General features: G+C 33.3%; 6 protein-coding genes and 2 pseudogenes across 6 annotated transcripts; 6 read left to right on the top strand and 2 right to left on the bottom strand.

Moving 5' to 3' along the window:
* The first annotated feature begins 986 nt into the window (after window positions 1–986).
* Window positions 987–6088, top strand: LOC124826219 (putative phosphoribosylformylglycinamidine synthase, chloroplastic/mitochondrial). The gene is made up of 2 exons (XM_047298997.2): window positions 987–1272; window positions 1702–6088. The coding sequence occupies exons 1-2, from the start codon at window positions 1231–1233 to the stop codon at window positions 5890–5892; spliced, it is 4233 nt and encodes a 1410-aa protein (XP_047154953.1). The 5' UTR covers window positions 987–1230; the 3' UTR covers window positions 5893–6088.
* A 5825-nt stretch (window positions 6089–11913) lies between these two features.
* Window positions 11914–15540, top strand: LOC124826220 (ribulose bisphosphate carboxylase/oxygenase activase, chloroplastic). Its single transcript, XM_047298998.2, has 7 exons — window positions 11914–12072; window positions 12780–13108; window positions 13208–13307; window positions 13404–13489; window positions 13866–14338; window positions 14887–15197; window positions 15300–15540. Exons 1-6 carry the CDS (start codon window positions 12028–12030, stop codon window positions 15171–15173), a joined length of 1320 nt encoding a protein of 439 aa, XP_047154954.1. The 5' UTR covers window positions 11914–12027; the 3' UTR covers window positions 15174–15197; window positions 15300–15540.
* Window positions 15541–18412: 2872 nt separating this feature from the next.
* Window positions 18413–20805, top strand: LOC124826221 (L-type lectin-domain containing receptor kinase S.4 pseudogene; annotated as a pseudogene).
* An 884-nt stretch (window positions 20806–21689) lies between these two features.
* Window positions 21690–25303, bottom strand: LOC124826222 (uncharacterized). Its single transcript, XM_047299000.2, has 4 exons — window positions 23270–25303; window positions 22678–22879; window positions 22389–22582; window positions 21690–22172 (listed from the first exon to the last, which is right to left on the bottom strand). Exons 1-4 carry the CDS (start codon window positions 25062–25064, stop codon window positions 22093–22095), a joined length of 2271 nt encoding a protein of 756 aa, XP_047154956.1. The 5' UTR covers window positions 25065–25303; the 3' UTR covers window positions 21690–22092.
* Window positions 25304–26961: 1658 nt separating this feature from the next.
* On the top strand, window positions 26962–27992 carry LOC124826229 (thaumatin-like protein). The gene is made up of 2 exons (XM_047299011.2): window positions 26962–27151; window positions 27319–27992. The coding sequence occupies exons 1-2, from the start codon at window positions 26962–26964 to the stop codon at window positions 27990–27992; spliced, it is 864 nt and encodes a 287-aa protein (XP_047154967.2).
* A 545-nt stretch (window positions 27993–28537) lies between these two features.
* On the top strand, window positions 28538–28783 carry LOC148198168 (protein RADIALIS-like 6 pseudogene; annotated as a pseudogene).
* A 1774-nt stretch (window positions 28784–30557) lies between these two features.
* APC2 (anaphase-promoting complex/cyclosome 2) lies at window positions 30558–38149 on the bottom strand. Its single transcript, XM_088091713.1, has 16 exons — window positions 37855–38149; window positions 37694–37786; window positions 37367–37598; window positions 36500–36792; window positions 36275–36346; window positions 35299–35543; window positions 34454–34870; window positions 34154–34355; window positions 33903–34017; window positions 33708–33793; window positions 32711–32830; window positions 32500–32588; window positions 32345–32426; window positions 31843–32031; window positions 31341–31409; window positions 30558–31233 (listed from the first exon to the last, which is right to left on the bottom strand). Exons 1-16 carry the CDS (start codon window positions 38083–38085, stop codon window positions 31111–31113), a joined length of 2658 nt encoding a protein of 885 aa, XP_087947839.1. The 5' UTR covers window positions 38086–38149; the 3' UTR covers window positions 30558–31110.
* Window positions 38150–45724: 7575 nt separating this feature from the next.
* RHC2A (RING-H2 finger C2A) lies at window positions 45725–47595 on the top strand. Its single transcript, XM_088091443.1, has one exon. It carries the CDS (start codon window positions 46034–46036, stop codon window positions 47192–47194), a length of 1161 nt encoding a protein of 386 aa, XP_087947569.1. The 5' UTR covers window positions 45725–46033; the 3' UTR covers window positions 47195–47595.
* Window positions 47596–50558: the final 2963 nt, after the last annotated feature.

The following is a 50558-nucleotide window of genomic DNA, read 5'->3' as shown; positions in this document are numbered from 1 at the left end:
CAATTTAAAAAAAAATGGTTTTAGAATTATTAATATTAAAATTTTAAGAACATAATCCATAACTTTAATTATCTAACTATTTATTTGTAGAATTTATAGTCTCTTTTGATATTTTTAAAAATTTATCTATATTTTTCATTTGTTATCTTCTTTTAGTATGATGTGATCAATTAATTTATATTTTGGATGTTTCAATAAATATGCCAAGAAAAAAATAAAATCTCGCGTGAATTTTATGCAGCAACACAAATAAAAGCTTATATACAAATATTTTATCTTGCTGATTATTGGTTTAAGAGAGGCAATTTGATCACCATTGAAGTTTAAAAAGAAAATCCATATTGTATTTACCATTCCGTTGAGCAAAACTAGTTGGAGTTTAGTGGATGATTATATAATAATATTATTACTTTACTAATTTGTTAATCTAAATCAGGTAAAATAATCTCGTTTGATACGAAAATATTTAAAAATATCCCTATCATGAAATTTCCACAGGGAATTGTTATTAAAAATAAACAATAAACAAGGAGATTAATATAAAACTATTACTTAAAAAAATGAGGAAAACCGAAGCATACAACACATCCTATGTAATCCATCCTTATCTTGTTTGCCAACTCTCTAAATTAAATAGTTATGAATATTTTATTAAAACTACGTACCTTGTTCTGATCTTTTTAGGAACACTCCTAAAGTAAAATATTGTCTAAGGGTATTCTTGTAAAGAAAAATATACTAATAAAAAGAATAAAAAAAGATCAATTTCGAAATCCCAAATAAGTGAATTAAAAGTAAAATATACGCTTTTAATCCTATGAAGACAGAAAACTTTAAAAGATATTATATAAATTATTCTTTTCTTTATAAAAAGTTAAAATATACTATATTCAATAAAAATGATATATTTATTTGTCAAATATTTGATCAAGAAATAAGTATATATTTTCTTTTGCAGAAATAATTTTTTCCATCAAACCAAAGGCTACAGAATTTAGTAGAAAAGGAATTGATCGATCCAATCGAGGAAGAGAAAAAAAAAGCATATAAAATTGAAGAATAGGAAATAGCGCCAAAGCAATCAGCAGGGTTTTATTCCGTGCCAATCTAAAATCCTCCTCGTTTCACTTTTATTCGCACCATAACTTTTATGATTCTACTTGGTCCTCAAAGTTTTTATTTTTCGCCGTCTGTTTCTGTTTTAGAGCTTCCCTACACTTGATCGAGGACATGGCTGCTGTCACGGAATTTGGGGTATCTCAATTCCTGCAGGTTTGTTTTACTCCCTGTCTTTAAATTAGCATCATGTAACGGACTCCATTTATTCATTAGCTGTCGTCGTTTTTTCTTTGGGAAGGGGTGTTTCATGTTTTGTTGCTGTTATAGCATATTTTGATTCGTTTAAGGTTTGTAGCTTTGGCATAGGTTGTTTTTATTTGTCAGTTTTTCGTTGATCACTTGGTGCAGCTTGTTAAACTAGCAAATGAAGTGCAGCTATGTTTTATGAGTTTTCCCTTTCCATTTGTTTTTTCCCTCACCTTTACTGTTGTAGTAACATATTGGGATGGCTTGCAAGTTTGCATGGTTGACCTGGGTTTGTGTTTGTTTTGGTTATATCTTTCGTTGACAAGTTGGTGGACTATGTTTAATTTGGCAATTGAAAATGCATATTTGTTTATGGGTTTTGTGAACTTGTTTCAGGGTACTTCGAGGCAGACATTGTTTTTGAAGAAGCAGCCTCAGAAACATAGAAGTCACATGCTTTGGGGTACGCTTTGGAATAGGAATTGGGCTCTGGGATCAACTCGAAGAGCTTTGCCTTTAAGTTGTCAGGCTCATGAAAATCCCAGAGCAGTGGTTTCTGGTGGTGTGAACAGTTCTGTAGAAGAGAAATCTGGTTTGGTTGAGAAACCTGCCTCGGAAGTTGTTCATTTATTCCGAGTCCCGTTTATGCAAAAAAGTGCAGCTGCTGAGCTTTTAAAGGATACTCAAGTGAAGATCTCTGATCAGATCGTGGAAATACAAACCGAGCAATGTTACAATGTTGGCCTTAGTTCACAACTTTCGAGTGAAAAAATTTGTGTCCTTAAATGGCTTCTTCAAGAAACATTTGAGCCCGAGAATCTGGGAAATGAGAGCTTTCTTGAGAAGAAGAGGAAGGAGGGGTTGAGTTCAGTTATAGTCGAGGTTGGTCCCAGGTTGTCATTTACCACAGCGTGGTCTACTAATGCTGTGGCAATTTGCCATGCTTGTGGATTGACAGAAGTGACCCGTTTGGAACGGTCAAGGAGGTACTTGTTGTTCACCACTAGTGAATTGCAAGGTCATCAAATAAATGAATTTGCATTTATGGTGCATGATAGAATGACTGAATATGTTTATAGGCAAAAACTAACATCCTTCGAGACCAATATTGTTCCTGAGGAGATTCGTTATATACCTGTTATGGAGAGGGGACGAAAGGCATTAGAAGAGATTAATCTAGAGATGGGTTTCGCTTTTGATGACCATGATTTAGAATACTACACCAAACTTTTCAGAGAAGACATTAAGCGCAATCCAACAAATGTGGAGTTGTTTGATATTGCGCAATCCAACAGTGAGCATAGCAGACATTGGTTTTTTACTGGAAAGATTTTCATTGATGGACAACTTATGAATAAGACTCTAATGCAAATTGTAAAAAGTACTCTGCAGGCAAATCCAAATAACTCTGTTATTGGGTTTAAAGATAACTCAAGTGCAATTAGGGGTTTCCCAGTAAAGCAGCTCCGACCAGTTCATCCTGGCTCATCATGCCCGTTGGAAATTGCAGTACATGATTTAGATATCTTATTTACAGCTGAAACGCATAATTTTCCATGTGCAGTGGCACCTTATCCTGGTGCAGAGACGGGTGCAGGAGGTCGAATTAGAGATACACATGCTACTGGAAGGGGTTCCTTTGTCCAGGCAGCTACAGCTGGTTACTGTGTTGGGAATCTCAACAGGTCAAGCTTTTATGCTCCATGGGAAGACCCCTCCTTTACTTACCCATCAAATTTGGCACCACCTTTACAGATTCTTATAGATTCTAGTAATGGTGCATCTGATTATGGGAACAAATTTGGAGAGCCATTGATCCAGGGTTTCTGTAGAACTTTTGGAATGAGACTTCCTAGTGGGGAGAGACGAGAATGGTTGAAGCCAATAATGTTTAGTGCAGGTATTGGACAGATAGACCACCTTCATATAACAAAGGGAGAACCTGACATTGGGATGCTGGTTGTCAAGATTGGAGGCCCAGCTTATCGCATTGGTATGGGAGGTGGGGCGGCCTCTAGCATGGTTAGTGGGCAGAATGATGCAGAGCTTGATTTCAATGCTGTGCAACGTGGGGATGCTGAAATGGCTCAAAAACTATATCGCCTTGTTCGGGCCTGTATTGAGATGGGGGATAAAAACCCAATAATCAGCATTCATGATCAGGGTGCTGGTGGGAATTGCAATGTTGTAAAGGAAATTATATATCCAAAGGGTGCAGAGATAGATGTCCGTGCAATTGTGGTTGGTGATCATACAATGTCTGTTCTAGAAATTTGGGGGGCAGAGTATCAGGAACAGGATGCAATCTTGGTGAAGCCTGAAAGTCGTGATCTCTTGGAATCAATCTGTAGCAGGGAAAAAGTTTCAATGGCTGTTATTGGAACTATTAGTGGTGACGGACGTGTTTTGTTAGTTGATAGCCTAGCAACCCAACAGTGTATTTCAAATGGACTTCCTCCACCCCCACCCGCAGTTGATCTTGAATTAGAGAAAGTCCTTGGTGACATGCCTAAAAAATCTTTTCACTTTAGTCGGGTGGTCTATGAGCGGGAGCCACTTGATATTGCTCCTGCTATTACAGTGATAGATTCTTTGAAGAGGGTGTTGAGTTTACCATCTGTCTGTTCAAAGCGTTTCTTAACAACAAAAGTTGATAGGTGTGTTACTGGTCTAGTTGCACAACAACAAACTGTTGGTCCTTTGCAAATTCCACTTGCTGATGTTGCTGTTACAGCTCAAACTTTTACTGATTTGACTGGAGGTGCTTGTGCCATTGGGGAACAACCAATCAAAGGCTTGTTAGACCCCAAAGCAATGGCTAGGTTGGCTGTTGGAGAAGCACTAACAAATCTTGTATGGGCAAAGGTCACTTCCCTTTCTGATGTCAAGGCTAGTGGTAATTGGATGTATGCTGCCAAGCTAGATGGGGAAGGAGCTGACATGTATGATGCTGCCATATCTTTATCTGAAGCAATGATTGCACTTGGCATTGCTATTGATGGAGGAAAAGACAGCCTTTCTATGGCAGCCCATTCTGATGGAGAAGTTGTCAAGGCTCCTGGAAATCTTGTTATCAGTGTTTATGCTACTTGTCCTGATATAACAAAAACAGTGACTCCAGACTTAAAACTTAAGGATGAAGGTGTTTTGCTTCATATTGATTTGTCAAAAGGTAAGAGACGGTTAGGTGGATCTGCTCTTGCTCAGGCATTTGATCAAGTTGGGGATGAGTGTCCTGATCTTGATGACGTTCCTTACCTTAAAAAGGTCTTTGAAGGTGTTCAAAATCTTCTTACTGATGAACTGATATCTGCTGGCCATGACATCAGCGATGGTGGGCTGCTTGTTTGTGCCTTAGAGATGGCATTCGCTGGTAATTGCGGATTTAATTTGAACTTGACATCTCAAGGTAACAACCTCTTCCAAACACTATATGCTGAAGAGCTTGGGTTAGTTATTGAAGTAAGCAAGAAAAATCTGACTTTGGTGATGGAAAAGTTGGGCCATGTGGGAGTTTCAGCGGAAGTCATTGGTCAAGTAACAGCCAGTCCATCCATAGAAGTTAAGGTTGATGGGGAGATTTTCTTAACAGAAAAAACTAGCATCCTTAGGGACATGTGGGAAGAGACTAGTTTTCAGCTGGAGAAGTTCCAAAGACTGGCATCTTGTGTGGATATGGAGAAAGAAGGACTAAAACATCGATATGAACCCTCATGGGATCTGACCTATTCTCCTGTCTTCACTGAGGAAAAGTTTTTGTCTGCAACTGTGAAACCTAAAGTGGCTGTGATTAGAGAAGAGGGGAGCAATGGAGATAGAGAAATGGCTGCAGCTTTTTATGCTGCTGGTTTTGAGCCATGGGATGTTACTATGTCAGACCTTCTCAATAGAAAGATCTCTTTGCAAGAGTTCCGTGGAATTGTGTTCGTTGGTGGATTTAGCTATGCTGATGTGCTTGATTCTGCAAAAGGTTGGTCTGCTTGCATAAGATTCAATGAGCATGTTTTGCAACAATTTCAGGAGTTTTACAAGCGACCGGACACTTTTAGTCTAGGTGTATGCAACGGGTGTCAGCTAATGGCTTTGTTGGGTTGGATACCTGGTCCACTAATTGGGGGTGTGCATGGTGCTGGTGGTGACCTATCACAACCAAGGTTCATTCATAACGCGTCTGGGCGGTTTGAATGTCGCTTTACAAGCGTTACCATACTGTCATCACCGGCTATGATGTTCAAGGGCATGGCAGGTAGCACAATGGGTATATGGGCTGCTCATGGTGAGGGAAAGGCATATTTTCCTGACGAAGGTGTATTTGACCGAATAGTTCATTCTGAGTTGGCTCCTGTCAGATATTGTGATGATGCTGGGAATCCTACTGAGGCATACCCTTTCAATGTGAATGGCTCTCCTTTAGGGGTAGCAGCTATTTGTTCCCCAGATGGGAGGCATCTCGCTATGATGCCTCATCCAGAGCGATGCTTCTTAATGTGGCAGTTCCCATGGTATCCAAAGCACTGGCATGTGGAGAAGAATGGGCCTAGTCCTTGGTTGCGCATGTTCCAGAATGCAAGAGAGTGGTGTTCTTGATACCACTATATGTTTTTTGTTCTTTTATCTATAAAGCTCTTGTCCTTTGTTTTGTTGACGAATTTTTCAATAATTAATGGACAGGCCTTGGCAGTTGAAAAATATCAAGATTCTTGATGAAACCTTTTTCGGTGCTAAAAATATTTGTACTTGAACAACCGTTTGTTACCAATATGCACACTGATTATAGGCTGTTGATCTGATGACTACCAATATGCACATTGATTATAGGTGATTGATTTGATAAACACTAGACCAGATGCCATGGATGTGAGGATAGCATAATTTTTAAATTAAATTTGTAAAATAAATATCTGCAACATAATGTTTATTTTTTATGCAATCATCCCGTACAAGTGAAGTTTAGTTGCCGCTTTAGTATTTTTATTTATACACTACTATGATGTTGCTTGGTTGGAATATGTTGGCAGGTAAGGAATAATGGTCAAATATTATTACTGCTTAGTGACTTCAGGGAGTAAGTTCACTCAGTTCTTTGTTAAATCCTGTATTTGATCTGGTATTAAAAGTAGTCTGAGTTCTATTCCAATGCATTCTGTTGGAACATCGGTAATAGAGATCAATTATTTTCTGAACGAAGGCAGATAGCTAAATAGGTCTGTGATGGCTTGTCTTCGAATTCCTGATGAAATCTGTCAGCAACAGTAGCTTATGTTATTGCTGATGGAAAATGGTCTATGCCTTCTGTCATTGCTCAATCTCATCCTATTGTATTTGAGCAAATTGTTAACACTGGAATTCCTTACTTCCAGACTGAGGATTTTAGAGTATGGAGGCATATATTTGTGTTATAGTTCCTTGGTCAAAAGGTCACCTTCCAAAACTTTTCTTCTATGGAGACTAACGCATAACAGCCATTCCTGCTGAAGAAAACTTGAAAATTAGATGTAGCATCATTCTGTCGAGGTGCTGTCATTGCCACTTCTGAGAAACTTCAGAACATCTTTTCTTCATTGTGAATTAGCTTCCAAGCTTTGGAGATGGTTTAGTTCTGGTGTGCACATTAATAATGATATTTTTTTGTGGAGGCATTATTTAGAGATTCAAATGCCTGCTATCAAGGGGTGTTTGGTGAATATTTGCGAGTTATTCCTTATTTACCTTTTCCCTTCTCTCTCTGCTCTTGGTTTGAGAAATCAATAAAATTGTAAAATCACTACTTTAAAGTCATCTTCGGCACAAGTATGTTTATTTTATATGAATTTCATCGTATCACATTATTTTAGAAGTATTATTTTTAAACTTTTGATGTAAATAATTTAATAATTTTCTGTTCACGTATTAATTTTTTCAAACTGAAAAGAGTAGTTCTTTCATTTTTTATCCTTCAGAATCTTATGCAAAATTAAAAGTATTAAAATTTATATCACCTCAAGTTTCAACTAAGATTCTTTATAAAACTTAGATTCTAAAGTTATATATATTTTCTATTATGATACTTAGGTAAGATATAAAACATCTCAAATTTTCAAGTTAAGTTTAACTGATAAAATAAAACATTATAAAATTAATAAAAAAAATAATCATCTTAACGTATAAATAGATATTATTTATACAATTATCAAGCTAAATAACCGTAATAATAAAATATATTTAAAATTAATATGAAAAGTTACTAAACTACCACAAAGAAAAACTCCACTGGGTCACCATATTTCTCCATAGATGTTTTAACACATACTCTTCATACAAACAGATTTTTTAAAACAATTCAACTAAATCATATCTTAGTTAAATGTTTATAAAATATAATAACTCATATCAACACACAATTAGTTAATACTAGACTGAATTATCCGAATACATGCTTTGACATTGGGTTTCGATGTAGGCGTGCACTTGTAGAAGTATTTATACTTTGCAGAGTTATAAACAAAGAGGTTATCACCATACTACTTACAAGTTTAATTTCCTTCGCACCTAGGACCTATGACGATGACCTCCTATGATTTTCACCACATAACTCATTCTACTCTATTTGAACGTAAATAGTTATTAGAGTTCAAGATATCTTCTTACTGAACCCCAATGTTAAAACATACTCTAAACAAAAACCACAACCAATTCTTTCTTGGATTGATTCCAATCATTATTAGACGAACATTACAAACTAATAATAACATTAACATTCACAAAAAATTACTTAAACAACATAAACTATAAAAGTACATGTTAAAAGTAGTGTTAGACTTTGTTAATCTCGCCTATCAAGACTATTCTATTCACCACTAGATCTCACAAGCTTAAGATATTACGAAAGTCGTCTAACATGACTTGTCTCGCCCAACCACTTTTAAGTCAATGAATTCTCTGACTTTGGTTGCGCCTAGTAAGATTATTCTATCTCAACAACCATTAAGTCAATAATTATCTGGCTTTGAGCTCATCCAACGACCATATCATCGCTCAACAAAGACCAAGTCAATGAATCTACTAAGTTTGGTTTTTCTTAATGAGTCTACTCTCATCCAACAACAACCAAGTTAGTAACTCTCTGACTTTAACCTCGCCCATCAAGTATTCATAATTTTGTAGAACAAGATTATCTAGATTTATGTCACATAAGTCTCTGCATAATATTGGAGTACTCATGTCGTCATCGTCTGTTCCTGATTGTAACCGATAAAATACAGTTCCTAATATTTCTCTCTATCAGTTTATTGTTTCCTGATATATAGGTCTTAGTTATTATCCACCTAATATTTCTCTTTGTCAATTTTATTGTTTTCTGATTTATAGGAATTAGTTTTTATTCACTGTTGTGGATAAATAGGGCTTCTGTAAATTATGAAACATAACAAAAATTATCAATAAACATTTTTCGTTTCTCTATATGAGGCAGGAGTCATTTTTCTGACTGCCTGCGTTGAGCGGGGATTTCTGAATCCATTTTTTCTGACTTTCCCCGAGCAGTTTGAGGCAAGAGTCATTTTTCTGACTGCCTGCGTTAAGCGGGGATTTCTGAAGCCATTTTTTTGACTCCCCTGAGCGGTCTTGAGGCAAGAGTCATTTTTCTGACTTCCTGGGTTGAGCGGGGATTTCTGAAGCCATTTTTCTGACTTCCCCCGAGCGGCCATTATTGACCAAGTTGAGGTCTGAACCTTCCTGCACATGATATTTTATAATTTAAAATTAAGAGTAGTTAGAACCTGACAAGGTTGAACGCAGCTCTGAACCATCCTGTGTAGGATATTTTATAATTTAAACTTAAGAGTTGGTAGAACCTGACAAGGTTGAACCATCCTGTTTATAAATTAAGAGTTGGTAGAACCTGACAAGGTTGAACGCGACTATGAACCATCCTGTACATAATATCTTATAATTTAAGATTAAGAGTCCGTAGAACCTGACAAGGTTGAACACAACTTTGTACCTTTCTGTGCAGGATATTTTATAATTTAAAATTAAGAGTTGGTAGAACCTGACAAGGTTGAACGCAGCTCTACTGAACCATCCTGTACATAATATTTTATAATTTAAAATTAAGAAGAGTTGGTACAACCTGACAACAGCTCTGAACCATCCTGTGCATAATATTTTATAATTTAAAATTAAGAGTTGGTAGAACCTCGCAAGGTTGGACGCAGCTTTGAACCATCCTGTGCATAATATTTTATAATTTAAGAGTTGATAGAACCTGACAAGGTTTGAACGCAGCTTTGAACCATCCTGTGCATAATATTTTATAATTTAAGAGTTGGTAGAAGCTGACAAGGTTGAGTGCAGCTCTGTACCTTCCTGTGCAGCAGGATATTTTATAATTTAAAATTAAGAGTTGGTAACGTAACTCTGAACCATCATCTGTGCATAATATTTTATAATTTAAAATTAATAATTGGTAGAACGTGACAAGGTTGAACAATAGCTTTGAACCATCCTGTGCAGAACCTGACAAGGTTGAACATAGCTCTGAACCATACTCTGTGCATAATATTTTATAATTTAAAATTAAGAGTTGGTAGAAAGTGGCAAGGTTGAAAGTAAATATGAACCATCCTGTGCATAATATTTTAAAATTAAGAGTTGGTAGAACGTGGCAAAGTTGAACGGCAGCTTTGAATCATGTGCATAATATTTTATAATGGCAGCTTTGAATCATGTGCATAATATTTTATAATTTAAGAGTTGGTAGAACCTGACAAGAAGGTTGAATGCAGCTCCTTTCTGACGTTCTAAGTCATATATGTTTTGTAAAGAGGTCTATATTTAATATTTAATTAGGATAGAAGAATATGATTGTAGGTGGACATCAGTTGTGTACTTATAAGGCTGCTTGTGATAACCACGTCCATTGGTTAACCATTAATGTAATATATTTTATATTAGTATCTGTTTAATGAATGACAATCAATTCCAATCGGTACACTTCATATAGTACAAAAACCAAATTAAATTTTTTTAAAATAAAAAGATGAAATTTATAAAATTATCGTAATGATAAAAAAAATTACAAAACCTAAACTAAACGAGAGTAACAAGTTTAGTGCATACTCACAATTTATCCCTAATCAGTGGAGTATTTCTTTATTAAATCATAGAAAATCTTATGGACCTGATACTCTATTCATACTCGCGAAAAATACATTTATTATATTTTATAATTAAATATTGAATTCTTTGATTAATTTATCAATAAGCTAAATATTTCTCCTTTTCTTTTTAACCAAATTAACACGTATTATTGCTGTGACTATACTATATCTATTATTAGACTTATCGTGTCAATCCAACTTCACGATGTAATACAAAATTATTAACATATATTAACATTTTGTGTTAAGGAATATTAAAAAATAGAACAGACTAACAACTTAACATCTTGGTACATCACACATAGTCATATTAATTTTAATTATACGTTTCATTTTTATAAAAGGATTTTTTTTTTCATTTGAAATTATAAGATTGATTTAGTGATAAAAGTTAGAAGAGAAGATGAGAGAGATTATGAGTTTAACTTTAACACTAACATTTGAAGGATTGAGAGTTATAAGATTAGTTTGAAAGATTTAAAAGAAAAAATAAAAGAAGTTGTAAGTTCAACATCTTCTACTAACAAAGAATATTAATAACTAACATTTGTAGATAAAGAAAAGCTCTTTACAATTGTATTTTAGTGATATAATATGTTTATATTTTAATTTAAGAAATAAAAGGTATGTATTAAAGTATTAGAATAATAAGTTATTATCGTTTATTTATTAAGTCAATTATAAATACTCTTATTTAAACATGCAGTTTGTTTGACGCAAAAGTGAAAATACTAAACAAGGTTTTTAGATAATTAAACATCAATTATTTGAAGTGATGTAATTATCTACTTTTTGTGTTTTTTTAATTTCTTTTCTGTTATTCCGAAGCTTATCAGTGGAGAAAAACTAGTGAAGTTGTGAGTTTCCTTTAATTGCAAAAATGAAGAATGTTAGCCACACACAACAAGTAGAAGAGACAAGGAGAGAGACAACAGCATGTTATCATCATAGAGTCCATAGATGTAATAGGGCTCAATCCCCTTCATGAAATTATAAGAGACTCACCAATTTAATTTCTGTCCTACCAATAATATATAATTCATCTTTATTTTTTCTCCACCTGAAAATACCAACTTATATATTCCATGAAAACTGAAAATGGAACAACTCATTGGCTAGCATGTGGGGTCATCAATACCATCTTTACGTAAGTAAAAGACCACCTCAAATATTATGGCACTTGAAAATTCTGATATTATTACCATTATGATTGGTTATCAAGATTCAAGAGCACTGAAATGACAGTAACCAATGCTTGAATTTGAATAAACGACATCACTCTCCTTCAAGACTTGTGTGGCAAACAAATCTCCTCAATTCTGGTGGAGATAGAAAAAGCTGCAATAACAACCTCAAAATCTGGGACTAAGAATGACAAAAACCTTGCAGCAACAGTATGCTGCCACGTGGTAGCTTATCAATCTTCTATGTGTGGATGTCAGGCTTCTGTGACCAATCCTTTTGTGCTCAAGCAACTACTATAAGTCAGACGTAGCCTTTGATCATAAGCCAGCTAGCACTGAATTTGCACTCGAAGAACAACCTTACCCTTTCTCTCCACAATTCCAAACACAACACTTCCATGGCTGCCTCCGTCTCCACTGTCGGAGCTGTCAACAGAGCTATTGTACGATACTTTTTCTACTTTCTTACACTGTTGCCTTTTTTGTGTCTTCTTTCACATGCATGTTTATCTAATCTTAGTTTCACATCCCCCTTCACTACACTTACTTTTTACTCCCCTACTTTTCTTTCAATTAAAAGAACTAGCATCATGGTTTCTCCCCCTATTGAATTATCGTTGATATAAGGCTTTTACCTTAGGAAATGGTAATGATCAAATGATAAATAGCTGAGGTTCAAATATAAAAAAAGGGTAACTTAAAATAGTGTCAGGGAAGGCTTTCACATGCGTATATTCCAATCCACATGTTTATTCACCTCACGTAGCCGTGTGTCATTTCCAAACATGCCGAGTTCAGATGATTGCTGCTTTTAAGCTGGTGCATCAAGGTGTTTGATGTGCATGTTTGCCTCATCATTATGTCTGATATAACATTACAATCTTACAAAATTAAAGATTTTCAACTAATCATTTATATACACATGCATCAGTTTTTTGTAGGCTTATGTATTAAAAGCTTATGTAGAGTTACAAAATGGAAACAGAAAAAACATTATATAAGATCTAAAATGTAGAACTTTCATATATAAATATTAAAGCAAGAATTTAATTAAACCAATCCTCGTATTTGATAGATAAGAGATTGTGAAATAGTGAATTTTTTTAGTAAGGAGAGTATGAAGAGTAGTTACTGTGATGTGATATTGCAGTTGAACCTGAATGGATCTGGAGCAGGAGCTTCAGCTCCCAGTTCAGCTTTCTTTGGCACAAGCTTGAAGAAGGCTGTTGCCTCAAGGGTCCCTAACAGCAAGGTGACGAATGGAAGCTTCAAAATTGTTGCTTCTGAGAAAGAGATTGAGGATACCAAGCAGACCAACAAGGACAGATGGAGGGGTCTGGCCTACGATATCTCTGATGACCAACAAGACATCACAAGGGGGAAGGGTATGGTTGATCCTCTTTTCCAAGCTCCAATGGAGGCTGGAACTCACTATGCTGTCATGAGCTCCTACGAGTACCTTAGCACTGGACTCCGCCAGTGAGTGCACTTGCTCACATAATCTCTAAACCGTTAATTTAGCGTTTCCTTCTGTTTTTGTCTCAAACTTACAATCATGATATGTGCTGCTTAATTTAGGCTTGACAACATAGAGGATGGTTTCTACATTGCTCCTGCTTTTCTGGACAAGCTTGTTGTTCACATCACCAAGAACTTCATGACCTTGCCCAACATCAAGGCATGCCACCAAACATGTTCTCTGCATAAATTGCACTTGAACTTTTGTCAAATTAGGTGACGCCATTCATGTTTTTTTTTTCAATTCCTTTTGCAGGTTCCTCTCATTCTTGGTATCTGGGGAGGCAAGGGACAAGGAAAATCTTTCCAATGTGAGCTTGTCTTTGCCAAGATGGGAATCAAGTAAGTTCTTGCTGAACTATCCCCTTCATGATCTCCCGAACCACATTGAAATATAGCTAAAGTAATTTTATATATAAAATCACATGTTCTGTATCACGTAGAAGAATCAATTCTGTGTACAAAACTCATTTTGACTTTACGCAACTTTTGTGTTGAACCCACCTTATTCTAGATATTTTACATGCTTTAAAATAAACATGTCCAAGCATAAATCATTTCACTTCAAATTCATTTTCACAAATCCCTCACTCAAATAGAGTAGAAAGTGTTGATATCTTGCAAAACTCATGCTTCATCAAAGTTTTGAATTAAATTGTAATGAAGGGTCATAAACATTGTTTATATTTGATTTGTTTCAATTGTGATTCCATTACAGCCCCATCATGATGAGTGCTGGAGAGTTGGAAAGTGGAAATGCCGGAGAGCCAGCAAAATTGATCAGGCAGAGATACCGTGAAGCTGCAGATCTGATCAACAAGGGAAAGATGTGTGCTCTGTTCATCAACGATCTTGATGCAGGAGCAGGTCGTCTTGGTGGAACCACCCAGTACACTGTGAACAACCAGATGGTGAATGCCACTCTCATGAACATTGCTGATAACCCTACAAATGTGCAGCTTCCTGGTATGTACAACAAGGAAGAGAACCCCCGTGTGCCCATCATTGTCACTGGTAACGATTTCTCAACATTGTATGCTCCTCTCATTCGTGATGGGCGTATGGAGAAGTTCTACTGGGCACCAACAAGGGATGACCGCGTTGGTGTTTGCAAGGGAATTTTCCGCACCGATGGTGTTCCTGAAGAGGACATTACAAAGCTTGTTGACACCTTCCCAGGCCAATCCATTGGTAAGAACTACGAACCAAACACTGTAACACTAAGGTAGAAGAATTTGGTGAGTGACATTTTAAAATCACACAACATAATATATATATATATATATATATATATATATATATATATATATATATATATATATATATATATATATATATATATATATATATATATATATATATATATATATATATAAACAATGTTACACAGTTACACAGTTAACTAATCAGAAGTCAAATCATGCTAAACATGACTTTTTAGTTACTGAACGAATCACTCAACCTATCGTATGAGCTAAATCTTCGTAATAATAACTATTTTAAAAGTCATATAAAATGCAATTGCTGATTAATTGATAGTATAAAACTGTTTTACACCATGAATGCCTAGTCATTAAACTCGTATTTAAAAATAGAACAAAAGATGATAAAACCAAGGAGCATTTTGATTAATCACAATATATAATATCACCCTTGTTTTGAAATATTGTACAGAACAAGTTAGAACAAGAAAGAGAAAGATAACAAATACTAATGATATACCATCCCATGTGCTGCAGATTTCTTTGGTGCACTGAGGGCCAGAGTGTATGATGATGAAGTGAGGAAGTGGGTTTCTGGTGTTGGTGTTGATGGTATTGGGAAGAAGCTTGTGAACTCAAAGGAAGGACCTCCTACCTTTGATCAGCCCAAGATGAGTCTGGACAAGCTCTTGCAGTATGGTAACATGCTTGTCCAAGAACAAGAAAATGTGAAGAGAGTCCAATTGGCTGACAAGTACTTGAATGAGGCTGCTCTTGGAAATGCTAACGAAGATGCTATTAAGAGTGGATCTTTCTTCAAATAGACTTACCGACATACATGATTGCAGGTTTGCATCAAGCTTAATCTTCCTTCAACTTGCAACAATAATGTTAGGCTCAATCTTCAAATCTCACTTTGATCTGAAATTCTTCTTGCATTGTTTGTGCAGGCAAAGCAACCCGGCAAGTAAATATTTCTGTCACTGATGGTTGTACTGGTTCAATGGTCCAAGTGCTAGCAATTGTGATGGCACTTGTGTATTACATTCTTAGCATTCTCAATGTGTTGTGTGCAAAGAGAAGATGCTAAGTTTGAAATAATTTTACTATATGTTTCTTATTGGACTCCTCTCTATAATTTTGGGTTACAGTTTGCACTTAATGAATCTGGTGCCTTTTCCTTTTGTCATATATACTTGATTTTTATTTTTATTTTTGTCTGACGTGCATTCATATATAGCCACTATAGCTTCGTTTTCGAAGTGCTGAGGCTTTGAAAAACTTGGAGAGAGATCGAGTTTAGATAATAAACTGTTAAAAAAACATCACAAATCATAAACATTAACAATTTCAACATTCAAAGGAAAAGAAAAACATTGATATATATTATTTCTTGCATACCCTTCAAATATAAAGCACCTTGATCATGAATACCAAACATCGTTTCCAGAAAGTGATTAAGTTTGGAAAAATATTGACACTGCTGAAAAGAATCGTTCGAAAAATGAGCACAATTGATGCAGAAGTATATAACAAAGGCAATGAGAGTGCTGTAAATTTTGTCCTTCAAGAAAAAAACCCTTTTAAACAAAATTCTAAAAAATTAGTCGGGTGAGGAAATTAATAAGAGGACATCAAGCTCATGAAAAAATCAAGCATCTTTCTACCATGCTATTATATTACTTTGAATTTTGAAGTCAAAGAATCAAAGCAGAAAAAAAAGGGTCTGATCTGTGTAAATACTATTCACAGGTCAAGCACATTCACCTACATACATCTCTCTATGCTAACAAGGTCCACGTGCAAACAAATAAATTGTGGATACTAAATTTACAAAATAACTGTTTGACACCCAAAATCCTATTACTTACGAGAATGAGAAAAAAATGTAAATACAAAAGTGGGCATAGTAGGATATGAAAAAAAGAACAGAAGAAAAATAATGTGTTAGCTATACTAGTAAAAGGAAGAGATGTCTTAAAAAGAACAGAAGAAAAATAATGTGTTAGCTATACCAGTAATAGCATAGTAGGAACAAGACTTTGTTGTTTGAGAAACCTATATAATGATGGTTTTATAATGTTTTTCATATACAATTAATTGATAATTCTGTTATAATATAATCAAACTCTAATGTTTTTCTCTTGTACAAATGGTGAGGAAATATCTGAAAAGGTATAAATTCTAAGTTGTCACAAAGCAACATTAAGAAATTGCATGCATAAATGAGTAAGGTGGGGGCTAGGCTATATGGATTAGCTAGATGAGACAGCTTTTCCAAGAGCCAGAGAATAGTGATGAGCACTAGTGATGTGTGACTTTCTCATTATTTGTGTCTATGCAATTAGAGGAAAAAGAAATGGAAAAGGTAGACATTTTTTTATTGAAGTATTCACTTTTTGTTTGGGATGAGAAATGTGAAACAAAACGGTATTTTCGGGATTCATGAAAGGAAAATCTCTCCTTCCCTTCAATTGGCATGTAACAAGGAGGGGTGATTGATATATTTTTTCTTCATTTTTTGTTTAAAAGGTTCAATCACATTATACATGATAAATTGAAAAATAATATATATTTTAATGATAAGAGAAAATAATAAAATAAATAATTAGGTTTAAACTAATTTTTAATTAATGTACGAATATTTTCATTATTTATTAATTTTTACTCATTTGCATAAGTGAGAGACAATTTTTAACAATTTTATTTTTATTCTCCATTTTTTAGTTTTACTCTTTCTCTATTTCATTTATGACGTGAAGGAGCATTAGAGCAAGCACTAAAATTTGAGTGGAGGTAGTCAAATTTGCCACGAATAGACAAGACGTGCAATTTGACACAACTATATCTGGGTAGGAATTTGGATTGGTCCAGTACACATTAAAAGATGCTTTTCATAATTACATGCTACTGTAATTTTACCAACACACATCTTTATAAAACAAGTAATATGAGTTTACTCTATAAGTTAATTCATAAAAAAAATGTACATATTGGTATAATTTGATTATTAGAATTAAATTTGATTGATTTGAATTAAATCAACTTAAAAAAAACCCAGAAATTAGTTTTTTTTCAACTTTTAGTTCAAATTTGTGTTATATATCTTTTCTGTATCAGATAAATTCAAAACATCTGACTTTTTAAAGTGAAAAGTATACCTTAAAAGATAAAATATGATTTATAATATCACTAAGCTTATAAACTAATTAATCTGGAAAATGCATAAACTATCTTGTCCAGAATTGTTCAAATCTTTTGGATATACAATTGTACTAAATACTCCAAAAAAATAATTTCATTACTCAAAATTATTTTATTTGAATAGGATTACTTTTCGTCAAAGATACTTATTATCCATATTAAAAATACCATAATAAAAAATTAATGATTGAAATCTAAATCAGAACACAACTTGACCTTCATAAATGAGTAATTCCATTTAAATTTGATAATCACAAACCTTTTGAAAGAACATGTAATTACCATACCAATGTTGACCTGTTTGTACTTCAACTCCAACCCACAGATATATCACCTATAAGTCGGTTTCCCAAATTGGCAAACAAGTAAAATTGGTGTAAAGCCAAACCTAAGTACACCACTCTATTATTTTGTTGTGTTACCTGCATGTTCTGACTTTCATGGTGTCGCTTACACCAGAAGACAAGCCCCGGAAAATGACAACTTTCTTTGCTGAGTTGGAGAGGCTCCATGTTTAATTATATCTAATATTCTGAAACATATATAATCAGAATCAAACTCTTGCATATCAAATTATAAATCATGATATTAAGCTAACCAACTTTCTTTTATATTATTCAATACAACTATAATTTAAAAATTAAGGAAACCAAGAGATAAAGTTCTGATCCATGGAAGTTGTAAAGCAAAACAATTGACAACAAATATTCACATGCTATCCACGTTCAGCTAGACTACTTATTAACAAATTCATGGTGGATAACACATTTTATGGGAAAGGGACCATAAGAGGAGATGGCAACACATAAAATAAATTGTATAAAGCTGATACAGAAAAAAAAAATGAAGTGGAAGTGGGCGATGATGATATTCAAAATGGTAAAGCTGTGTTAAGTCACAATCTGTGGTAAACACCAAACATGTGAGAGAAATCAATCAAACAAGTAATAACCACGTTTCAGTTTACAATCCACACACTCTTGAATAGCACATCACAGCAGAACGCACTATTAATTTGAGTTTACCTAATGAGTTATACAAACAATATGAACTATGTAACATGTGTGTACAGTTTTTTTGGTTGCTCTGCCTCGTGATGGCCAAAACCAGAACATTTCTGCTTGGGCTTCCTCTCTGTGTTTTGACCCTTCTTCTGGTCACAAACACTGCAAAGTGTCAAGAGTTTTTCTTCAACGGATTTGATGGTGCTTCTGCCACCAACATCGCCTTAAACGGAGGAGCAGTGATTGAGCACAAGGGCTTGCTTCGTTTAACAAACAACACTCAGAGAGTAATTGGGCACGCGTTTTATCCAACCCCAATTCAGTTCAAGCACAACAACAAAAGCTCTTCCACCGACCCAAAACTTTTTTCCTTTTCCACTGCTTTTGCGTTTGCAATCATCCCTCAGTACCCAAAACTCGGTGGCCACGGTTTTGCCTTCACCATTTCGCGCTCCAGGTCGCTGTCGGATGCATACCCGAGTCAGTATTTGGGCCTCCTCAACCCAAAAGAATTGGGGAATTTCTCAAACCACCTTTTCGCAGTGGAGTTCGATACCGTCCAAGACTTCGAGTTCGAGGACATCAATGACAACCATGTTGGTGTCAACCTCAACAACATGGTATCCAACAAATCCGTTGAAGCTGCGTTTTTCCCTGAGGATTCAACCAATAAGCAAAACCTGAGTTTGAAGAGTGGTAAAGTGACACAAGCATGGGTTGATTATGATTCATCAACGAACCAATTGGAGGTTAGACTCTCCCCAACTTCCTCCAAACCCACTTCCCCAATTTTAAAATACAAAGTAGATCTGTCACCAATTCTCCAAGATTCCATGTACGTGGGGTTCTCTTCTTCGACAGGGTTACTCGCAAGCACACACTATATTTTGGGTTGGAGCTTCAAAATAAACGGAGAGGCCAAAACCCTCTCACTGCACAAGCTCCCATCTCTCTCTGCCTCCAACAAAACTCAAAAGCGCTTAAAATTAGGACTCTCCCTTTTATTGGTTCTAACACTCGCCACAATTTCTCTGGGGTGTTACCTATTCAGAAGAATGAAGAACACCGAAGTAATCGAAGCTTGGGAGAGGGACGTTGTTGGGCCACACAGATTCCCATACAAAGAGCTACACAAAGCTACGAAGGGTTTCAAAGACAAGAACTTCCTGGGGTTCGGAGGGTCCGGTCGCGTCTACAAAGGGGTTCTCCCGAAGTCCCACAAGGAAATCGCCGTGAAGCGAATCTCGCACGAATCGAAACAACGTATGCAGGAGTTTGTGTCAGAAGTATCAACCATAGGAAGACTCCGACACAGAAACCTGGTACAGCTACTAGGTTGGTGTCGGAAACAAAACGACCTTTTACTTGTGTACGATTTCATGAGAAATGGAAGCTTGGACAGATACTTGTTCGGTCAACCGAGGAAAATACTAACGTGGGAGGAAAGGTTTAAGATAATAAAGGGAGTGGGTTTGGGGTTGGTGTATTTGCATGAGGAGTGGGAACAAACGGTGATTCACAGAGACGTCAAAGCGGGGAACGTTTTGTTGGATAGTGACATGAATGGGAGGTTGGGGGATTTTGGGTTGGCCAAGCTTTACGAGCATGGTGCCAAGCCTAGCACCACACGTGTGGTGGGAACGATGGGGTACCTTGCACCTGAACTCACACGAACGGGGAAACCCACCACCAGTTCTGATGTTTACGCTTTCGGAGCGTTGTTGTTGGAGGTGGTGTGCGGGAGGAGGCCCATTGAGGTGAAGGCATTGCCGGAGGAGCTGGTGCTGGTGGACTGGGTCTGGGAGCGGTGGCGCATGGGGGCGCCGCTGGCGGTGGTGGACCCCAGGTTGGGTGGGGCGTTTGATGAGGTGGAAGTTTTGGTAGTGATTAAAGTGGGGTTGTACTGTTCCGCGGAGGCACCAGAGAAGAGGCCCAGCATGAGGCAGGTGGTGAGGTATTTGGAGAGGGAGGTGGCGCCGCCTCCGCCGGTGGTTTACGGGAAAAAAGAAGATGGTGGTGGTGGCTACTACGAGGAGTTACATTCGTATTCGCCGTGGTCGTCGGTGGGTGATGACGTGGCGTCGTCTCTTTCACTTTCCGGTGGCCGGTAAAGGACAAAAGAAACCATATAATAACTAATTTGCAATAGTTGGAATTAAAGGGTCAAAAGATTCTCTTCTCTGACTATTGACTAGAATAATTGTCTTTTTATTTTTCCTCTAAATTAACGTGAGATTTTTAATTTAAATTTCTGTATTGAATGAAATTTGTTTGTTTATTTGTTAAGACTAAACTTCCAACACTTCTTAGAAAAATAATTTAGAATAAAGATTAAATAAAGTTTAATAATAAATTAATAATTTATTTACAAATTAAAAATTGTTTTTTCTATTATAGCGATAATTTTAACTTTTTTTAACATATTATAACCTTTGCCTTTTAATATGTTATTAATTATTATTTTTAATGTATTCTCGTATTAATTACTCTTCTTCTTTTTATAGAAATAGTTTGTTTATTAAAAAATATTTGATAACCATATTAACGTTATTTAAATTATTTTTAATTCGGGTATAACTTAATTTTTTTTTATAAATAATTTATAAAAATATTTATGAAAAACAATTATCCGAACATTAAAAGTGAGAAGTTTTATTAAGTACTTATGATCCGGAAACGAGTTTAAATTTTTATTTTATTTATATATGAAACTTGAATTATTTATTATTTGACAATTTATCAGAAAAAGTAATAAATACTTTATTCCCAAAGTAAGAAAATGAAAATTACACGTTATTATAATTGTATAATTTTTATATTAAAGTATACATCACAGATATTATAATGCATCGTTAACTGAATGATAAATAATCATCAATCTTATCCAAAATCACATTTTGTAACATAACTTATTAAAATTATAGTATAAATTATATTAAATTATTTCATTTAATAAAGTATTTAAAAATAAGGGTAAAATAAAAAGTATTATTTTCACTTTTAAGATGCTAATTTACTCAAAATAAATTAAAACATAAACCTAGTATGTGAGTAAGAAATTATTCAAGTGAAAATACTCACGAGCTTGTTTAATTGTGATAATGTATTACAGTAATTCATAAAAGGCAAATCTTAGCCAAAAATGAAAACCGCAGATTCTAACGGTCGATTTCCTTTTCATTTACTTCAGTTTGCAATAGCTATACACTCTAGAAGTGCAAGAAAAACAGCAAAACTATTAAATACAGGAGATGTAACGGAACTAACTACTGTACAAGAACATTGCAAATCATGCCAATTCACATATATATATATATATATATATATATATATATAACAATTAAATAGGATGCTGGATGATGCACTTCCCTTGTTCACCGAGCACCTCCTCAATCTCCTTCCATCTTCCAACAGTAATTTCTACAAACAAAAACTTGGAAACAATGGAAACACCTTTTCTGAATTAGGCAATAATGTGGGAAGCTATTAGCACTAATCAACAAACAAATCCATGGTTATTCTCTCTGATCATTTGCTATTGATTTACCAACTTTTCAACAGTGTTTTCATCCTCGCTATCTTTCCCACAACTGAAAATTTCATCATCATCAAACCCTACAATCAGTTGAAAACATGTTCGTTAATATAACTTTCTACCGCACAATACTTTATAATACTTTAGGAAATAAAAATAACAAAATGAAGTTAAATTCTTTATAAGCTACAAACAACTCACAGATAGGTTGATTTAATTGTTTCTTCTTATTTTACTTTACTAGAAGTGTTTAATGAGAGATTTGTCCAAACAGATCCTAAGCACATGTAGTTTACCTTCACCCAATTCTTCAGCTTCATCATTTAAAGGCCTTAAAAGCATAGTGTTAACTGAAGATGGATCCAGTGCCATCCAATCTGAGTTCCCATACTCGTCTGTGTATAAATCCCTTGGCCTAATCCACTCATCAACAGAACTAATGCTGTCAAATGATAAGGGGTCACTAAAATCATGGTCTTTGCTCACAAACCTGAAAGAAAAGTTAAACAGAATAATAATTCTCTTCAATTGGCAACTGCATTAAAACAAACTATCAATATTCAATGTACAACAGTTTAAGCTCACATTTGTCTTAATCGTAAATTGCAGTGAACAAAGACAAGATCGGTAAGGTGTTGGCGCTCTATGTAATTCCTTGTGTTGACTATTTGTTCAAAAGGAATCTGGTTTCTCTTCCAGGACATCACACTGGATGTTTGGCTGAGAATACGAATTGCTAACCGTGATAAGTTTGGGCAGCCTCCTCCATATGTTGACCACCATTCAGCTAGAAAAATAGCATATCTAAGTCTTGTGTACAGAAAATTTAAATTATCAAGCATATAAGTCAAATAGAATCCAACAGTCAAACTCCAGAAACATTTCATCAGAGAAATATTTCAAAAGAACTACGCTGGCAGTGTTTCTTAAACTACAAGTAGTTTGTGGAGAACTTTCAGACAAACTTCAACTTCTACAGCATTGGTCATCATGCCAAAGCATAAAGCCTTGACACAAATTTAAATTTTGTTGTCTTCCATCTTATCAGTTTGGACATCAGCGTTCTTGTACTACTACTGTTTTCACACTTGAATAGATTCTAATTCATTTTTCAATTAAGTTACTTAAACTTAGAAAAGTTGAATCATAATATAACATATGTGTATACTACTCTTACAAGGAAGCAGATTATCTCTTGCTCTAACTGCCATCTTTCTCCCAAAGTCCCCCGCAGCAGACTTGTACAAGTTTATCTCTTTGATAATTTTATCTTGGATTCTTGTATCAGGTACCAATCTCTCTATGCAGTCAAACATTCCTGAGACAATCTGACTGTGTATATCTCCTTGAATACTATAAAAGAACTTTGGATTAAGGTAGAATCCAGCAGAATGAAGAGGATGATGCCACAGCCTTTCCCATCTATGATGTATAATATTCCAGTACACCATATACTCCTCCCTCTTACCAAGTGCCTTTTTAATTGCTTCTTTTGCCCGGTACATTCCAGCATAAATGTATCCCATTGCAGGTCTCATCTCACTACTAGCTATTCTCAGAACTTTTAAGAGAGGGGTTGTTAGACGAACAATCATGTCACACGAGGACCAAAATGTTTGACTGCTTAGGCAATCTAACATTTCAAGCCCTGCTGATTTCTTCGAATATGGGCAGTCTGCCCACTCCTGAGAAGTCACCAAGGCCTGTAAATTGTGTTTAAGATCAACCATCCGTTTCAATGTGGAAAAGTTTGTTGCAAATTGTGAAAAAGATGGATCCACAATATCATTCCCTAAGGTATACCTTTTAACCATAACTAAAATTGCACTGTAATTGTACACAAATCTTGTTACTGATTTAGCTTGTTCAATCACTGCACTAATCCACTCAAGGTTTCCAAAATCTTCAAGAATGAAATCAATGCAACGAGCAGCAGAAGGGCTCCAATAAAGGGTGGGAAAGGTGTCTGTCAGCCGTCTACCAGCAATAGCGTATTGTTCTTCACCAGACGTAATCACTTGCAGCACTTGCCCGACTCCAACTTCATCTACCACTTGTTTTATCATGTCATACAGAAAATCTGCAGAGGTTGAAATCTCAGTTGCATCCAAAGATTTCAAAAAGACAATGCCTTCAGGACAATAAGCCAAAAAGCTCATCAGTTCTCTCCCAGATTCTGTTGTCCATTGATCAACCAAAATGGAACAGCCAGTCCTCCCCCAAGTCATCTTGCATCTATCTATATCATTCTTCACTTCCTCCACAGAGTTCTTCAGGATCCAACCCCGAAGTTCATGATGCGAGGGCCGTTCGAAACCCGCACCCCTTGAAGCAATTGCATCAACCATTTCATGAAAATAGACTGAGTTCACAGCATCAAAAGGTGCACCAATGTCATACAAAAACCTACCAATCGCCATATGAATGTGATTGTCCCCTCTTTTGGGAAACAGTCCGTTCTTCTCCACAGCAACAACACCCTCCGAGTTTGCATAAATTGCTGCAGGATTCTTACTAGCTCTCATCTTCTTCCTCCTTTCCATATTCTTACTCATTCCTTCTCCAGGATTCACTACAAAACTTGAATTGTGGTCCACTCCAATGGCAAGCACCCCCTGATTGACATCAACCTGGTTATTATTAGGAAGCGAGTTCACAACAGTGGTCAAAGGATTAACATTCATAATCTCCTCCTCGATCTTCTGCTTCCTCCTCTTCTTCACCACAACCCCATCCAAACTCTGCTGCATGTGAACCCTGACATCATGGGGGACACGGCTGCAAGTGGATGCATTCCCTTTCTGGCAAGCAAGGTGTTCCTTAATCCTATGAATCCCACCACCCTTGAACATCTTCAGACAATATATGCACTTCAGTTGCACCTTGTCCCCATTCTTAAACATCTGAACATGTTTCCATGCCGGGTCATGTTTCTGGGATGTAATTGGCACCGGTTCCAGATTCGAACCCATTTTTCCCTATAATCACAGCCACCATTTCAGAGATTAATAATAACATAACAGCCCTATTAGTGTGATGCAACAAAAACAACCACTTTCTCATGACCGAAATCGGTGTTTACTTTCCACAGAGCCAAATTGTTACGAAGATGCAATCCTTTTCAAAATCAATTCCTTAACGCTTCTGGGTCTGGTTTAGATGAAAAATAAACGGAAATTGAAGAACCAAATAGAGATAGTGGGAAAAAAATGCATACCCGGTTTGATGAATCGCTTTTTTTTAATTATTGGAGGAGAAGAGGGGAATAGGAAGAGAGAATGAACCGACTCCAAAAGTGAGAAGAGAAAAGAACCGTGGAAATGTGACCGGACAGACCGGTTAGGGCATAGAGAGAGGGATCCGGTTGAGTTGGCTTCGCTTGAAATAGATCCGGTTTCGGCGGCAAAAGGTACCTACCCGGACCGGTTTGTTTTGCCACAAAGAATGAGAAAACCGATATTCGTGCCGATCCTCTCCTCCGGAATCTTGTCTCCTGTTTTTATATTATTTTAGAGTTTAAATTTTAAGTATCTTTTTTGAAAAAGCAATTACTCTTACATTAAGTACAAATCAATATATTTTTTTAAGATAGATAACATAAAAACTGCACAATTTACCATGCAGATGTCCATAAACTAATCCAATTCAAGGAAAAACGTTTAAATCAATAACAAAATAACAAAAACACGATCATTTTAGTTGTTGGTTTAAAAAAAAAAGTTAAATCAAATTTCTAGTTTCAAGATAAATTAGTTAAAAACTCTTTATCATATATGTATATTTACATAATATATGTATATTTATATAATGTAGTATTATTAAACATTGCAATTACATTAATAATGAGACATAAATAATAATAATGATAATCAGAATAAACATTTAAGAACCTAATAATAATTGTGTTGATAATTAAAAAAATATATATATATATATATATATATATATATATATATATATATATATATATATATATATATATATATATATATATATACACACACGTGGGGTTTGCTAATTTACGTAAGGTTTTTTTAGTTGATACATTTTAGCAAAGTATATCAAGTTTTAATGGAAAAAAAATCTAATAAAAGTTAGTTATTGACTTAATAACTACTTTTTATTTTTTTATTTTGAAAAAAATTAATTACTATTAATACACATGCCAGCAATCATGGATGATAAATAACTATATGACAGCAATCATGGATGATAGAGTTTAAGATTTAGGGGTTAGGGTTTATGTTTAGAGTTTAGGGTTTAGGTAGGGTTTAGGGTTTAGCGTTTAGGATTTAGAGTTTATGGTTTAGAGTTTAAGGTTTAAGTTTTTTTTTTAAATAAAAAATAAAAGATAGTTATTAAGTATAAATAACTAACTTTTATTTTTTTATTTTAAATTAAATATTAAAATTATTAAAATATTCTTGGTTTAAAGTATGTTTTTTTTTAATGGAGATTTTTTTCTCCATTAAAACTTTTATATATATATATATATATATATATATATATATATATATATATATATATATATATAACATTAGTAAAAGATATTTTTCTCAATTTCTTTATACATATTCTAACTAGTTTAGATGTATTTGAGTAGTGAATTAGGTTAGATATATCCATTGAGTTAAGTAAATGTATTATTTTTGGCATGAGAAAGAATATAAATATCCAATTGTAGTCATTTTGATTAACCGGTATTTAAAAAAAAAGATTTTAGTTATCTTCATGGTTTTCTGGAAATAAACTACTAACATAATTTTCTTTTTCACATCTAATTAAAAATCTCTGCTTAATTTTTCTTTAACAAATATTAATTCTCAAGGGAGAATAAGAGGTGAAAGTGGTGGGAAACAGTTTTCAAACATGATTAGAAAATGGCTAAAAACAAGGAACCTCCACATAGCTTTTTTTCCTTCTCAGCAGCACCATGAAATGAAACACAACACAGTTGAACAAGGAAGGAGCAGAAACGGTTCCACTTTCCTAAACTCAATGCTTTCTTCCTCACATTACTTCCTTTTCTTCTGCATTCTAGTCTCCATCTCCGACACAGGTTCTGATTTTCTTCCCTCTCACAATCCATGCATAAAGCTTTTCACATCATTTTTTGTCTTCATGATTAGCTATTCCCTTGAATGTTAAATGTTTGTAGTCTTCATTTGTGGTATTAATGCTTATAATAGTTTTACTCTGAATAATTTATGGTGTCATGTGAAACAGATGGAACAGAACTCATAGTGGCGAACAACTGCAAAGAAAGTGTATGGCCCGCAATTCTCGGCAATGGAGGACACCCTTCACCAAAACATGGCGGGTTTTATCTTGGAAGCGGCGAAGAGGTTGTTGTCCAAGTCCCTGAAGGTTGGTCAGGGAGAATCTGGGGCAGACAAGGGTGTTACTTCGACCAACAAACAGGCAAAGGTTATTGTCAAACAGGAGATTGTGGAGGGCTATTGCAATGCAATGGTATCGGTGGAGTCCCTCCAGCAACCCTAGTAGAAATGACCCTTGGAACCTCAAAATCAGCGTTGCATTTCTATGATGTTAGTTTGGCTGATGGGTTTAACCTTCCAGTGTCAATGAAGCCAGTGAGTGGTAGTGGTGCAGGTTGTGGTGTTGCTGGCTGTGAAGCTAACTTGAACGTTTATTGCCCTTCAGCTTTGGTTGTGGAGAGAAATGGGAAGGTTGTGGGGTGCAAGAGTGCTTGTTTGGCAGCAAAGTCAGATAGGTATTGCTGCACTGGTGAGTTTGCTGGAAGATGCAAGCCAACTGTGTTTGCTCGTCTCTTCAAGACCGTTTGCCCTAATGCTTATAGTTATGCTTTTGATGATTCATCAGTCCTCAAGACTTGTGTGGCACCTCGCTATGTCATTACATTTTGCCCTCCACATTGATCATTTCTCTGTGCTGTTTTCACTCTTTTCTTCTTCTTCTTCATTCAGTCTAAACTGTTGTTTCTCTTAGTTTTGCAATTTTCAAGTTTCATTTATATCTATCAGATTATTAATCTGTTATATTATATCATATATAAAGTCATGAAATATATAACTTATAGCTCATCTCCTTTGTTAAATCATATATATTTATAATTTTCTAATTAATATTTACTTAGAAAACAATATTCATCCACGCATGGATTATATCATACTTAAAAATAGCACTGATGTAAATTAAAAACAATTAATAACCAGTGAGATTCATTCATATCTTTTTGGGTGTCATTCAGATAAGGATATTAACAGAATTGATATCTGTCAGTCATTCAATCTATTTATATTTGTTTCTTCAAGGTTATCCACGACTGACCCTATACTCAAGCCACAACTTACGTAAATGTTGACTCCCCTCCATAAAGGATAAGTGCAACAATCGTAGCAAACATATACATCAATATTTCTCTTATTGTGTACTTTCAAATGGAATGAAAGCACACGTTGACATGAACAACAAAGAACAACGTCATTCCTCTTGGACAAGACTGCAGAACAAACAATTTGAGAAGGCATTGGTCTTGTATGGTGAAGACACACCAGATCGGTGGCATAATATAGCGAAAGAAGTTGGTGATAAATCAGTGGAGGAAGTGAAGAGACACTACGCAATTCTTTTAGAAGATGTAAGCAGAATAGAGTCGGGACATGTTCCAATTCCAGAATACTAGTTCTCTGAAAACATGCATGGATGATAGATGCAGAGAGGTATGCTTAATTAAGATATATATTTTATTGTTATGATTCCAGACTTTTCTTTTGCCTTTTGCATTCATTACTTTTACACATTAATATGGGTGGAAAAGAGATTTCATTCTTCATCTCAGAATGTCAAGTTTAACAACATGAAATGAAATGTAAGTTTATTTTAGCCATACTATATAATACATGTTAACTTTTACGAGATTTTTCTTTTTCTTTTTACTTATGGAAATGTTTTTCTAATCACCTAATGAAAACAAGTGCATCATGTCTATTTACCTTTTTTTCATTCTGGCAAAAACTTGTTAAATCTTAAAAATAAATAATTTCCATGATTTGTTATTATTAAATAGTTTTTTATTGTAAATACTTTTTTAAATTTAAGAAAGTAATTATCAAAAGAATAAAATAATAATTTTAATTTATAATATAATTAAATTTAGATTAATATATATATATATATATAATTATTTTAGTTTAAAATAATGGTTATTTTAAAGATAAAAAAATTGAGAAAAAAAAAACGAATCCTCTTATATGTAATACAAATAATGTGTACACAAAAAAATAAATTCTTTATATGTAGATATAAATTATTTTTTAAATAAATTAAAATGATACACAGTCTCTACTTTTTCGATTAAACATCAATAGTATTATTTCTCTTCTATCTTGTAATTTATCGAAATTAATCATAATGCAGTTCACCATGTAATAATTTTATTCCTTTTAAGTATGCAGGCTTCCATCCCAAGTATCGTATTTTCTGTGAGTTCCGCTGCAATAAAACCAGCTTGGAACCTTGGTAAAAAAAACATTTCAAGAAATAAGAATGTTTTATTCGTTGTTTATAGCAGACTGAAACTATTTACCCCTTGTAATCGACATCAATATTCAATAAATATGTTACTAATGCTATCATTGTAAAGTTTCTGTATAGTGTAAGGGTCACAAATTTGAACTTCAACAAAAATACTTCAATATGTTACTTATAATATTTTTTTATTTCAATGACTAAAATTTATTTCATCTATAATTATATTTATAACTACGTACACATTTTGTTTTTTCAATTTTACTCTTTTAATTACTATTTTTAAAATTTAAATAATGTATAGATATTTAAAAAATGCATCTAGTATTTGCATAATTTGTTTTCAAAGTCCATTTGCTACAAACGTTTTGGAATAAAATTTCAGAAGTCTACTTTCGTAGTTCCGAAAACATAATTCTAGCAATCATTCATAATTGCGTGTTGAAATTATGTAATAAACAGACTTCTGGAATTATAAATCTGAAAATAAACAAAATAGAATGAGCATTGATTAGGATACATTTTGTAATAAATATAAACCAGACACATAAGTTTCTGAGACATGAGAGTCGAACTGAATTGTTCCCTAAAATCGTAAGATACTTTATCGTCTAAGCTCAAGATTGAGCATGTTTGTGTCAAGGTAATGTGACACTGATGTCTCTTGGGTGAGTTAATAGAATGACAACAATTAAAATAAGATACGAGGTTTAAAGGTATAATATATCTATACAATATATAAATATTCGTCAAAAAAAAAACCCTAACAGATAACTTTGATCTCAACTACATTTTTTCTATTAAAAAGATTTTAATTAATAATTTGGGGTAGCAGACATACACTTACTCAGCTAGGTGGTTATGGTAATGATCTACTTGATTTAATGTGATTTTTCGTTAAGTATCTTACAATTTTGTTCAGGTTTACTCTATTATCTAATGAGTTATGAAAAAAGTACCAAACAAATTAACTTACATTTGATGTAAACACTATAAAATATTGTTTCCTATTCGATTCATAATATCATCTAAACTTAAATTAGCACTAAATACTACAAATTTACATACCGGAAGGTGACTCGTTCAGAATAGATGATAATCGCAAAGGTGGAAGCTTTTGGAAAAGGTTCACAAACCAAGGAGTAGCATATGTTGAAAGCTAATAACGTCTTCAAATCCACATCTCCTGGGGCAAAGATGATATTGGTGTACTTGAATTTGCATTATCTAGCATATCTTGGATAGTGTTATCCCAACAACTTGATGAATGCTTCAGATTGGTACTACCATTGCATAACCAAAATAAAACTGACACAAATGACTAGCCAAAAGGATGCAGTTTCCTCAGGACAAACACAAAGATGCCACCAAGAATGGAGCTGAAGCTGTCGGTTCAGTAAATTCCAAATATAAAGTTATTCATGAACATTATGTATGGAAACACATGCAGAGATTTTACCCTTTTGCTCGTGACCAAAGGCATTTCATTTCAACTCTTTAATCAAACTACTTCTTTAGAAAGTACATTCCATCCCGAAGTTCTAACTTCTCCTCAGAAACCAGACCAGATAAAAAGCTTTGTAGTTGCTGGAGTGATTTGTCATATGGGGGATCAGCAATGCAAAACATCTGCAATACAATCATGTAATTAAATCTATCTGATCACAGATGCAAATACTTATATAGGCGTAAAACTGTTCTTTTTATCAGGAGTTATAAGTTAAAACCATTATTACCTTGAGAGTATTGTGAATGCGATCTAATGCCATGCTACCAAAGTTTGTGAGCATCCCCATGATAAATTTCTGCAAAGAAGCTTCATCAGTTAGATATCTTTTAATCTATGCATTGCACACCCTTTGTGTTTAAATGTCTCGAGATGAATAAATGAAAAGACATGTGCACCCCAGAAGCCGTCTTTGGCCAAAAAGTATTTTTTCATATTGGCAAAACTAGGAATAACAAGCTGATGATGAAGAAGAACTGTATTTATTTATTCAAGGAAAATCCATTCTCTAGAGCGTTTCTTCATTAAATATTTTCCCTGCCCTCATATTGATGAAGGCCTATTTGTTGTAAAAGATCGGTTTAAACATATATTAACCATCTAAGATTAAAATTTAAACAGCATACATTGCAAAGATTCTCAAGTCTAGGCAGTCAATTTTCTAAATATTGGATAGTTAAATTAAAGTGTAAGTCATAACTCTCAACTGACCATCACTTTATCCCACTTACCTCATATACAGTCATTTCCTTAAGAAGTTGATTTTCTACAGAAGCCACAGATCTGTCCTCCTCCTCGTCACCTCCTAGAAGATCTTGAGTACCAGCACTGGCTCCATTCTTACTTGTCTCAGCCATGTTTTCCACAATGTTGTATACATGGTCAGAGGAATCTTCCCCTTGCGACTCTGTAATGATCCCCTGGGTACAAAAAAGAAGCAAGAGTATTTAGTTTCAACTTCACTACTAAACTTCAGACTTCATGGTTTTAAAAGAGAAAATTCACAGCTGTTAAATTGTTCACATTTGACCAGCAAGTCATGTCATCGAAAAACTTTAATCATCATATGTAAATGAACTTCAGTGTTAAAGTAAAAAGTGTGATACCAAAAAGAAGTTAGTTAACTCAAAAGAGATAATATTCGTCCGCACAAAATAAATATAATCAGGCTGCAAAGTAGTGATACCAAAAAGAAGAACAAGAAAATTTGCAGAAGTGGTCCACCAGACCCACCTTGCTTATCCAGAAATTTATTCTCCGATTTAAAGCATCTGCGGGTATCCCAATAGCAGCTGCAAGGTTTTTAGCCGTCCAACTGAAAAAAGAAATACAATATAATATTACTACTACACAACAGACTAAAGGTATGCAAAGATTGCTAAGGATACCTTGGTTGATCTTGAAATTTCATAATGATAGATGCGTGAACAGGGGCTACTGTGAACTGCATTTCCCTATCTTGAAACTGCAACTCCAGCTGAACCATAGAAAATGGTAATATTTGGAGCAAATAGTAAAAGGTGAGAAAGGGGCATCATTATTCATCAAGTTCAAAAACTGTACCAAATATCCACAGACAGTAAATATAGAGCAACTAACCTTGATGGTTCCAAGACTTTTTTTCCACTGAAGCTTACGAGGAGTTTTGATTTCACTAAATCTCTTTGCATAATCAGATAGGAGACGGTCAACAGGTTCAGGCAGGTTAAGTGGCTCATCCTGTAAATCTCCTCAAAGTTAAAATAGTACAGACGCAGTTTTGCAGTATAGCAATGAAATCATTAAAAAAATCTAGATTGTCTTTTCCTTTTATGTTGAGAAAGGCTAGATTATGTTTCATTTATCAGCAGGTAGATTATATTATCATAGTGTGCTTGGTTTACGTTTCAACCTTAACACAACTCAATAAAACAAAAAATCATAGGCAAAGTTACCTGAACTTTCTAGACGAGAGAACTGAAAAGTTATATCACAAATTTGAAATTGTTAACTGCTTGAAAATCAACACTAAAAAACCTGATTTTATTTATGTGCCTTTATTTTCTGATTTACCTTTTTAGAGAAAAAGTCATATATTTGCTTCAAAAAATTGTTACATAAGTGAGTAGTACATTTTCGTTTGGAGAATATAAATTTGCCTCAGCATAATGATGACAACAATGAAAAACAGTGACAATAGCAGGAAAGGTGGGATCAGAAAAAGGAATGTTTGATCATTTTTTATTTGCTTAAGATAAGATGAGGATAAACTATGTAAAAAACTGATTTGATTTACAAGTTAAGGCATTATGGAACAAAGGGACCAACATAATTCCTGCATCTCAAGCAGAAGTGATCCTTAAAATGAAATTAATTGAAAGAAATAATGAATGTACCCGTAGAAAGTGAAGAGTACATATATAGTAAAAAAATAATAATAATTGTATTGAACAATAAGTTTTGGCACTTTCTTCAGAGAAAAAAGCCTTATTGCTGAGCCTAAATATAATACACAATCTTATTGAGGAATAGATGTCGTGTGATGACATACATAAATAATTTATCTGCTCATTAACTAAAATTCAAAAGAATCAATAAAATAATTGTGAACACAAACCTGTATTGGAGGCCAGAAATTAGAAGATATGATAGTGGCAGAAGTTACATCCATGGATATTATTGCACTGTCTCCCACTTCAACACCTGAGGGAGCATCGCCAATTCGTTTGTGAAACAGAATTAAAGATAAATAATAGTTAAAATTGTTGCTGGCAATAATCACAAACATGGGAAATATGAACTTGGAAATTACTTGTCTGAGGTAGCTGACTTATGGTAGCTTTAATGTTACTGTTGGTTCGTTTTGAGCCAATTAGGTCATTGAGCATAATCTCACATTTCTGTAGGCTGCTCTCTCCAAAGTGTATCTGCAAAAACAAAAGGCATTAATAAATATTTAGATAGCAATACAAAACATGAATGAATACACACAAAATAATATATAATATTAACTCCACACCTACCAAACACCCAGGTTTCATGAGTTTTTATTTGAATAAATACCTTCAGGAGTTCTAGAGTACGTATCTCTGAATCAATATCATAATCTGACTTATTTAGAAGTTTTTCAGCAAGCATAGTTCGATATTCATGAACTAATTGATCTTTTGAACCAATTATGCCAACAATCATCCCAAGTATATCAACCTTCCTTTGGTTTCTGCTTCCCTTTAATGGATCTGCTTCCACAGGGTCAGGTTGCCATCTGCTTGGAAAAGGCAATTAAAAGAAAGGTCATTTTATAATATGGCAGGCATAAAAATAATTAAATACAACTGATCATCATCCAGAACACAGATATACCGCATGGCATTGATCCATGCTTGCCTATCATCACTGTTGAAATCATCATCAACACCAGCATTCTCTTGAATTTCTTCATCTCTGTTCAACTCTTCAAGAAGGCTATCTCCAGGATTCGCAGAGGAACTTGAATTTCCACCAGTTCCATCTGTCAGCATTGTTACTATGCACTTTATGGTATCCCTCCTTCCTCTTAAATAATCCCTTATGGGTTCACCAACTGCCTCAAGGAAAACACCTGCAGGATCTATTGTCCTAAGTGCTTTAATTGTTGAAACATATTGGTGTAATATATCATTGGTTGATGCACCTGCAGTAAGCAAGCGATATCGCAGTGCTGAAATAAATGATTCCACCAGCTTTGAATGTTGTCCAGTGTATTCAAGACACAATTTTAAGTCTTCAATTGCAGGAGAGCTTCAAAAATTAGTAGAGAGAAAGAAAATAAATTATCAGAAGACATGAACAAACAAGCCACAATCCAGCAAAGAATGAATTAGTTAAGACAAGCCAAATGGCACAAGTGCGAAATGTTGGAGCTTGAAATGTTGGAGCTTGAAAGTTATTCAAAACCAAGGCAAGCATGGAACTGCAAGAAGAAAGAGTTGATAATCTAAATTCTAGATTCATTGTTGTGATAAACAGAAACAACTTCATTTCTGAAAGAAAATGTTAAATCCTAGAACAATTGTCAATCTCTCTGTTATGACTCGAAGCTATAACCACAAATATATTTTAGGCAACGGTGTGATCTAGCCATTCAATTTGTTAAAAAAAAAGAAATAGGACAATTAATTTTCTAATAGATATCCCAGAAGAAATAAAGAGAACTATAAATAAGGTACCTCTCAGGATAATCAACAATTATCTCAAATAATTTAGCTATTCTTAAATCTTGCAGTGTTTCATATGCAAAATATTCCAGCCGCAACTTCCATCTCACTAGCCCTTCAGAGGGAGTATTAATTCCAGGACAGCATGAAGATGGTTGTGGTGCCAAAGGTGATTTCAAACCTGATGAAGTACTCTCATAACTAACTACATCACCAAGATAGACAAGAAGTGCGTGCAGAAATTGGAGAGGAACAGCCTGGATGATACCAATTATCAGCATACCGTGTTAGAATTGAGGGTACATTTTTCCTAAATTGGCTACTATGGGTAGAAAGTATATTTTATATAAAGTACAGTGACAGTCAAACTTTCAGAAATATATAAATAGGGTCTCAAAATAAGTTATTCCATTAATGAGTTTGGAACTCGTATGCACTATGCAGATACTTTTTATCTACTAGACTTAAATGCATATGAACATTGATATTTTAGTAAAGCGGGTAAATTAGGTTGTTGTGAAAACAAATGATTGGCCAAAGCAAAGCATCATAATAAAATCTTATTTAATTGAATGTATAGATATGGTATATGTAATGAGTTTAGTATATATCATGTATGGTATATATGTAAAGAATTTAGTATATATCATGAGGAAAGAAATCATGGTTATGTAAGAATTGAGATGCAACACGTCTAATAAAGAAAAAAATGCTATCAAGAAAATAAGTGGAGTGAAACTTGTATGTGGCATAAAATTTTGACAAGACTGGATATAGGAAATTTTTTTGCTGGTTGGGCATCCTTTGACCAGTCTCTTTTATCAATTCCCAACATCTAAAATGTACAACAACATTAATTATTACTATCTGATGCAAAAATTCACATTTATAATGTAATTAGAGTCAAAATTATGTGTCAATGTATAATATAAAATAACAATTCAAAATTATAGCATAATTAGGATGGAATTCTATATGCACAACAAACCTGTATCCAGCTTTTAATAGATTGTAAAACAGAACTCCGATAATCATCACCAGCTACATCATTTACTTTTGCCTGCCATTCAGACAGGAGAAAGCCAAATGCCATCCAAAGATTAGGTTTACAAAGGGATACATAAGTGAAACAAAATGGTGAGAGCCAAATTGGTAAAATGAGATTCAGGAAAGCTGGAAAAGCCAGGACTTTGAATTTCAGAAACATCCTCACCTTCAGTAGTAAAAATATAGCAGAAGCATAAGCATCCTCCGCCATGGAAGTAAATCCAAGATTTCTAAGATCAAGAACAACCTTTCCAATGTTCTTCACCAGTCTACTGTTTTCCGAGAACCTATGGTCGTTATAGCACTCATCAACATCCATTTCACCAACCTTGTTGCATACTTTTCCTTTTTCATCTAAATCCATGCCATCCTTATTTTGAGATGCATCATCACAAAACTCTTCATCCATGATCGTACTTAACTCCTCCAGTTTTCTTTTAAAATACCAATGCAGTATAACTAAAAGTTGCAAACAGGAAAAAAACATACAAGGCAAAAAGGAATGAAAGCAGTAAGCTCCTTAAAAAATATCAAATAGGAGAAAATGATACGAAGAGGAAACACAGTAACTGTATTTTTAATAAGCAGAGCTTTCAAGCAACTTAAATGTTCTGACAAACATCAAAAAAAGGACGTGGCTTCTCTAAAGTGAGTAACTCGCTCACTTTTACAAGGTAAAGTAACAAATTTCAATCGTTGGCGGGTAAATATTACATGAAGAAATTTAACAAATCATGGATGTATTTGGAACATCGGCCATTATTTTTTTTATCAATGACAGAGATTACTTATTTAATCATACTCAGTTACTTTAAAAGATCCAAACCACATAGATCAAGAGCTATAAAATATTGCATTAGGAACTAACCTATGTAAACCAGTATATTAGTGCTAATCATATCAAACTTTGATGTTAAAGAATACATATGGCGAAAACCACGAGATTAGTAAAAAAGCATTCATAATCAAAGCAATCAGTTTACTTAAACAAACCCTCGTTAACCTATTAAAAAGTAACAAACTGCAAACAAACCAGGGAAATGCCGAGGAAGTGTGGCCATAAGAACAGAAGAGACAATCCATTGATACTTAGAAGTAAGGTAACTTCTTTCTCCTTCAAAATCATGTTTATCCTCTAACATCTGGTCCTGGTAAGATTGCAAACCATGCACCAACATCAAAAGACACTTCTCCTGATACTGTTTCTCCAGAGTAACCTCTTCCAAAGCATTATACAACACACTCTGAATTTCATCCTCGTCAATCTGTTTCAACAATTCATAAAGCAGAAGTAAACACCAACCACAACGAAAAAAGAAAAAGAAAGAAAGAAGTGAAGTAAGGATAAAAACACACTAACATCAAGATCGTCATTCTTGTTCAAACCCGCAACATGAGAGTAGGGATCAAAATGGCGCCAAAATCTTGATGCCCCATTTCGTTCAAAAGTCTCCTGCAACCAAAATAGTCGATAAATTTTCAAACTTTGGACCACTGTCGGTGAAATAAATTGTTGGGTACCTCGAGGACTCGAAGAAAGTGGTCTTGAACGAGGGAATGGAGACGGTGTTTGCAGAGGGCGTGAACGTGAGAAACGAAGTCGGGAGCGACGGAGAGATCGCCGTTCCCGGTGAGAAGGGATTGCGTCGCGTCGCAGAAGCCATTGTAGCTGCCGATGATTTCGTGAAGAGAATCCTCAGATAGGGAATCCAAAATTGAAGGGTTGAAGAAACAAGAATTTAGTTCCTCCATAGACTGGACAATTATGAGTCAGTGAACTAAACTAAAAAATGCTCACTGACGCAAATTTTTTAAATAGAGACCACATAGAAGCAAAATTGAAGATGTTTTATACCATGTTTCGCTCTTTAAGTGGAATTATAATAAAAATGTAGTTGTTTTAACACAGTTTACATATTCTAAATTTTTCGTCCTAATTCTTCTTATTCGAAAATCTGATGAATTTTTTTTAAAATGTAGTCATCCTTCTCGTAAGTGTTGTTATGGGAAGATTAGTAACCAATAAATTTTTTACATTCTAGGAAATTTAAATCTTAAAAATTGTGAATCTTAAAAATGAATAAGTTATAAAGTAAATAAAATATCCCCAAAAATGTTTATATAGTTTTTAAAATATGTATTACATTTATTAATAATACTTAGTTTATTGTCATTTTAAATGTTTTAATAAGTAAAATATCATGTTACTAAAGATTAAAAGTTATTAAGGGATTTTTAATTCTTTTAATAATAATAACCCGTTTGTGATATTGAAAAATCTATAGAATTGTTAAAAAAATAGAAATAAAAACGAAAATCTATAATTTTATAAAAAATGTGTGTGTGTGTGTATATATATATATATATATATATATATATATAATTCTAAAATTCATAAATAATATTAGCTCAGTCGTTATAAGATTGAGAAATGAAGATTCTTAATCCATACTTATACATGAATGGAGGAGATTTATCTTTGATATCCACGATTATTTTTAATTTTATTCTTTAAAAAAAATTAAAATAATTACTCTACGCATTATTATGTTTAAATGACTGTGTATTTAAATTTTAATTATTTTTTATTTAACCTTTTTAAAAAACTTAACTATTTTTTAATTAAAAAACTTCCTATAAAACATAAAAATATTAACACTAAAATTATAAAAATTATTTATATTTAATTTTATAATTATAATAATAACAATGAAAATAATGTTATTATGTGATGTATTTTCACTGGTTTTTCAATAATAAAAACCTAGTGCTACCCTTGAATTATTTTTAAAATTAAAACTGCTCATTATTATGTGGAAAAGCTTGTTCCAAAAATAAATAAATAGGTTAAGCATTGTTACATAATTGCATGAGGTAAAGAATCATGTAAAAATTAGGAAATTTTGAGATTGTTTCAGCAATTTTTTAACTTTTATAATGGAGAGATGACGATGAAGAATTTATTGGATACTGGGATTTTACTCCCTGGTCTTTTCAATTTATCTTAAATTATAACAAATAAAAATCAAATATAGTCTGAAATAAAACAAAATTCATTTGTTTTTTTTTAAATGAATATAAAAGCATGATAATAGATTTTCTTTTCCATATTATTTTCTACAAAAGCCTTGAGAAGTACGAAATGACGGTAAAGCCCAACAAGCAAGGTTATAGAGATTTGTATGCTATTTTTCAATGCTATAACAAAAAGTATAATAATAAAATAAAAGTGATACATCAAACTTTATTATTTTAACTATAGTATTAATATATAGTAAGTTCCCATTTGATTTGTAAAATAACATAATATAATACCCAAAGAATAAAATAAAAATGCGGTGTCCATTGTAACGATAATCAAGAGCCATGAATTAAACAAGCAAAATAGCAACACCTCAAACAAACATTAAATTTGGTAATTATAATTTTATCAGTAAAAAATTGAGTTAGCAAACAAACTCAAATCAATGAGTTAAATCAGACCTTATTTCTATTTAATGAGTGTAAAATTTTTGTTTCGTCCCATTTTTATTAAAAACATATATACTCCTCCTTATTTATCTATTTATTATCCAAAATATTAATTAAATATTTCTTATCAAAAAATAAAAGTTACAATACAAAAATATAATAAAATCAAATATTCAATGTCAAAATAATACGAATTTTTAATATTAAATACTAATACAAAAATTATAATTATATAAATATAAATTAAAAATATTAAATGATAATTAAATAAGTGTTAAATAAAAATAAAAATAATCAAACACGTATTCTAAGTACATTAAAAAGTTAAAAATCGAATAAAGTATATAAATTTTTTAAATTAAGTAAGAAATTAAAAATATTTTTAAAAAAATATTACTCATGTTTATATCTATATCTAATCAATATGAAAATTTACTGTGAAAATTTAAATGGTTTCATTGTTATCAGATATGTGTTCCAGCAAATACAAATCTGGCTGGCTTCCTTTCTTGTCGGAGTTGTACATGGTAATTGCCCACTTAGTATTCGAATTATTTCCAACTTGAAAACACCAACCAAATTCTCCCTTGTGAAGTAAACAAACTGTGGGTCACAAAACATGTAGTGGTCAAGTCTACATGCATTTATTAACCCAGTTGAAAATTAGAAAACAATGAAGTTAGCTTCAATTATTATATCCTGAGAGGTTTTTCAATTTTGTTACTGTAAAAATTAGATTTTAAACCAAATTTAAGTTTTGTAATACGCTATTTCATATGAGATTTCTAATAATTTTTATCATATCGAGTTAATACGTTATTAGATATTAATGAATAATGGGATAGTAAACATGGCGAGTTATATATATAACTATCGAATGTGATTAGATATTAATTAGATTTAATGAGTAATATGAACAAGGTTTGCATATACTTATGTATTATAAATTCTTCTTATCACTAGTTAATATAGGACTTATAACTAGGAATGGACAAAAATAACTAATCTGAACTATATTATATTATACTGAAAAAAACTAATCCATTTTTACAAAAACTTAAATAAACTATTTTCTAGTTCAGTTTTGAAAAACTGAACTTATCTCATTTTTCAGTTAATTGTCTCAGAACTGTGGTTTTTCCATTATTCCCTCATTTCCAATTATTCCTAAAATGTTGCCCTAGCTGCCCTAGCTCAATGCGACGTTGCATACCATGACCCTAGTTTTATTCTGTATGTGTCATCAATCGGGTTTTGGTGGAAAAGGTGTTTGGTTGATGAGTTTGCCTAAAGCAGAGAATTCTGAGTTCACGTAGATGAGATGATATTTGTGTGGATGAATTATTTTATTATGCTTTGTTTCTACCAAATTAATATTATTGTGGCGTATATTAATTAATTCTCGGAATTTTACTTTATCATGCTCTATTTTCTTCTGCAGTTTTTTGGTTTATGTCTTTGGGAAGAGTTTAGTGTTGATGTGTTGTCATGAGGTAATTGAACCTGGACTGTAGTTAATTGAACTGCATTATAGTGAACTAAAAACTAGTTAACTGAAATGTACTCCAATATAATTGAACTAGAAAATAGTTCAGTTCAGCTACTCTGACTATTTTTTAGTTCAGTGCAGTTTTTCTGAACGGTTTATAGTTAACTATAATTTTTTATAATACAATGCAGTATAGTGTACTTTGCTCATCCCTACTTCTGACACATATTTCTCACACCAAGGTATATACATATCGAATGTAGTACATAGCATTAATAAGTGATTTGATAGCAGACTGAAGAATAGACTCATCGAACAATAAACTTCGTTAAGATAGACTCTAACCCGTGACTCATATACTATGTTAAGAAATCAACTTTAAGCTTAATTAAACCTTGTAAACTTGGCTTATAAAGAAAGTTTACCTACTTTTATATATATATATATATATATATATATATATATATATATATATATATATATATATATATATATTAATTTCGTTTCATTTTTAGCCAATATAAAATATAAAAATTTTTCAAACTCCAAATTATGGCATCATTTTGCAAAACAAATAAAATGGTTTATGTGAAGTGAAACTTTATGCAAGGATGAATTGTCAATGTTTTGTATTCCAATTTTTTTATCCAACTGTAAAATATAACTACTCTTAAATCACATAAAAATGTGTTATATATAGGTTTTGCAATTGAATGAATATGAAGATAATGTTGTAATTGTGTTATTAAAATAAATAGAAAGATTTAGATGTTCATGGTTGACAAAAGAAAAGGAGTAGTTAAGTTAATTCAAAGAAAGTATATAGGTTTTGCAATTGAATGAATATGAAGATAATGTTGTAATTGTGTTATTAAAATAAATAGAAAGATTTAGATGTTCATGGTTGACAAAAGAAAAGGAGTAGTTAAGTTAATTCAAAGAAAGTATATAATATACCAAAATGTAGCATCCTAATTTTCATAGTATTTCATTATCATAGGATTCATCACATCTTCAATAATACAAATAGTTAACTTAAAGAAAGTATATAAAATGTTATTATAGATATCCAAATATAATTTATAATAGTAAAATATACACAATATATTGGCTACTAAGAAATATTACATTGAACCAAAAGTGTAATAAGATCTTTCAAAAACAAATGAAATTGAAACCAAAGGTCTTATTTTACACCTCATTCCATCTCCTCCTAGCATCAGCTCACCATAAACATCCTTCTTTGCTCCTACCATTAAGGTGACCATAAATAAAAAGAAACAAAACAAACAAACACATAGAATAAAGGGTAAGTTAGCATACAAAAAGATTCTTCATACAATAAAATACAAAAGTTAACATATATACAAGTTATATAAATCGATCATAAGGCATACAACCATGTATTTTAGTTACGTCATCAAATTAACCGAAAATATACACATACTCATAACACTTAGACTTGACCATCTAGTGATGTCAAACTATGATAAGTTTTTGCTCTTGTAGTGGTGGAACATTTGGCCGACCCAAGCTACCACACAAGGCTAGTCTGTCTACCACCTATAGTTAAAGAATTAAACTATAGATTAGGATCTCCTGCTGCTTCTCAACACACAATCATCGTTATGTACTTGAGATTGAATGATTATTGAAGCGTTAGGATAACTTTCAATATTGAGTCTTTGCATCAATACATCACATTAATGAACGTCACCATATAATCTAATGAGTTCCATAGAATTACGCCAAAATTAATATTATACCAACAACCATAATTCATTGTCACCTTCATATCATAATTAAAGTAACATCATACAATCCCATATTCATCAATCATCAACATATATAATATTCACCCTCATTTGATTAATATGTGTAAAACAATCTAAATAAAAACAACTTTTTAAAGTATAAAAAGCTTAAAAGAAAACACAAAGTAGATATCTCATACTAGACTGTCGTTTAGCGAGTAAGTCACTCGCCTAGCGAATTAAGAAAACTAAAAGCTCAGATATGTAGTAGAGAAGTGACGCTCAAAACACTAGTTCACTGCTTAGTGCCAAAAAGTCAGAGAGATCCCTAACTTTGTGGCGCTCAATACCCAAGGTGGCGCTCAACGTCCTAAAGCCCAGTGGCTCCTGGGTTTTGCTATGTTTAGCACCACACAGGGTTGCTCAACACTATACCAAATGAAAACAACTTCTAAACCTGATCTAAATGCACTCAAAACCTATCTAAATGATCAAAATGGTATTTTTGACACTATATATGATTCAAAACATGTTTATAACTCACATTGAATGCCAATTTGTTTATTTGGTCAAGAATAAGGTTTATCATATCAAACCTACAACCCAAAAACTTATACCTTATATTTCATTAAAAAAAATCAGATTTTATTAAACTAAAAGCTAAACAAGTCTTAATTGACACAAAACAGACTCTTACGAACCACAAAAATATGAACATGGTACACCATTAGGACCACTAATCAACAAAGAGTCTTATAGAAGACTTAAACTTCACATGCAAAACAAAGAAAGCTAGCATATAAGAAAAACGAAATTGACAAAAAAAGAAGTATAAAATCAATTTACTCTATCCGAAAAACTGATAAGTTAAACTTGAAGATCTTGCAGCGAGAATCATTTAGGCAATATTTGATCTTTAAACAAACGAACAGAGAACAAAAACTCCAAAAAAAATTTAAAAAATCAAGTAATTTTAAAAAATATATATTTTAAAATATAACTATTCATAACAAAATTATTTATATTAAAAAAATTTAATATTAAAATAATGTATTCTCATTATTTTTAAATTACTACTATTTTTTATGATTTTAAGTTAAGAATTATTATTAGGAAATAAAGATATTCTATTATTTAATAGTATTCATATGAAAGATTTTTATATACACCATTATATAACAAGACTGCCTATTAGTGAATATATTAAATATCTTAATGTTTTTTGTCTGTATTTATTTATTTTGAACTTTTAAAGTAAAATTAATTGTTTAGCTGTTCATTTGGCAGTATATAATATACAGTCCAATATTAATTTATGGGATTTTGAATATGTACGAGCAACATTCATTACCAAAACCTGTATTAAAAGATTCTCTGAGCGTTTATTAAGGCCAGCGTGTGGCACTACAATCCATTCTTCATTTATTTATTAATGTGGTCATTTAAGACTACCAATTCAAACTCAATTATTATCACTTTTTTTTTACGGATTTTCAATTATTATTACTTATCACAATAGAACCTACACCTTTATTTCAATCTTCTTTTCATGTTTATATATTTTTGTTTTAAAATCTGAACAGAAACAATCAACCAACCAAACACGGCGTTAAAAGATGGAAAGGAGAAAATGCACGCCATAACGCTCCTTTGAAAAACAATGCCCCTACCCCACCACATTTGAAAATGACATAATATTTTTCCTATTTGTAGACAAAAAAACAAAACAAAAAAAATATCCCAACAATCAAAGAGAGGAGAGGAAAATTTTAAGGGAATGTTAACAATGCGATGAAATATTTCTTTTAGGAAGAGAATATATTTAAAAACTATTAAATTATTTTGGCTTAATTGACTTTTACTCATAAATTGTTGAGTTCTTTTAATGTATGCTATATTTTTTACATAATTTAGCGAATTAATTTAATAATAAAATAAGAGAAATAACATCTGTTTATCCTCTCGAAGCTATAAATTATATGGATGTTTTCTTATACCATTTTGATATAAAAATATATCTGTCTCAAGTTATTTATAAAGAATATTTAAAATATATAACACAAAATAATATATAATTTATGTTCGAAGAAATATTTTATGTATATAAGATATCGCGTCGCTGTTTTCTAGATGTAATATTTTAACATCTAATTGATTATTCAAGTGATGATTTATGTTTATTTGCAATAACATAACATTAAGTTTAATAAGTGACTTAAGCAATAAGATTAGCCCATCAAATTAATTTAAAAATATTTAGTAATAATGTCATAGATTGATATTTAAGTAAGATATTTTTTGTCCTTTGTAACTATCATCCATTACACAGCCACAAACAAAAGATTTGTATTTGACTTTCCTAAAAATAACTAAGTATTTACTTCTTATCTAAAATGTAAAAGATAAGCATGTATTGAACGAGTAATCAATTAATTAAATTAAAGTAAAACATAATAACAAAATCTGTATATTATAGAAATATAGAAGAAAGGAAGAAAATCTAGATATGTTAAGTTGATTAGAACAGAAAAGTGTGTAGTATTTTTTTAAGGATGGAAAGGAATGATTAGAATGTGTCCACGTTAAGACAGAGAAAGAAAGAGTAAAGTTGAAAACAAAGTCCCAAAACGGCTCATTCAGCTTATTAACAAGGTTTCATCATCAAGACGGTGCCGTTTGGGTTGCATCCAACCACAATCGGCCACGTGGTTGGTGACACGCTAAGACATGACTACGCGGTTTCGCTGTTATCTTTGTTCCACGCGACACATGACCTTGCCGTCGCTCCCTGCCTCCCTCTCTCTCTTCCATGGAAACTCCCACATAGACACATGAACCATCCCTCACAGTCTTTAACTCCTTTCATCTTATCTTTGTTTTGCCCTCCTTTTCTTCCTTTTCTTATAGGTGTTTTTCCACGAGAATCTGGTCAAAAAATTTGAATCCTGTTTGCGGATCCGTCGGTTCCTTCGAGATCTACTTCACGATGATGTCTTCTGGGACATCCTCGTACTGGTGCTACCGGTGCAGCCGATTCGTCCGCGTTTTTCGCCAGGATGCCGTGGTCTGTCCCGACTGCGACGGCGGATTCATCGAAGAAATCGAACACCCGCCGCGCTCAGTCCACCTCGACCCTCGCCGTCGTCGCTTCCCTGCTGCCGCCATGTACATGATCGGCCAGCGCCCTGCCTCCGACAACGCTGCCCGTCCCTTCCTGCGCCGCACCCGCCGCAACGGTGGTGACCGCTCCCCCTTCAACCCCGTTATCGTCCTCCGCGGCAGCGCAGCTGCCACCTCCGCTACCAGCGAGGAGGAAAGTCGAGGCTTTGAGCTCTTCTACGACGATGGTGCCGGTTCTGGCCTGAGACCCTTGCCTCCGAGCATGTCAGAGTTTCTACTCGGATCTGGATTCGATAGGCTTCTGGAGCAACTGTCTCAGATTGAGATCAACGGTATTGGAAGGTATGAGCACCCTCCTGCGTCAAAAGCAGCCATAGATTCCTTACCAACCATCGAAATTGATAACACTCACTTAGCCATGGAATCACACTGTGCGGTGTGCAAAGAAGCTTTTGAATTAGGTACCGCGGTGAGGGAAATGCCGTGTAAGCATATATATCACCCTGAATGCATCTTACCATGGCTCGCTCTCCACAATTCTTGTCCTGTTTGTCGCCACGAGTTACCTGCGGATTCCTCAAACGCAAATTCAAATGCAAATTCAAATCCACCACAAAATGTTGGCTTGAACGAGGAAGAGAATGTGGGGTTGACGATTTGGAGGTTGCCCGGTGGAGGGTTTGCTGTTGGGAGATTTTCCGGTGGGAGAAGAGGTGCTGAGAGGGAGCTTCCTGTGGTTTATACTGAAATGGATGGAGGGTTTAACAATGGAGGTGAGCCTAGGAGGATTTCATGGTCTTCTAGAGGGAACAGAGGGAGAGAGAGTGGGGGATTGAACAGGTTTTTCCGCAATTTGTTTGGTTGCTTCAGAGGTGGGGTTGGAAGTAGTGGTTCTAGTACTACACAGCGTTCTGCTTCTAGTAGAGAGTCTATGAGAGCGAGTTCATCTCGTTCTAGTATGGATCCTTCTCCGCGATCGCGTAGGACTTGGTCTATGGATGTAAACAGTGGGATGAGAGCATGGTAGTAGTAAAGGAGGAGAAGAAGGTAAGTTAGAGTATATAAAAGCTCTCAACTTTTTTTCTCTGGAATCCCCTTTATCATTGTCAAAGTGTACATAATGATATTGGTTGAGAGTCCTCAAGGATTCAATGCAATCATGGAGTCTAGTGATTGATTCTCACATTTTCTTTGATGGGGAACTGTTATGTTAACAATAGGGCATAGGGACAGGGAGTCACAGCAATTGTTGAAAGTTAAACCCATGAAGGAACGAGACTGAAGTAGGGGCTATGTGGCTGTCAAGTGTTTGTGTATCTTTGGAATTTTTTGGGTGAGGGGAAATGATATGATGATGATGATGCATGATCTTGAACTTCGTTTTACTTTGATAATGAATTGAAGCACCTTCTGATGTTTTTTTTTTCATGCTTTTATCTTTCTTACTCGTCTATGGTCCTTCAAATTCCTTGTTCATTGTGTCCCTAATTGTCATTGGCTTTTAATCTTCAGCATACTCCTGTCTCGAATTGATGATAACTTGCTTAGATTAATGGTCAGCTACATCACTTTTTCTCTTCTACAAAACATAAAAGAATCGTTTGTGTGGAATTGATTGTTTTTGTCTCTTCTGCTTTACTTCTGCTTTAATGATCAGCTAGCAGTTTTTTCAAATTTTTTATGTTCTAAAATTCTAGCTCCACACTGCAATTGTGGTTCAGTTAAAGTAGCAAGACATATTCTTGAATTCTTTTCATGACAATTCTGGGTGAAACTAACTCGTGATTGGGGAGTAAAAAGGACAAGGCAGTTCTAACTCAGATGGGGAAACTTTGAATGTGATTCATGGCAATTTTGTATCATGCACAACTTGCTACCATTAAAGTTAACAATGCTCATGAATCTATTAGGCTATTTGGTACAAATTTTAAGGTTATGTTAATATTCTGCTTTTCTATCTAATCTCTGAATTCTTACTGTTTTGGATCATCGAGGAGTTGGCTCTGGCTCTGTATTTTGAGCATGGACATCTACCAATTATCATGAAAGCAGCATTGCCAACTCACAGAAAGCTATTTACCCTTCTTACTTTTTTAATAACAAAAAATCTAAAGTTTCCCAGTCGCACATTCCTCTTATTATTTATCTAAACAATTCAAACCGTTATTTAAGTTGAGAGATCGGTTATACAATCTCCTAATTTTTAAATGATGGTTGTAAATAAAAAATAAAAATTGAAAGATGAAAAATAAAACAGGAAATATCTATTTCAAAATTACTGTGTTGAAGAACTGCTTGTATTTTTTCTATGGCTGCAAGTTGATATAGTGAGAACTTGTGAAATTTTTTTATAATTTAGGTATCTTCGGGCACAACCCTTAACAAAAATATATAATAATAATATATACCTACATATATAAATAATACGATATCTCCTTTTGTATATACAATTTTTATTTCTACTATATTCTTTATAATATAATCATTAACTTTAAGCTGGTTTTAAAAAAATATATAATTGTTAACTGATTTTTTATAATCAATTACTATTTTAAAATATTTTGTATAAAATAATTTTTTTATTCTCTCTTGTTTCTTTGTTATATTTGTATTTATTATATTTATAGTCTCTATCATTAATATTTAATTATTTTTTATCATTTTCATGGTTTCTTATATATTAACTTAATCAATTTATATATATTATTGACTTATAATATAATATAAATATTAAAAAAAGGGAAGATATTGACATGACAATGTGTTTACGCTAATAATAATAAGGTTTAATTGCTTCCTTTGTCCCCAGTTTGGTTGAATTGTGTCAAATTCATCCTCATTTTTAAAAAAGTTTCATTGTCATCCTCACGTGGTGTAAAAGTTTCATTGTCGTCCTCACGTGGTGTAAAAGTGTCAATTGAATCCAAACATAGAAAAAATTTGTGTCAAAGTAGTCATTTTTCCTATATATCTGTGTCTTCCTTTCATACAATCAAGTACAGATATTCATTTTACCTTATCCAATTTAAGGCTTTTCATAGCTCCAGAGAAGTGACATATGAAAGGAAGACACAGAGATATAGGAAAAATGACTACTTTGACACAAATTTTTTCTATGTTTGGATTCAATTGACACTTTTATACCACGTGAGGACGACAATGAAACTTTTTTAAAAATGAGGATGAATTTGACACAATTCAACCAAACTGGGGACAAAGGAAGCAATTAAACCTAATAATAACAATAAAAAAAGTGTTTACGTTAATAACAATAACAATAATAATGTTGTCAACATTAAATAATATATCTTAAAAATTATTAAGAAAGAATATAAATATTAAAAATGATAAAATAATTGTGTTTTTCTCTTGTTAGGTTTGTAAAGTCTTTTTCTTTTCAATCACGTCATTATTATTTTATTTTATACACTTCTTCTTGATTTTGACGAATTTGATATGTTTTTGGAATCTAAAATCGAAGACGTGGATGAAAATTTGAAAACAAATATTGATAATTATTGACAATGTTTTGAAAATGTTTTTTTAGATATTAGATTAGTGGTTCTAGAAAAATGGATCTAATATGTGTTTCAATATTTTGTACCAACACATTATTGATAGAGAAATTTTCTAAGCATTACAAAGTGATACTAAAGTACTAAACATGGTCATTCTAAACATACAAAGAAAGTTCAACTATCACCCTATCCTTAAATTTGATTTATGCTATACACAAATTATAATAGATTATGTAAAGAAAATACTAATTTGATAATGATAGTGATAAATTTAAAAATTTACATGTCATACTGACCTAATTGTGAGTAAGGAAAATAATTGCACGTGCAGTGCTGGATGGATAGTGGATACTAATTTTTTTGTGCACGCCATTCAAGTGCCAATAATTTCTACACATGTCTTTTACCTGTATTCAAGAAAATTTGAAAATTGGAAAGGGATCTTATGCATGCCACCAAGGTGATTTTGATGCTTTAAGCAAGGAAGACCTTATTCCTATTGGTTATATAGATCATTTAGATCATATTATTATACTATTTATATCTATAGAATCCTCATTTTCCGAATTATAAACATCAAAATCATACAACATTCACCAATTATGAGTTGTACGTGAGCTGTTACATAATACTAAAATATTTTTGTGCTTAAAGCAATCAGCCATGTTTCATTAGAAGGAAAAACAAAAGAAAAAGAAACCAAAGATTAAAAACTATTCATTGGAGTTGCTTTGCTCGTTTCAAATTAGTTCGAAAGTATAAGATTGATATGATGATAAAAATTAAAATAAAAAATTAAAAAAATGTTAATTTAACTTCCATTATTAACATTTGAGAAATATAGTTAATTTAAAAAAACTTGAAAAAATTGTG

Source organism: Vigna umbellata, chromosome 5 (genome assembly GCF_029865625.1).
Source record: "Vigna umbellata cultivar VRB3 chromosome 5, Vumbellata_1.0, whole genome shotgun sequence".
Taxonomy (NCBI): domain Eukaryota; kingdom Viridiplantae; phylum Streptophyta; class Magnoliopsida; order Fabales; family Fabaceae; genus Vigna; species Vigna umbellata.
This window is presented reverse-complemented; position numbering and strand designations above follow the sequence as displayed.

Bases quoted from the DNA above. Each gene is read 5' to 3' on its own strand.
- LOC124826219 (XM_047298997.2), top strand. From the start codon at position 1,231: ATGGCTGCTGTCACGGAATTTGGGGTATCTCAATTCCTGCAG. The intron at 1,273-1,701 runs GTTTGTTTTACT...AACTTGTTTCAG, and splicing joins GGGTATCTCAATTCCTGCAG to GGTACTTCGAGGCAGACATT.
- LOC124826220 (XM_047298998.2), top strand. From the start codon at position 12,028: ATGGCTGCCTCCGTCTCCACTGTCGGAGCTGTCAACAGAGCTATT. The intron at 12,073-12,779 runs GTACGATACTTT...GTGATATTGCAG, and splicing joins GAGCTGTCAACAGAGCTATT to TTGAACCTGAATGGATCTGG. The intron at 14,339-14,886 runs GTAAGAACTACG...CATGTGCTGCAG, and splicing joins CTTCCCAGGCCAATCCATTG to ATTTCTTTGGTGCACTGAGG.
- LOC124826222 (XM_047299000.2), bottom strand. From the start codon at position 25,064: ATGGGTTCGAATCTGGAACCGGTGCCAATTACATCCCAGAAACATGAC. The intron at 22,583-22,677 runs GTGAGCTTAAAC...CTTTTCTTTCAG, and splicing joins AATTTACGATTAAGACAAAT to GTTTGTGAGCAAAGACCATG. The intron at 22,173-22,388 runs GTAAACTACATG...AACTGATTGTAG, and splicing joins AGCTGAAGAATTGGGTGAAG to GGTTTGATGATGATGAAATT.
- LOC124826229 (XM_047299011.2), top strand. From the start codon at position 26,962: ATGATTAGAAAATGGCTAAAAACAAGGAACCTCCACATAGCTTTTTTT. The intron at 27,152-27,318 runs GTTCTGATTTTC...CATGTGAAACAG, and splicing joins AGTCTCCATCTCCGACACAG to ATGGAACAGAACTCATAGTG.
- APC2 (XM_088091713.1), bottom strand. From the start codon at position 38,085: ATGGAGGAACTAAATTCTTGTTTCTTCAACCCTTCAATTTTGGATTCC. The intron at 37,599-37,693 runs GTTAGTGTGTTT...TTGTTGAAACAG, and splicing joins ACAAGAATGACGATCTTGAT to ATTGACGAGGATGAAATTCA. The intron at 31,410-31,842 runs GTAAGTGGGATA...GCTTCTTTGCAG, and splicing joins AGGAAATGACTGTATATGAG to AAATTTATCATGGGGATGCT.
- RHC2A (XM_088091443.1), top strand. From the start codon at position 46,034: ATGATGTCTTCTGGGACATCCTCGTACTGGTGCTACCGGTGCAGCCGA.